Consider the following 72,089-nt stretch of genomic DNA (forward strand, 5'->3'; position numbering starts at 1 on the left):
AAGGCATCATTATTATTAAAGGAATTTTTAGAGATCTGGCATGGGGATGGAGACCAGAAGAATCTATTACAAGCAGTTTGCACAAGTTTTCCATTCCAATTAACAAACCAGTTAATTTTTGCCCAGATTGGCTCAGTTGCCACAGATATAGCATTTAGATTTAGAAAGAGAGAGAGAAATCAGATGTTTGTATTTTACAAAACTACAAGAACAGAATGACAAGCATAGCAATTTAATATGCCCTCCTATTTAGACTAGGAAATACACCCAGCAGAATAGAAAGATAAGTACAAAAATGAAATAGGACACGTGGGGTTTCTTCAGTCATAGCATGAAGTAATCGCCAGTGATGAAGTCATCACCAGTGATAAAGAATCACTGATGTTTAATGCCTAGATACTGAATACAAACTTTATCCTGAGCTACACCCTTGAAACTTTTCTTCTGTAAGCCTGCACCTGATGGCAGCCTGCATGTTATGGTTTAAAAGCCAAATACCAGAGATTTGCCTCCATCTACAACCAAGGCTTCTTTAATTGCACAGATACCAAGTGAGTCTTCCCAAGGCCTGAGAACAAAAATGGCAGCTGGTCAGGAAATACACTCTTTCACACTTAAACAAACAACACTACTTCTCCCCAGAAGAGAATAAAGTGAGGAAAAGCAATCAGAAAATTATCAAAAGGGAGACATACTACACTTTATATATTTTGAATAGCAATTTGGAGAGTACTTAAAATATTCTCATATTTTGAAAAAAGTTTGGGTAAACAACTGTCATGAAGAAAATATTTAAAACAGTCATACAGAGGAGAAAGAGAAATAATCCACTGAGGAACAGAAGAGGAAAGGACAATAGTCTTAAAAATAAAAAAAAAAATCCACTTCCAATACATATCAAGGAAAAGATGACTAGGGAAAACATTAATTTCAAAAGACTCCTCGCAGGGATCCAAGGATTCACAAAGATTCATCTTTCTACAGGAAGAAGATAAAAAAAAGCTGAGAAACTCAGGTATAGTAAACTGATAAATTAGAAAATTTATCTGTCTGGACTGAACAAAAAAAAAAAAGATGAAATAACAAGTGGAAACAAAGCACCAAACCACAGATATTTCTGACTATGTAAAGCCTGCAACATAACATTAATTTCTTTTCATGAAGTCCAGAACAATTCAGTAAGAATATGAAAGCTTTACCATAGAAACTGAGAGACATAGTAAAGTATAGCACAAATACAAACAGAATTTGATCTGGTCACATTGTCATGCTTTTTGTTCAGAAAAACCAGCATATTTTAACAGTTTTGGATACTTAAACACTTCTATTCCAGAGATCATAGTGTAGAGTAAGATGACACAAATGTTGGAGTGGACTAGGAGACAGAGTTAAGTGAACAGAGAACTCAGAGCTGACATAGGTGTGCCTGTGGGATTGGGTCTTTGTAACAAATGTTTTGTACAGGTGTGATCAGCAAAGAAAAGAGCAATTTGGGAAAATTTTTTAATGAGTCACATTAACATTTTCTTTAATGAAAAATAAAAGAATGTTCCCCTTCATGAACACCTTGCAAAATGACACCATGCTGCCAAGCTCTTCTTCCCCCTAGCACTAAGACTGATGAGACTTTCAGATGGAGGAAAAATATGAGCATAATGGACAAGCTGAAAGGTAATGGACAAGTTTTTCAAGGTAAGAGATATTTTGTGATGCTCTTTAACAGTATTCAGAACTTAGAGACTGAAAAACAAAATGGTTCCTAAAAGTTGCTGGAATTAACAGACAAATTTCCCACTGCTTCCTTGTGCACAGCATTCATGGTAAATAACCTCCCTTCCATGACACTACTAAGCAAGGTACTGCATACCAGGGTCCTATTTCTCACTCTTTGGACATTAAATTAAACAGCAAACAGACAACCAGTAGTCAAATGGACTATGCTGTGTTTCGAAAGCTTTTATGCTACCATCAGAAAAATCACATTTGAAGGAAGGCAGCAACAAAGGCACTCATAAAACTGTAAATATACAAGAAGAGCATGCTAAAAAAAGGATTTAAAGCCCCCAAATTAGTTATCCTAAGAAAAAGAGAAGTAGATAGATTTCCTTTGTGAGGCATTACAGTTTTCCTGTGACAGCCAGCATTCCTTTTTTTCCTTTCAGAAGCGCAAGAATGACACCATGAAAAGAACAGCAGTGGAATTTAAAACCAAAGAAAGAGAACATTGCTTCCAGCTATTCACACTCATAATCTGTGAAATTTATGGCCTGAGAAGACAGTATTAAAATTAGCCATCCCTTCTTTAAATTGAGCTCAAGGTTCCAGGACCCATGTAACAACTTTATGCTTTTTAATATCAAAATATAGGCAATTGAAAACCATAGATAAAGATGTGACAACAGCAAAAAGTTTTGAGATATTTTTCTTCCGTGAGTTGTAAGAATTACTTTTTAGCAAAACCAACACTAATCATGAGGCAAACATTTTTTCTTTTTCCTGGCAAACCTTCTCAAAATTTTTCTTTTTTACCATGGCCTCATATTCACATATTTTGTTGTTTACAAGAACAACAACCTCCCCATAATAATAATAATAATAATAATAATAATAATAATAATAATAATAATTACCCCAAACACAATAGAGATAAGACGTAAATGTATTAAATCAATGTGTGTCACAACCGAAATGTAAATGCTTCCACAACCTAGCAATGTCACAGCTGGAGAATGGAATGACCACTTTTACAGGATAGTGACCAACTGCATTTGCTAAATTAGCCAAGGCTGTTGAATCCAGATAGCTTTGAAATATGAAATTAATTCAGTCTCATGACAAAAAGATGAAGCAATCTATTAGCTCTACACAGCCTATTAGTGCTAAATTTTGATTGAATTTTCAGTAGCAATGGAAAAATTATAAGCAAAAGCCCATTGATATCACAGCTGTCAAATATAATTTCAGAAATCAGAAGTTTTTGTTTAGTTTCAAGCACTGCTTGTATATCCATAATGAGTATAAGTAGTACTTCTAAGGCCTTTTTTCTGAAATATGCAGTGGAAAAAGGGAAATATGCGGTCAGGCCAGTTTTAATGAGAAAAAGGTAATAATGAAACCATAGCTATACTCTCATCTTAGAAGGCAAGAGAGATTGCAGGCTCCCAGAGCATGGAAGAGAATAAAGTATAAGTAAAGAAACAACACAGAACGAAAAGGGGCAAACTGAAACTTCACTAACAGTTTTCAAGCAAGGAGTAAGATCAAAGATCCAGAAAAAGGTAACACTGTGACAAAATAAGAAGTCTGAGAGAAAAAACAGAGGCAGCTCCGTAAAACTGTATGTCATTCCATCCCAAGATGCCATGGAGTTCTACTCTTCCACATCTGACTGCAAGATGTTTGGCTGATAGACTCATGGAAGGAAAACATAAAATCTCCACCCAAAAGTGTTAGTCCCAGCTCATTACTGTATGTATTAATAACAGATAATGGTTGTATACTCCACGTGGTCTGTGTGTGATTCTGTCTTGGCACAACAGAAGATACCTTCACAGGAGTTATCCAAGGAGCTGAGTACTACAGCAAATGGAGCAGGAAGCTGTGATATTAATTAAGAAATGAAATCAGCTTATTCTCTTCAACAGCCTTGTTAGAAGTCGCTTTTGTATCCTACTCTTGACTTTAGGTGCTTTGTACAAACAGCACTATGACAGTGGTCCAAGCTTGTGAAAGGTGGTGTTGAGCCTTGTGCTAAGCTCACTTGCACACATTTAGCTAGTTGTTTTACTCCAACTAATACTTACACAACACAACTTGGTTTATTATTATCAAAATTCTGCTGAGCCTCCTCCTTATTACTTCTCCCCCCTAAAAAAAAGTTAGCTTGTTATTAGAAATGAAAATAATGATCACTGGGTAACAAAACTTAGTGAGTCATACAGTCCCTAGAATCAAGAATCCTCAACAGCTAAAAATTGCTAGTTTTCCTGGTCAAATATCGAATGAGAAAAAGCTGAAGGAGAAAAGCTAGCAATGATCAATCTTTAGACAACTTCTACAGGAATCTTCCCCATAAACATAGAATGGGAAATATCTTTTCACTTTTAAGGCCATGCAGTTAGCTTCTGTATTCAAAGTTGCATCTTCTAGGAATAAAAAAAGAAAGAGATACGTCAACATACATGGTGTGCAGAATACTATCTATTCACAAAGATGTCAGTGGTAGAGCAGTATTTTCTAAGTGACCTGTATCACTGACAGTGAAATTCAACTATAAATGAACTGAAAAACCACTGCAGATCTGCACACCTTCAAGGGAATAAAGCAGAAAACCCCAAAAGTTGCAAGCCCTAAGAATTCAAAGTGTGGGAGCAATTGTACCTTTCTCCCCTTCTGGTAAAACACCTGAAGAAAGATGGACATTTGCCTTCTATTCAGGGCTCACAGTCTAGGAAGACAGTCATAGTCTCCTCAAAGCCACTTCAGCCTTTGACTGACCTTCTTGAACCCATGACGGAACCCATGGAATATCCTTGGGAAGCCTTTCACTGCCATTCACATGTCTAAAAGTATTTGATAAAAGTTATAGTGTAGTTTGAAAACTCATCACAAGAAAGTTGTCCACTATTTTGTCTAACACTTTCTTTAATCTGAGTGTGATCAGATATTCTAATTTTTGGGTTTGGGAGTGTGGAGGATTATTTTCATTTTGGTCCAGAATGGGAGTAAAAGAGTTTCATTGTTTCCCTGTTTTCTAGACAGCCAATAAAACACTGCAACTGCTGTGGTTAAGTGCTGTCTCAAGCCAGTTTATTTTAGGTGTGCCAGAGAACAGGGGCAGTCCCATATAATTAGGCAAAGAAACTGAGAACTCTTCTTTGGAACAAACTTATTGGTTCTTCATGTCTGGTTGGTTAAAGAAAGACCTCAGGACTCCCACGTCTTCTGGTACCCTCTCTGTCACCAGCACACTGTTACCCTCTTAACTGTACCCCCCTGCAAGTCCTTTAATGGGAAGGCAGCACTAGAGTATTTTTTTTTTTTTCAAAAGACCAAGCCCAGCTGCCTTCCCAGACCATTAAGGAGCCCTTTCACTTTGCTGTTATATTCAAGCTTACCAATTCATAAGGTAAAAGTAGAAGAAAGGTTTCTAGTTTAAAAAGCTACAGCTGTTGCAATAGCACATCTCATTAAAACATACTTTATGTGATGAAATCCTGAAAAAATCTGAACCTGAAAAAATCTTACTAAACAAATTGCCTGGCTCCTGCTCATCAGGACCCTCTGCTAGGTCCTGTCTTGAGAGGATTCTGGTGAGCTGGAAAACATCACCTCATGAGAACTAAAAGAGATAAGCTTTACAGTTGGCTCTAAGTTTATCATCAAGTTTTTAACACTAAAATGTTAATTATGTCTAGCTCAGGTTAGTCCCACCTGCACAATGTTTCAAAGTGGATGGTGTCTTGCTATTTTCTCTCTAAATGTACAAGGATTACAGAATTATATCATTTGAGAAGATCAAGAACGATGAGTTGCTCTGATTGTAGTGCTCACTTCAGTGGGGTATTAACAGATGACAAAATTATCTATGGCAGGCCTAGCTTTTTATTATTTTTTGATAAGTACTTTATTAAGAAGTAAAGAAATAAAATGCCAAGACACACCTCTCAGTGAACATTTTAAGTTCTCAGAGAGTGCAGTAGTCAGACAACTTATAAACTCTGACTTGCTCTTTCCAACAACTGTTTTTCACAATTAAAAAAGCCCACCACACACCACCAGGAAAAAACTACAGAGGAAAATAACACACAACTAGTAAATTTTGATCCTCTTGTCTGACAAACTAGAAATCTGTAACAAGGTCAAATTATGGATACTTTTAACTTAATCTCCTTGAGTAGCTGCTTATCAAGAAAACAATAAAGGACAATACTTGAGAACAGTACTATTCAATTCTTCATAATTTTGGTTGCATTCACAGTTTAAGATAACAGATAACATCAAAAACTTGTATTTTTTTCCTTCATTCATGCAGCTTCCTACTTTATCAACCAATGGCTTTAATCTTTTATACATTTATTTTAACTCTACAGCAACATCAACAGTTGCCTCTTAATTTGGTAGATAAACCCTTTCCCAAGAAAGAATTTCACTTTTCACCATTGTTTATTAGAAGTCTGCTTCTTTCACAGACTGGCAGTGTTATCACTGATACAGTAATTACTAACAGATACCATCAGCCACTGAAACAGAAACATCCTGTTGTTTCAGTCCTTTCGCATGCATTTGGTTTTCATACAAAGAACTCAGGGTACCAAAATGAGAAATAATGAAAAAGTAGCAATTATTAAATAAATGGAGGTCTCTGCTTTTTCCTCTTAAAATAATAGATTATATATATTAATGAAGATCTTCATCCAATAATAAAGTCAAACCTATTATTACTGGTAGTAATCTCGCAAAGCTGTACTGAAGTGACACGTACAATCTTTGAATAATTTCAGGCTTTCATAAATATTGTTATCTTGTTAAAAAATAGTTTTTAAAAAATAATACAGCAGATTTGATCTTTGGCCTTTTATCTTCAGTGCTGCAACAGAAATGGTCTGCTTAAGTAACTAAGGAAAATGTAATGCTAGTCAACGTGAAACCCATGGACAAAGAGTTTCAAACAATGTTTTTAATTTTCCTTTCTCTCCTGTTTGTACAAACTCCACTTGTCTTTATTTTCTCTAATAGGGGAAGTTCTTGTCAAATTATTTTTACCTAGTTTCTTAATCCCGTGTAATGTAAACATCACAATTTTGATATTGATGTATCTCCAGTCTCTTCATGCAAAGAGTTGGTTGCATTGTTCTGCTGTTTTGGTGGGCCAAGTAGCAGCACAATTCTTAAGACGGTCATCACACTGATCTTTCAGGAAAACCCAGTGCTTTAATGTGAATGGAACAACTAAGCCAACCTCACATCAGCACTGTTTCTTATCCTTTTCTAAAGTGTATGAAAAGGGAGTCTTGTGAAGTTTAAGAAAGGCCCTGTTGTCAGCTTCACAGAGTCAAAACAGCTATTCAGCTACTTCTGTGTTTCCAAGTATCCGATTAGGGTATCTCCAGCTGTTTCCTGGTGTTCTCTGGCAATAGCCTTCATACCTTCATACACCCATGGCACTATCTTCCAACAAAGACTCCTACACTGACATCCTGCACATTGAGAAAAAAATTGCCGCTCATGAGAAATCTGCAGCTTTAGTCAGACCGCTAGCCAGTATCACCTGCCCATGCCACACTTTGTACTCCTTGCTTTGACAGCTTCCTAGGAAAACCTCTAACTGGCTCGCTAGACTTCTTTGCTGACCTCTATCTTACGAAATTTTTACCATACATTTTGTTCCATGTTGCAAAAAATGAGCAGCAACAAAGCAGAAGCATTATAGACCACTGAATTTCTTTATTTGCAAAGCTGAAGAACATTTCTATAGAACAGAATTGAGACCTGATTCAGCATCTTTCAGATAATTAATTTCACCTAAGAAATGCACATTCTCATCATTGTTCACTCTGTGGAAGAAAAAAAAAAATAAAATCAAACAACTTAATCTTTCCACTATGAAAAAATTAAAAGCTTTCAGAAATTAGGAAAACAGTAACATGAAGTGCATTGTGAAACACTCTTCTGGAGTAAAACAGAGAAATACATTGCAAATATGTTACTTCAATGAAAAAGAAAAGGACAATAGGACCAGAGAGATTTATTGCAGTCTGAATACTGAGTAGTATACATGACCCTAATAGGAGTTTTCTATTATCGATTTCTATCATTCAAGTGTTTCAAACTTTTTCACAATAGAATTTTCCAAGTTTTACAGTTGACATGACAAGTAGCTTTGCAGGTGTCAACGTAACACCTGGTATATTCTGAAACTTTTTTTTCTCCTTTAAATATATCTTTTTAAGGATGTGCTGCCTTCAGAAAAAGAGGAAAGCAGTGTTGCTTTCAGGCCCAGAGGAAGCAACTACCCTTGAGATACTCTTCAAATATAACTGGGGTCCTTAGAGTCCACAGGGATGCTCTTAGGGTAATGAGTTCTGCTGGGAAATACAGTCATTTTTAACGGCCCCAGAAATGCTTTGCAAGTTCCTGCTGGCTTTTATGCAGGCAGATTATATGTTTTTAATTTATAGTGGTTTTCCTGTGGTTCTTCAGCAGAGAACGCCCTTCCTCACCATCCAGCATCCATGCTTAAACTACTTCATTTCCAAATTGGTGTAATATTCATCACTATAGGACTACTGAATGGATGGCATGAGAAAATAAGTGATTGGAAAACAACCCATTCACCAATTTTTACTATTGTGGCTTATTCGAACTGCTTTGCATGTAAGAAAACATATGGTTTCACACAAGAAAACATAAAGCATTCCACATACCAAAGAATTTAGGATTAAAAGGAGAAAAAAGTTTTAGGATCAGCATCTATGCCTAAGGTTTCCAGTCACTGGCCCTTACATTTTAAGACTCCGATACTGCATGTACGCACCTCAAATGTTGGTGATTATCAGAATTTACAAGCTTTCACCTCTACTGTTTTCTCTGCAGGCATCTTGAATGTGATTGATTTAACTGTGCTGACCTCCCAGCTGTGACAACTGCAGGTCCCACTGTCACCTGCTAATAACAGTCATATATTTAGCTGCATCCCCTAACTGCCTACTGGTGGGAGATGTCTGATAAGTTATTTAGCCTGGATTTAGGCAAGACATGAGACATCAGAGATTTTGTGTCCTAATAACATTCCCTTAAGCCATCCACCTTCTCTGCCTTTTAAGTTGTTTACTAACCAAGATAAATGAGCTTGCCAAGACAGGACAATGACAATAGTTGGCAGATACATTGCTCACACAGCTGACCCTATTCAATTTTAAAACAAAATAAATCTATGCTGTTTTGTTTTATGTATGACTTATTAAATTACTGATATAGAACTTGTCTGCCCCAGATTGCAGGGCACCGCTAATGCACTCAGCTGCAGACACTACGTAGCCTTAAAAAAAGCCCAAACAAAAAAGGTTTACATTAAAATTACCATGAAAAAGAGATAGGTTCAGATGGAATGAGAGATGAGAGGAAAGATTAAAAAAAAAAAAAAAAAGGTTTGTCTAATTGTCTTCCGGGAACCCAGTATGCTATCAACTGCCACGATTTACAAAGCAGCTGATGACTGGGAAAGACAGCTACAACACATTAAAGCTATTCATTCAGAAGGTGGAGTCACAATGCTTCAGAAATTGCTGTATCCAAAGAGTTTTTGTCGAACCTCCACAACTAGATGCACTCAGAAACATCCTGTGGAAGCATTATAGGATTTGAAAAGGACTCCCAAAAGTTATTAGTTGGAGGCAAAATATTTTTCAGCCAGAACTAGTAATTTAGGAAATCACAGAGTCATATCATAGAAAGGCTTGGGTTGGAAGGGTCCTTAAAGATCACCTAGTTCCAAACCCCCTGTCACAGGGAGCGATGCCAACCACTAGATCAGGTTGCTCAGGGCCCCATTCACCTTGGTCTTGAATGTTTCCAGGGATGGGGCAACCTGTTCCAGTGTCTCACCACCCTCACAGTAAAGAGTTTCTTCCTAATCTCTAACCTAAATCTCTCAGTTTAAAACCACTCTCCTATCACTATCCACCATTAAAAAAGTTGCTCTCACTCTTTTTTATAAAAGCTTTTTAAGTGCTGCTCTAAGATCTTCCCTAGGGCCTTCTCTTTCCAGGTCGAACAACCCCAACTCTCTCAGCCTGTCTTCACAAAAGAGATGCTTCAGCCCTCTCATCATCTTCATGGCCGTCCTCTGGACTTGCTCCAACAGATCCATGTCTTTCCCATGCTGGAGACCCCAGAGCTGGATGCAGTGGGGTTGCAAAAGGGCAGAGTAGAGTGGCATAATACTCTCTCTTGACCTGCTGCCCACACTGCTTTTGATGCAGCCCAGGATTTGTTTGGCCTGCTGGGCTTTGAGTGCACATTGCCAGATTAGGTCCAGCTTTTCATCCATGAGAACCCCCAAATCCTCCTCTGCGGGGCTGCTCTCAAATGAGTTCATCTCCCAGTCTGTAATCACATCTGGGATTGTCCCGGTCCAGGTGCAGCAACGCACACTTGGACTTGTTGAACCTCATAAGGGTCTTGAGTTCTGTTTCCTGTTTCTTATGAAACATGCAATGCTCTGGTATTAGGGTTAACAAAAAAAGACCTTGCTAGTTTACATAAATATTATTATTCTAATCCAATTCATGGGAGGCTTATAAAAAATAATTATTATGAGCTCACGAAAGAACCCTAAAACCATCTAGTATTTCACTTCCAGGTGGGATGGACATTTGTTCCATCCCTGATCACCATAGACCTTGTGTCTTTCTTTACAGGAACACTAAATAGTAAAGGTCAGAATAGATGGAGTCAGCAAAGGTCTCTATGATTCAAAGATTTATGTGGGAAAAACTGGGCAAAATAACAAACTGAAAAGAAGCCTCGTCAGAAAACCCTCGAAAAATATCAGCATCCAGAGCACCCAAAGGCACAACACTGGGGCTTTGCTGAATTCTTCAGACATTTTTTTTCTACATTTCTAATAGAAACCATTGAATGCCATTATTCATTGCATTATAAGAGAATGTTCTCTAATAATGAGATTAGAGAGACAAAGAAATAAAACACCCATTTCTTAATCTGTCAAGTAATTACCACAAACTCCATTTTAGACCAGCTAAGAAACATGAGCCATCCCATTTGTGTGGCTGCAATAACTCAGTTTTTGCCTAACATCTTAACAGGAGAGAAAATGGCATCCAGGCAGAAAAATAATATGTGGAAAACAAAACATATTGCTTATAGTAATTATAAAAATTATGTTCTACATGTATTTGGCCAGGTCAGCAAGCAGCCAGTCTCAGTGAAAAGGAAGAATCCAACACCCTCTCTCCATATAAGCAAAAGGATATTTCATTCCTTAGTCTTCAGATATTTCTTTGATTGGTTGGTTGTTTTTTTTTCATAAAGTAAGCCCTAGCTATACACCAGACTCTGCTTCAGACTTCCCATACTCCCCAAATTTATTCCCTCTCCTGGGATTTTATTGTGTGCACAGACACCCTGATGCATGAAATCATCTCCATTGTTCTTCACATTCTGCTAGCAAGAATACAGGCCATTTATAAACAAATAGCATGTTGGATGGATAAAATGCAAATCACCATACTAGTCAGAAAAATACTTTAACATGGCCTGCAGTGCTAATCCTATCCAATCACTCCTCCCACCCCAATCTCTACCAGTTTCAGGGTAGCTTCTTAAAGCAGTGCTTGAATAACAAGGTATGTACAACACAATAACAGAATTTGGTGTTGGGCAAATCTGGATAGAGTCAGGGAAGTGCCAAGACACCCTGCAGTTTCTCCATTTCCTAATGACAAAAACATGAGTAATTCCCTTAATCCCAGTTTCTCCTCATCTGTTATTGCCCTGGCCTCACAAGTGCATTGCAAAAACTACGTAGAGAGGTCCCAGATGCTTGTGCTGACAGCAACTATAAAAGTCCAAGTACTCAGTTTTTACAGGACAAGAGGGGACAGTTGGACAACTTCAGACTGGAGGAAGACAATGAATTCTGCTGCATGAGTGACCTGAGAGTCAGTGCTTAAGCATAGGCTGGAGCTCTAAGCTAAAATCACAGTTTAAATCTGCATCGTGACCTCAATCACGAAGTCACACAAAACACAAAAGTCAAAAAGGTTCCTAACTTGTAAACAGAACCTAACTAAAATCACAGGAACAGGAGTTCCTGTGATCGGGATCAAGGATCAAGATAGAAAACATAATGGTAAGATGTTTTTTCCACTTGTAATGTTCAGATATATCCAGCAATAAATGATTTAGCTAAACCATTTTGTACCAGAGCACTTAAAACAGAAAAAAAAAAAATCAAAATTACAGACAATTTTTAAAGTGCAGTTGCATATTTTTAAGTGAAAAATAGAATGAATCACAGACTATCATTTTCTCACTTCTTATTTCCAATGTTTTAGATGATCACTAGTGAGAAGCCACTTCCCTTACATCCTTCCTGAGGTAACAGTTAACTCTAAGAGACATTGTAGTAAATCTAATTAAATACCAGTCCAAGATATATTCCCAGTGCATTGTCTTGTCTTGCAAGAGCCTTTTTTCTCTCTACATTTTCAGAATTAGAGGCTTTTTTTTTGGTTTTGGTTTTTCTGAAGTTTTTTTGATATTGTGACAAAAGACCCAGTCAAGCAGAAGATAAAATGTATAAAACCAGAGAAAAGTATGTAGAAAAGGAACACTTTTGATTCAGCTTTTAGTAGCTGTAGCATGTTGCATATTAACCCCAGACACCTCACTATTTCTCTAGAGCTCACTAGTCTATGTCCTAACAAATGAAATGCTTCCTGCTATAACACCTGATCACAAAAACCATTGTTATTTACAAATTGGGGCATAGACTCACGGGCAGATGTAGTATTTTATTATCATATTTGACTAAAGTTTCTTTACACATTCTCATTATTTCTGGGGTAAGACTGAGTTGTCCATCTCATCCGCCTATATCATGCCCAGTGAGAATCGGTAACATTACTTCAAACATTGCTGTCTTAGCAACAAAAAGGAATTAATTTTTGCTGTTTCATTTCAGTTTTTTTACAGAGGACAATCTGAGCACAAAAAAACCCTAGCATGCACCAGTCACTTGGGTACAGGAACCTGCCCTCAACTTACTTTGTATACCAGCAGACAAAGGGGTCAAGCGGGGTTTTAAAAGAACATATAAGGCAAACTTTAATGTGATGATACCAGTATTTCCCTCCTTGTGTTTATTGTTCTGTAAGTAGTACCATCCTCAGAAGCTTCTCTCCCTATAAAAAAGTAAAAATATTAAGATAGACATGGCAGCACAAACACACTAAATTATGAAGCTTTACTCCCTAAATGGTCCAACTGGCTTAGCAGGAACAGAAAATAATTGTGTGGAATACAGAGGAGACAGACAATGCCTGGAAAACCAGAAAGAGAAATCAAGCCTCCAGCTTGAACTGCTCGATAACAACTTTTTAATCAATAGCTTCTTTTTTGTGGCTAATGCAAAATTTAAATGAATTTCAGACAAAGCTAACTGGACTTTCTTAACTGGTATCAAAATTATGCTCTCTGGCTTCTGCATCCTTGTTTAAGGTGAGAGCTGTGTGGCTTTGTGGCAGTTTTATTGGGAATTTCAATGTTCTGGTTTTTTCCATGAATGCAAATGAGTACCCTTCCAAGACCCACTTATTACTTTATGATTTTAGATCATTCCCCCATAACTTATCCCCAAATCCTAAAGCAAGTAAACTTCACTCATGAAAGTTCTGTTGCCTTAAAGAAAGTGGCCATAAAAGTTACCCTGATGAGCTGAGTTGTGTGGAAAAATGCAATAGAAAAAAGATTGGCCTAAACTAAAAAGAAGTAATATAAAAGAAGAAAAAGGAAATAGTTTCTGCCACTGCCAAACTGCATATTATTTTTCTGAAAGGCACAGCCTAATAGAATAGCTTGCTTTATTTATAGAATACATTTGATACATTCATTTCTTACATATATCATACCATGGATGTTTTCTGCACTTTAAACAATTCAACATGCAGTAAGACTCTCTGAATTTGCCAGGTGTAGAACAAACAATATAAACAATACCTTGACGTATTATTTCCATTTATTCCCAAGACAGACCTTTAGTTCAAACACACTGTTTTAAACTTAAGTTAATTTTTAACTGAGTAGTGGAGATATGGTGGCCAGCACCCAAAATGAAGACTGACTGTCAAGACAGAGCCTAAGCAGTGACAGAGTTCTCTGTGTGGTTTCCATTTAGTCTGAAAATCTCTTCAGGTTGGAAATACAGCATTGGTAAAAGTCAGGGTCAGTGCTTAGAACAGAATCTCCCCATTCATCTCTGAAACTAAATTAAAAGAAACAGCTCGAGGTCAGTTTTTTACTTTTAAATAATATCCACTCCCATTCATCCTCTCACCTTTTCTCTCAACAGCAAATGCAAAAAATTAGCGTTTGAAAGATCTTGACATCCTATCTAGTGGGTAAGACAATTCATGATCTTACAACTCCTTTCCCTTCACTCTATTCTCTCTGAACAGGCCAATAGCTCTTGTCCAGGAAGACCATCCATTATCACGGTGACAGTTATTGATTTTAATTAAAGTAGTAGAAAGAAGCTGAAAATATTAAGCCCTATTCTTCCACGTTCTAGGAATCAAAATAAATGGTACTGAGAATTTACACTGACACAACCACATATTTATGCCTGTGTCCAAAGCTACAGCCAATTTGCACAAGATGCCAAGAGAGAACTCCAAGAGCTTTAATTAGTATAGAAAGCTGATTTGATGGTAGGTACAACATGTAATAGTCTTGGCACCAGCAACCCACAAGAGCAGTGAGTCCCTATTGCAGTGAAAGACTTGATGGGCAGCAGTAGTCACTTAATTTGTTTGTATAACCAAGCAAGCTAGTTTGCCCTTTAGTTTTTTCCCCCCTATTGCTTACTGCATGCATGCAAAGAAAGCGTTTGGGTTAACATCCAGCTACTCACAATTACAACTTGAAATGCCTGCCAACTGCATAAATCTCACTAGCCACAAAAAAGAAAAAGGCTTTTTCGTAGAACGAGAGATCAAGGCACGCAAACACACACACACAGAAAACAGGAGTGCAGTCTGCTAAGCAATGTATGCCTCCAAGCTGCATAAAAACACTTCAGTTACAGACTTCAGAGAAGTAAACTGGTTCAGAAAGGCTGTGCTTCATGTAAAATTGCAAAACATGCTTTTGTTGACCTTTTTTTTTCTGTCCCATCAGAAACAGCATCTTGTAATATAGCTTTGCTGCCCTGCAAGAACCGATGAAATGATGTTCACAAGGCACAGGGCACTACTTACCCTTGAGTAAGTGCCAGATACAAAGGACTGCTACTCTAATGATCAAGAAAAATCCATCCATCTCTCAAGCTCCACCTGATCAATGGGATAAAATTGGTTTACAATGTGATCCCACTACATTTTAGAGTAAGCTGACTGAAGGATAGACTTGTGCAGTCTACCTTCAGCCTTTTCCACTGCTATGTGGATGAACGAACAAAGTTTTCTGTGTATTCCATTTTCTCTGTGGAATCCCTGCAGAAAAATAGTTGTTTTCCCAATGATTGTCACGTGTAAGTACTTAGACATTAATCATCAATTTTACCTATCAGGCAATTTTTCCTACTTTCTCTCAAGCAACAAAAATATGATATGAAATCCATAACAGCCTTGTTCCATCTGTAAATCCATCTGCTTTTTTAGCATGTGCCCTTGAAGTACTGATGCATTTGGGGGAAAACAAGTTGCAAATAAACAAGTTTTATATACAGCATTTCAGTTGTGGAATGCAAAAATTCATCATGTCTTGCAACGTGAAACTGCACTGCATTCCTGTAACAGATATCTCTGGCTTGCAGGTTGTAGCACATTGTTGTCATTTGAATGTTTATTTCTTTCAATACCATTTGAACAGGTACCTCCTTTCAGTAAAAGAAAGATGTAATAAAGGAACTGCTTGGAAGCCTGAAATTTATTCATTTTTTTTTTTCCCCAAGGATCTGTGAATTTGGCCATTTTCTTGGTGTTCCTCCTCTGTTTGATTATCTGCCTGCATCTTATGGGCACAGAGATTTCACGGGACCTGATGTGACTGTGGGTCCCTTTGGAACAATATGCTGAGCGAGCTTCATTGTTCCTGCTGGCTGAGTGACAGGTATTGAGCACACGTATGTTTCTCTGATTCAGGGTCATAGAGGAGAACCAGCTACTTCTGATGCAGCTCTGGAGTCAAATAAAAGAAATTCCGTGCTACTCAGGAGCATCATCTGAACCAGCAACTCTTTTCCCCTGACAATAGAGCTAAGTAAGAGATTTACCACGTGCAACAATTTTCTGCCACCTAGAGAGAGACTTGACAGAAAAAATGGTGTAAAATTAAAAACTGCCACTTACTCAACTTGCACAGAAAAAAAATAAAAATTGTTTCCACTCATTTTGAGCTTTGACAAGGGAAACAGGATGCTAATGCTTCCAGCATGTGCTGTCTTGGGTAAACTACAGCATAAACATCCATCAATCCCGAAACCAATTACTGTTCTTCTGATGTCCATCACAACAGACACCATTTTCTCTGCATGAATATTCATTAATTGGACCACTACGCATTGCAGGTAAGTTCAAAGAAGCTTTCCTTATCATGAAATGCAGATTAAAACATACTACACCAAGAATACATTGTAATGTAATGTAACATAATGGTCGAATTTGGCCAATATATCTCAATTCACTCACAGCACTGTTGGAAATTCTCTAAACATGTCACTTCTTGGCTTGGACTTAGTTAATGACTGAAGTAGAACACACAAAGAATTTGGGGAAGGTATGCAAGCATTTACCCACCAAGAGATGTCCCATCAGGGAATGACCCTTAAATCACAGCATGAATTGTAGAAAAAGAATCTATTGGAAACCTCGTGCAGCTAAGAGATGAGCATACCAATAAGGGAAGAGAATGAGGAATGCTGATTTTCATGCTACTCTAGGGTGTAATGAAAAAAAATGAAAATCTTTCCTGAAGACATGAATCTTTCCAGGTTTTCAAGAGCTCCATGTCTCACTCTCGACTGACAGAATACAGTCACCTTGGGGTTATATTGAACAGAAGTAGTTATCGATTAGAAAAGTGTTTGCAGATTAGGAGCTTTGCAAAAGAGTTACTCAGCAATCTCTATTAATTGGATATGTTCAGCACTTGAAACTTAATTTCTATCTCCATTTAAGCGGGTCAATATTGTGGAAGCAGCTAGAAAACAGGTCTGGCACAATAAAACCGCGGTTCTATTCCTATTTGTGTGGATCAGTCTAGTCAAAAGCAGAATGTGTCTACCTTTATTTCAGGCTAAATAACCACTGGCCTCATGAAGAGGCTGTGATGGTTTCCATCTGGCACTGTACCAGGGATTCATGGATTGTACCAAGTTACAGAATCACAGCTTATCTCAGAAACTGGTGATTGCCTAGTCCAAATCCCTCCGCTCAAGCAGGTTGTACAGAATCATGCTCAGTTGAGTTTTGAATATCTCATAGGGTGGAGACTCCCCAGCCTCTCCAGGCAGCCTGTTAAAGTGTACCAAATGTAGCAAACTCTCCCTGCAGCAGCTGAGCCTTCTCTTCAAGGTTAAACAATCCCAGCTCTCTCAGCCTCCCCTTGTACGGCCATGTATACACTCCCTGAATCCTCTTTGTGATCTTTGCTCCATTATGTCCATGTCTCCTCTTGTACTGGAGAGGACAGATCCAGACACAGCGCTCTAGACATGGTCTCACCAGGAATGAGTAGAGTACTGAACTCCTGGCAATGTTCTTCCTAATACAGCTTTCTTTGCCCCAGGGGCTCATGCTCAATTTTTTAGGTCCAACAGGACCCCCAGTGCCTGTTCTGCAAAGCTGTTTCTCAGACAGTGAGCCCCTGGTCTGTACTAGCACAGGGAGTTATCCTTCACCAGGTGCAGGACCCTGCCTGTGTCTTTGTCGAACTTCATGAGATTCTTGTTGGCCTGTTTATCCAGCCTGTCAAGATGCCTTTGAAGGGCAACACAGACATCTGGTGTGCCAAACACTCCTCACAGCTTTACATTTTCTTCAAACTTGCTCAGAGCGCACTCTGCCCTGTTGTCCAGGTCAAGGATAACAGTATTGGCCCCAGCGCGGACCCTGGGGTATGCAACTGGTGACTGGCCTCCAGCTAGACTTCATGCCACTATCACAACCTTCTGAGGCCAGCAGGCCAGCTACTTTGCAGTCCATCTCCCTGTCCACTTGTCTAATGCATATTTCATTAGTTTGTCTACTCTTGGACACTTTTTGGGGCTCAGGAACTCCAGAAAAATCAGGTTCTGTTAAATTCTGTTTCTAGCAGTATCAAGCAACTAATCTTTACAGACTGTAACATGAAGACTTAGGCATTGGCTGTGCCAAAACAAGATGACTGGTCATAGTAATCTTGTCAATTTTGCTCCTCAGTTCTGTAGGAAGTGGCAAATCACACTGAATAGGGATCAAGAGTAATTTTGCAATTGAAGGAAACTCATTGTGTTTCTTCTCTCAAAGGCTAATATGCTAACGCGACTAAAGGAGAAATACTGAGCACATTTTCTGAAAAACAACATGACCTTTAACAGGAAATGAAAAAAGTCTCATTTTTCTTCTGCTATACAAAACAGAGAGCTCCTGCTAGAAGTTGCAGTGAATCTCAGCCTTAAGCTAACCTCTGGAGCCTTGCACATCTGTAGCTTAACTGAGAAGCAGATTAATTTAATTAAATAACTTTCAGTGTGTATGTTTTTGAAACACTAAATAGAAAGAGGTAAAATTTTACAGTACTAGCAAAGATGGGATGGAGACACTGAATCCAAACACGTTTAGTTTGAGTTTATCCATTTACTAATCTTCAAGGTTTGCCAAGTCATTTAATTTTTAGAAACACAGCACCTATGTAATGCTTAGAAACACCTGAATACCTCATGACAATTCTGATAAGACAAAGCAATCATAGGACTCCTGCACCTACTTAAGAGCAGGAATAACAGAATTCCCATAAGCAAAATATGTGGATACACGCTCCCAGAATCCAGGTCTTTCTGACCATTGGTCTTACAGAGGAAGAGGTATGTCTTCACATGTTTAAAAGCACCAACTACTCACATTTGCTGAGGCATACAGTTCTGCAGAAACATAGTAATGAGGCGCGTTCTTCTCTTGTTTTGTATAATTGCTGTAAATGTCAGTGCCTTGCTCATCCAAGTCCCATGCACAACTAAAGTAACCAGTAGAAAGTGTCAGTACCAACTGAAGACAGAGCTCTCCTAAAATTCGTTTATGATGGGTCCACGTGTCCCTTCTCTCCTTTGATGCATGTAACCATTTCATCCATACTCCCCATATACAGTGAGAAAGCCAAACTTTGTGAATGCATCTTCCCTATCTTCTAAAATTCTTTACTCTCTGAACAAAGAAAGTATTTTGCTATTTTTGCTGTGATAATGTGATGTGTGCTAATAACTTTCTGATAGGCTGTCATCAGTGTCTCAGCAATTGTTTTTTCATCATGGAGTTCTCTTTGAAGATTATTAGTCACTGTCAAGGGTGACCTGCTAGCTCTATTGTTAATGGTTAATAGATGATTTTTCTTTACCTAATTTATACCAAAAAATTAAACTCTAAAGGTTATGTTAGATGTTCCAAATCCTAAAGACCAAGTCTAAAAGTGCAGGTATTTAAAAAGGTGAGATGCATGAAGCAGCACAGCTATTCTTGGGCAAGCATTAATAATTAGATATTATTTTGGAGAAAGGGCAATGCTTCATCTGAAGATGAAGTATTATCTTCAATATCTCTTTGTGCAGTTGGTGGAACATGCCCACTGATTGTGCTTCTAATCTCAAAATAAGTTGGCAGGTTTGCCCTTTTCTAGCTGAAATATAGTCTCTTCTGGGAAACCTTTACCAACACATCCTGACAACTGTTATGTCCTATTAAAGATTGTTCACTGATATTTGTAGTATCTTAAATACACACCGCATTATTACAGGTGAATTCTACATTTGCTTAGAATAAAGATTATACTGAAAATAAAAGGCAAGCAGACATCCACAGGGCTGGCTTGTTTAGGAAGCAGACTCATTACTGTGCTAGACTATTGTTGTATACTATGGAGTTTCTTCAGGATCAGCAAAGTCAGCTGGGGATGAAAAACAGGCAGCTGTCAGACTCTGGGAGAAATGTGGTTATTTATGATCTCCTGCTCTCTAAGAACAAGAGAGTTCCACAGACATTTTTGATAGAAAAGGCAAAGAAACAGCATGACTGATCCCTACACCAGAGTGATATTTAAAATTATGTTCAAATATTATTTTGTCTTTTCCCCAGATAAAAGTAGGAAAGTCCTCTTCATTTGGCCAAAGGGTTTTTTTTGTTTTGGTCTGTATTTTTTTTATTTAAAAAACCCAGTTAAACAGTTGATCACATGAGAAAACAGAGGACTTCATTTCTTTCCTGAAGAAGGAAAATGCATGCTAGACTGATTTACTGGCTGGGAAAATTTACCTTGGCTTCAATTAAGTAATTTAAAAAGAAAAATCTGCTTGCTTGCAATAATGAAGAAACTATACCAGACACTAATGCACTCATTACATTATCCCTTTAGGGCTGGCAAAACAGTCTACACTCCATTTTTGTCAAAAATCTACCCTGGAACATCTGATGTCAAAACAATTTAGCTTTTATGTTTGTAACATTTTTAAGGTACCCATTTGTGTAAACACAAAAACAGTAGCAAACGACTGCAATGATTCATTTGAAAAAAAAAAAAAACAGGAAAGAAAAAAGAAGAAAAAAAAAGGAGAGAAAAAACCCCACAACAAAGCAGCAGCTTAAAATCCTTCTGACGACCAAAAGTTAGAGCTCAGTAAAATAATTCCATTACATGAATTGTTGCTGAGAGTGTTACAATATTGGTTAACAGACAATATACTGATAATATCCAACTGTCATAATTCAGAAAAAAAAAAATAAAGGCCAATTATAATACTACCCATTCTCCCTCCCAAAAAACATATCCCATTTTCTTATTCTTCTTTTAAACCTGTGCACAGGCACCAGAAATGTAATGAAATAATTTTTTTCCAAGGTATTAAAAAAATCCATAAAAACAACTCTGCTAACATCTGTCACGCATTCCTGGACTAAAAGGCAAGTGTCACTGGAAGGTAATTGTATATAAAGTGCTAGAGCATGTAATTATTGAATCCCTTTTATGTTAATAGCCCCATTTATTCAGTAAGGATGGTCAAAACGGTTTTCTCAAACATGTTTTGGCAAACCTCAATCTCAGTAGACATATTCTGAAGACAACGCACGCAAGGCAAGAAAGTTATTTGCCCTTGTATGCAAGTGCATACATGGATTTAGAAAGAGTCCCAACCTGTCTCTAGTCAGTCATATTCAGAATGCCTCGTCCTATTTATTTCTCACTGTGAGCCAGTGCATCCTGCTGGAGCACATATCCTGTGCTCCTGAACTCTCCAGTAGAAAAAAAATCTGTGTGCTCAGGAATTCGACAAGCAAAACAGAACATTGGGGCATTTTCAGCTTGTGATAATCTCAAAGCTAAGTAGTATGTACTCACCTGCAAAATATAAAATCCCTTTAGCCTACTTGCTCTGTGGGGAAAAAAAAATGACGCAATGAGTTTAGCTTGTTTGCTTGCCCATCACAAAAAAAGTATTTTCCAATATGAATTGCAAAAGACACAGCCTTTATTACTATTAATGATCCAGCCTCAGTCTGTGAAAATCAGCCCAAAGCTTTATTCCTAAGAATTTAGAATTAAGCACATTCATAGAGTATAGCCAGATTTTAAACAAGGATTAGAATTTGTGACCTTCAAGCATAAACTTACAATACTGACATTTGTAAATTAATATTTAAGATGAATTTAATGACATGGGGTTGAGTACATTTTTAACCTCATCTAAATTTTCTCTTTATATTTTGCAAGTCCTTTTTTAACTTTCTCATTTCTTTGTATGCCGCTTGCATACAAAATCTGTACATACTAAATGAACAATCACAGGCAGAAAAATAATCATGGATATATATTAATACAAGTGGTTTATCATCATGTGACACTTCAAGTTCATGTGTTTTACTGTGTGGGATCTGACTCTGTGTGTCCTGAGTATTCTCTCAACAACAGAGACATGTGAGAAGTCACTTGTATCCTGTTTCTGAGAATACAGTTTCACATCTAAAAACGTACTCTCTGAAACAAATTAAATTAGATACTGCCTACTTTATGAAGTGAATTGAACCAAACACACTAGTAGGACTATTTTAATAAATAAAAACAGCTTGGTTTTGAAGGGAAGGGATTTCTGACAAAATGGAGAAATCTTCAGCCTTTGGTCTTTCATTTTGTTTACTGGAGTGGTAAAAAGAAGGTGGGGAAGAAAGTATGAATCAACAGATAAATTCATGTTTGTTTTTCTTGCAAGAAATAAGTAAAATAAATTTCAGAACTTAAAACCTCACCAAACTTTCAAAAAGTCAATCTGCAATTATATGGATGTCAGAGAGCTGAAACAGATGAAAAGTTAACTACTGCTGCTTAAAGCCAAGAGCCATATGCATAGTCCACACTGAGCTTTAGTTCACAGAAGTAAGAAGAAACAGAAAGTGTTCCAGGACTGTAATTACAGAATAAAATGTAGGTGTTTATATTGTAAAATATGAGTCAGTCTACAATCCATTTAAAAAGTCTCACTTTTCAAAAAAGCATTTTGCAGTAACAATATGTACAAGGTGATTGAGGCAACGAGAGACAGGCCAACAGAGCTAGTATGACTATACATCTCTTAAAGCTTATAAATTGAGAAGATATTTTAAAGGGTTTTCTAGGCAGCTGGAATTCAGGAGTCTGGCTTTGACAGCATAACAGGGAAATGGAGAGAAAGAGAGAGTGTGTACAAGGCGGTGTGCAAGAGGGCATGATAAAGGGTGAGGGTGAATGAGGCAGCACGAAAGGGGGAGAACAAGAATGAAGAGTGAGCAAGAGCAAGTGAGAAAGAGCATGAGGGAGAGCAAGGGCGTGAATGAGTGCAGGGGAGTGATAGGAAGAGCAACAGTGAGGGCAAGTGAGAGCAAGAAAGCAAGCACATGAGAGAGAGCATGTAGGAGAAAGAGAGCTTGTCTAAAATGTTCAGTAATATCAGCTATTAATAACCAATGTAAGAAACTAACTTGTCTCCAGTGAACTGCATTTTGACCCACTTATTACAGAAGTCAAACATGAGCTAAAAGAGTCGGGCTAGGAACACTGAAGTTCAGCTACTAACACTGTGTTTAAAAGCAATATCAATTAGTTGGAGGAAAAAGCAATTAAAAAAAAAGAAAGATCAGCAGAACACAGGAGGGGCAACTGAAGTCTTATAATTGATAGAGTCTGTGGGTTTCTGTTGCTGGTGATTCACACTGGCACAGTTTGTATAATTTCTCTGCCTCCTTTGCAACCGCACAGTATGCAAGTGTGTTGATTAAATGACACCATGGACTTATATAGAGACTGTTGCCCTGAAGTGTTCCCACTGATCATCCATTTGAGGCCAAACTCACACTAGACTCCTTTATAGAGTAGGAATACGTAGAAGAGCTCTGGCCTACTAGCATAGATCAACTGATGCAAAAGGGTGCAGTCCCCTAGATTGTCTCACCCGGTTATGCCACAGCCTAAGGTGGAAATGGACCTCTGGGACAGCTTCTCAGAGCAAACAAATAGCTTGGATCATTATTTCCCTCACAGGAAGGAAGTCACTCATATTACATCCAAAATGAAAGAAAAATAGGGTGGGAAAGGAGTAAGAGTGGCTCTAGAAACACAGCTGGAAATTAGCTAGCTCCAGTTGCAAGAAGCAGTTTGGGTTTTGGTTTCACTACGGATGACTTTCTGTACCCTGTTGCATACTTTCCTATGACTTGCAGGTTTGCAAGTCTGATGCCTGTTGAGGCATATCTGTGACATGAAAGTACACCCTTCTACTGTCTGTCCAATATGATACCAGGAGTACCGTTACTCATTGCCAAAAGACTGGACTACTAAGAAGGTACATCTGCCATTTTGCATAAGGCAGGCTGAGTTCAGGTCATGCTGTCCTTGTATTTGAGTGGTCAGGTAGGAGAAAGATAGACTTCCTCGAGGATTCACTTTCCAGTTTCTCATTGAAGTGTACTACTGCATACCACCCCTTTGTTTTTAATTTTACTTTTAAATCATTTTAGTTTCCTGTCTAAAAGTAAGAACTGAAAACATAAGTAATTACTCATCCAAACCACTGTCTGAAGCTAACGTTTCCTCACTTGTAGTTATGTTGCATAGTATAACATTAAAAAAACAACCCACACAGAACTGAAGTCTGCTTACCAAACATCCTCCCAGCAGTCTGTTTCCCAAGCATCCTTCAGCCTTCTGGAAGCAGTAAACTGCTTCTGCTGAAGGCATGGAATAATCCTGAGAAAACTAAAAAAGACTTTTCATAGCTCTAGGATTAATGAGATAGGTAGCTTGTCACTAGTTGCTCATTATAAAGCAAGCTCAGAACAGTAATGGCTAAAAGTCATTAACTTCTGGCATTGGCTCAGTGACATATGGGAAGAACTGATGGCCTCAGCTCACTTCTTAGAGCATGTAACATTTCTCAGTTGTCAGTCCCAGCAGAAAGACCACAGTTTCAATGCAATCTGGAGAGCTGATTTCTACATCCCAGCTATCAGATCTCATGGAATTTGGAAACTAACGGAGCTAACTCAGAGATCTGTCTTCCCCGAGTAGCACACATCAGTTTCAAATTAGGTAATTTTGCATCTGCTGTGAATACTAACGTCAAGCCAAAGGGATTCTTAAAATAAAGCAACCCCCAAATCATTAAGCTTCTTTAACAGCCACAGGAACATATTCAAGCGTACTTACTGCTCAATCACACTCTTTATCTTAAATCATGTCCCTTTGGTTCTCTCCTATTTTGAAGAGCTGCATAAAACATCACAGCATTTTTTTAAATCATAAATGTACCTGTGAGCAAGCTGGGATTTACAGCACTTGGGATTTACCAAAAACTGCTAACACCAAACTGCCTTGAAGTACTTCTAAAAAAATAACCATGGAGGCAACTGAATAAGTTTATATTAAGATTTTTTTCTTTTCAGTCATCGGAATGTGCATTAAAATACACAGTATTTTGAACAGAAAACCTGTAGTTTGATCAGTGGCTTGACCCACCCAGTGGTGAAGTACAATTGCCCCTTCAGAGGGTGCAGTAATATTGTCAGACCTGTGGCAGCCCGTGAGTTGAAAGACGAAAAATATGGAGACACAGAGAGGAAAACCCACACTAGAAATGCCGACAAGCTTTCGAGCATGTAGGCTCTTATTCCAGTAAGCACTGAGAGAAGTAAAGTCTTGAGGATCTTCTTTGCAAAAGCCTCTACCATGTTTTACATTATTTAGGTTGTAGTGGTTGAATTCAGATGCAAATTACAAAGTAGTCCTTGTGCAATTCCCATTTACTCACAAAAAAACCCCTATATGTCATCTTTCTTTTCAGAACAGACAAATCAAAAGTTTCATGATGACATATTGTAGAAACTAGTCTGGCCACCAGCTTCAACCAGTTTTGCGCTATGTTTGACAGAACATTAAGTTATCCTGCCCTACCCTATACCCTGATGTTTATATGTCTGCATTTATCCCAAGTAGAAATAAAATCCAAACCCCTAAACCCAAACAACTTAACCCAGTCCCTTTGCTGAGTTAAGCCCCTGAAACTGTGCAGTTGCTTTTCCTCAACGTTTCTTCTCTAAATTGCTATGCCTCATTGAGAATCAAAACAGCCAGTGACTGAGAAATTGCCACAACATTTTGGTCATGCTGTTTCTCTTGAACTGAAGTCAAGATGCTTATGGACAAAAATAAATGCTTTCTTCTTTTTTTTTTTTAATTTTTTTTTTCTACGAAATACTTATTATGAAAAGCATGTTTCACTTCCATTACTGTTCCTTAACATCAAATCTTTTAACCACTGAGTAATTTGCTGCTGCCTACACCATGACAGCTAGCAAGCCTGACATGCACAGCTTTGTTTCTGTGTGGTTTAGTACATTACAATTGAAGATTCTCTACTCAGTCCAAGCAGTACAGTGTGAAATCAGGACAACTATTTTTCTATAAATTCAAGAACCCTTGTTGGCACTTTAGGACCATTTTATAGTTCAGGTATAAGAGAAGACGTTTAGACATAATGCATCTTTACCAACGAAATCATATGTTTCTATAATTTCATGTTATGAGAAAAGGTCAGCTGTATTTCATATAGAGTTAGGTGGAGATGCAAAAAAAACTAGAAGAAAAAATGGTGGACAAGTTTTAAGCCAAGGTCATAAAGCTGAAGCTTCTATTTCATTCTGTTAACTGTAATAAATACTGAGCAAAGCAAGACAGTGGATCCAGAATACCTAGAAAGGGCAAAGCAGAAGCTTAATGGCACACTGAAAACATGGGCTGCCAGAGAAGAGTCTGGGATATGATGAATGGACTCAAAAGACAAGAGCTGGATTTTCAAGAATAGAAGCAGACCTTGGTGCTGCCTCAGAGACTGGAAAGGGAAGAGCAATGCCACATTAAATTAGAAGATAATTGGAGAATCATGCTGATAACCATAAATATTTTGGTGATTTCATAGGACAGAAGGTCATAGAGATTCCACCCTAAGACCATGACATTAGATACAACTGTTCAGAAGCACAATTACAGAAATATAAATTAGTTGTTAAAAAAACAAAACAAAACTCACACCTAAAGCTGTTCTATAAAGTAACTGTTCTTAAAAGAGGCAAGCATAGCAGCTCACTTAAACCACAAAGTACTCATAAATGCCTCCCCTGTACAATGATGGGAATATAATTATACCCTTTGCTATGTTTTGTACAGAGTTTATTTGTCTTTTTAATTTATGACAAAGGTCTTCTCAGTTTCAGGTAAATTATAAGCCCTCAAAATAAAAATCTAAAACTGCCCTGTAACTGTAAGACCTCACTCAGGGGAGGGAAATGAGGAATATTTTATGACTCAAAAGATCATGCTTGATGCCTTGATAGACTTATGGGAAAGTATTTTTAAACATGGATTTCAGAAAACATTATCAAATTGCAAGAAGGTAATTCTTGAGGAAGGTTGTAATTTTGAAAGAGCTTTGAAATGTCAGTGTGTGTGTTGTGTGAACACGTATATAAATGTAAACATCCTGATGTTTCAGAGCAATTCGTCTCTATCCCTTCCCAAAAATGTCAAGAACTTTCACTGAGTTTTGAGATTCTCTGTCCAGCAGAGAAAGTCCAAAACAGCTGCAAGACCTGTTAGAATATCACACACCAGGACTCACACTGTCCCCATCGACTGCTGCAGCAGATAACTAAGTTAGGCAGAGGAGGGGCAGCTACATCTGAGGACACGAGAGTAATTTCTACACTGGCAAAATGCAACAAAACACAACTATTCTGACAAATTATTTGGAATTGTAGAATCACAATTGTTTCAGCAATTATATAATTTAATCTCACACAGTTCCAGCTGATGCTTTATTCTAACAGTTTTGAAGAGGGTTGCCAACAGTGATTGATACAAGATGCTGAAGTGTTCCAATTTTATGTGATTGTGATTTCTAATCAGAAATAAATAATCAGTTAAAACTGAGAACTACTTTGAAGTTACTAAAAACCTTAATAATAGCAGTAAGAGGTTTCTAAAAATTGCTGTCAAGAAAAATAAAAAAGGAAAAGAAATTTTTTATTTCCCACTAAATGCTTGATTTTGTTTACTCACAGCTTCAGCTTTGGTGTCCCTACGTTGTGTCTGCACCCATCAGATCTAGAACCTTGTTTTTAAATGACACCTGAGACCCCGATGCACTTAGCTGAGACTAAGTGCAAATATACTCAACACTTCCATTCATGACAAAAACCGGCAGTGAGTCACTGACAGTGCTCAAGTCAAAAGTCAGCTCAGGCAACAGTTGAAACCCCACGGGATTTCATAAAACCCAGCAGGATCCAGAGACCTCTGAATCACATTTACTGATCTAATATGAGGCCTGATTATATCACTGTCCTGTGCTTCACATTTATTGCTCCAAAAGATAGCAAAACTTACCTTTCTCCTCAATCTATTGCTGCATGAAAGTACTGTGTTTCCTTTAGAGTACAATGCCAAGAAACATTATAATAATATCTTTGGGGCATAAATCTCTGAAGGAGATTAAACAAAAGCCTGTAAGGGCAGCATGAAGTAGATTTTATTACATTTTTAGACAGAAATCAAGGAATTAGTGTTTAGACAGCAGACCTATTCTTTCCGGTTTAGCAAGAAGAACATCATTAGCTCATACTCTCAATTCTAAAATATCCTGTAGGCATTATACCTCTACAGCTGAACAATTATCAAAAGGGATTAATTTACCACCCAAAATGGTCTCATTTTCTCCTCATTGTTCAGAATGCTTCATAAAAAGGAAATATGAGTATTCTAGTCTTTAAAATTAGTAACTTACATTAAAATAATTTACATTTGGCTAGGATAAAAAAATCCTAGGGTAAAAAAAATTGTTCAAACTCCTTGTCAAAGCCTTCTTTTCTATAGTGAGTCTTTGAAAAATTAAACTGATTTTATTACACTATCTTTCTGCAGATGTTTATTTTTATCCATGAATCAGTGGGTTACAAGGCTTAATTGGGATCCCTCCATTAAAGCAAGTGGTAGCATTGATTTACAGGGTATTAAGGGACAACACCTTTCCCTCTCACCTGCCAGTGAAGTCCTGGTTATGACTATATAGGAGAATGTGATATGCAGCCAAATTATATTCCAGTCAATCCATATCTTATAAGCTTCCAATAAGCATCCCACATAGGATGGAGCAACGTTTGTTATTGAGTAGTTTAGATAAAACACATAGTTTTATTTTAGTCAGGCCACATGTAGTCACAAGACCAAGAAATATTTTTCATGCTATTGAAAAAAAGCTTAGGATTTATGTGAAATTCCCAAAACACGGACGGCATTTGCCATCATGTTCTCTGTAGTCCAGATTCAATTTCCAACAGAAAATCTGTCAGCCAAACATTTTCTTTTGCTCAAGTTACTGATAGTGAATTCAAAAGTCATACAACCAGTAAGAACTCTCATCCTGGCAGCAAACAGATACCTTTTCCTGCAATGTGCCATTCACTTCTCAACCAGTTAAGTTTCAAGATATATTCACCACCTGCATTTACAAAGGGAAGGAATATGAAAAAAAACAACAAAACAGCCAGCCTCTCTAGCTCTCCTCTTGGATCACTTTTTATATTAGACAATGACATCTACTTACTGACAGAACTAGAGCCCATACCCAAGCACCCTGGATTTTTTCCCATAGCTGCAGAGGGAAGTCCACAGCGGCAACTTCGTTTGGAAAAACCCGTCCTCTCCTCAACAAACCTGAGAATGTTTGCCAAACAGGTATGGGATGCTACTGATAAAACTTTGATGATCCTACAGAAACCTAAAAGGGTTGTGAGTGCCTTGATACCAGCTTTTCATATTTATGTTTAGAGAGTTTGTTCTATCATTAAAGAGGAGCACTCAGGAAATAACAGGAGTCAATCAAAGCCAGTATCATTTTATTTTACCCCTGACTTTAACTTGAAACCTTGGATAAAAATGTATTATAAAGATGAAACCTAAATCAGTGCTTCCTGTCAAAACCAGAAAAAAACATCTCAGTGGCAAGTATTTCCAGCTGTACTATAGTTTCACCAGAATTTATCCATCCTGAGAGCCTGCCACATCACAAACAGCTTTAGTTGGAGCACTCTATTCACAGAAAGTCTTTAAAAAAGTTGCTTCAATGTTTTTATGTTTCCTCTTTCCTTTCACCATTTGTCCCGTTCTTATCAAACCCCAGAGTCACCACTGCTTTGTGGTATGTCAGAGATTTGGTAGTGAGTTGCTCGTCAGAGTACTACATTGGTTTCCAGCCACAGTAAATATACAAGTGGCAGCAAATTAAATCTGAAAATTTATAGGTCTAAAAAATTCTAGTTTAAGTTGCTATTCATCCACATAATTGGATGTTAATAATAGGGTGCACAGTGCTGGCATTCATATCAGATACACATACTATATATTTATTAAGTATAATTCATTCCACTGAAGTTCTAATGAGGGCTGCTTAATTCTGGCTTTAATCAAATGTCAGGAGGCAGAAAGCCAAGCAAAGACTGTTTTTCAGAGGTGCAATTTTGTGAATGAGTCAGACAGAGCTTTTTTAATGTTAAGTGCGATTATATTTGGCTTTATCTCTGCCTACGTACATTCTCTTCCCTATTTGCATTATTTTTTTTGCAGCTCATAACTGAAAATGAATGGAACTGAATGTTATGTTCTGATTGTCTGCTTGTTCCAGTGATGGTTCTTCATTGTATGACTACCTTTAATGGATATATAATATATACGACAGGTGGGAAAGAAAGGTAATCAAGCATGTTTTTGAGTTATTTTTGAGGTAGATACTATGTGAGCTGTTTGGCTGCATATGAACAAGCTGATACACACTTTTGAGCCATTATGATAAATGCTACGATCATGTTAAGCACTCACTCCTTTGACAAAGCATTCTGCCATTGGCACAAGATTAAAAAAAGTAAGAGAAACTAATAACAGCTCATCATATTTCCTGATCTCTAACTGTCATCCACCATCACTGTCAGTCACAGTCTCAATGCAAACTGGTACACACACATGCTCTTAAAAAGGAAGTAAATTCACTGATCACAGAATTACTGCATCTTATACCCTGGAGAGGACTGTTCCAACCCTTTTCTCTGGCACAAGTTCTGAAGAAAATAGAACTGGATATGGTAAGACATAGCAATAAGAACCAAGAAAGACCCAAAATATAGCAACCTCTTCCTCCTGCTTTGAAGGACAAGTTTTGCATCTTTTTGTTAATAAAGCTAAGACACTCAGATGATATTCTGATTATCTTCACAAGAAGCCTAGCTTCTGACACTAATTTCTTCCACAAATTTGTAAACTCATCTTCTGAATGAACAAATTTAGAATACTCCCTTATCACCATCAATTTCTCATGTAGCATGATCAACCACCAAAATGGTTGCTTAGAAGCAGCTATATACACTGAAATAATAAAAAACCCCAAAGATAAGCATATCTATTCCTGTAAAAAACCAGTAACTATCTGAAACATCCCCGAAGAAAAGCTCTTTTATATAACTACACCCTCATTTTGTTCTGAGAAAAATATACCCCCTGTACAACCAAGAGAACAATTACATAGCAGGGTACCCATTTAAGGAATTAAGTCAGATTTTGAAAGAAGCACCAAAACACTGTGTGAGAATTTCAGTAAAAGCCTCTAGTCCCACCCTGAATTTTCTCAGTGTCATTTAGAGTTGGTGCCTATACAGAAAAATCAGCAACTAATAGCAATACATACTAACTCCTCCTAGAACAAATTATTTTAGTCTTCACATGCCTTCCTATCTCTACTACACAAGGAGTTGGAGTTTACTCTGACAGGAGAACTCCAAATACATTAAAAAAATTTAAAGCATGCCTGGGCAAGTGTAAAACTTGTAGGGGAGATTTACCTTGTCAGTAATGGAGATATGACAACAGAACTGTCAACATCTTACCTCTGCATTTTTGGGAACATAACACTTCATTCACAGCGCCCTTCCAATGTCTACACAGATTAATCTGAACAACCATTTCAAACCAGAATGAAGTCATACAGACAAAAATGTCTCTCTTGCCAGTGAAGGAACACAAAACAATCCCTCCATTTTCTGGTCTTTCACTCCTGAGTGATAAATCACAATTCTACTGGGTATTTAAGATCATAATTCTGTCCTTCCCATATAGGTAACCACTTTATCTCCTTTCCCAACAACTCGGTATTCTACAGGTGTAAGACACTACTCTCTTTCAATCAATCTCACTGCCTTCCTAGTGGAAGTTATATAGGTTGTTTCCAACATATATTTGGTTTCGAAGCTTGCTACTACGTTTTCTGTTTTGAAAAGTAGCTTGTGCACCTGAGAGCTTTTATGTTGTTTCCAAAATAACTTATGCTTGTCATATTTAAAAGTGATCATCTCTCTACCTTCATAGCTCACCTATATCATTGTCCTTAGATCATCATAGAATGAATTCTCTTACGTATTAGTTGCAGAAAATACTGGAATTTACTATCTTGATTTTTGAAGGATTTATCAATAACACGTTATGTTGGTATGCAAACACTACTCACATCAAGTATCCAGGATATTTTTTGGTTGGCTTTGCTCATTTGGTTTTAAAAATTAGATTTCTATCCTACTTTATTAAAATCCTACATTACATAAACATATACTGTTGCACAAATAATTTCTGCATGTTAAAATTTGTAAGTCATGTCATCGTGTTCACAGGGATACAAGATTACCAGGTCTGCATTTGAGCACATAACTTGTCTGAGGAGAACTGATACAAAAGCTGATGAAAAATTAATGCCCATTTTGCAATTGTAGTAGATGCAAATACACACTGTGCAACCATAGCGTGAGTTTAACAGAGGCAAGGAACAAGTATGAAAAATGGCATCTTGTTAACTCTATGTGACATCTTTATAATTAAATGCCACAGTTATTAGAAGTCTAAACCATCAACTAAAAACTAATGCACTTCCTGTAAAAAGAGCAAGAGGGAATCTGGTAATCTTGGAGAATGTGTGCTTTTTCATCAATATGCTTTTTGACTGCTGTTGTACAGTAGTTAACTATCACGATATTCAAGGAGCAAAGTGATTCTTCAAATGGCAGTGGAACAACTGATAGCAAGGTGGCATCAACCACCTGATGTATATCTTTCCTTGAAGAGTCTACCCACTTTATGTACTCCTGATTCCTTTAAAATAACTCTGAAAACTCTTTGTACAGCCTGCAACATCTCTGCAATCACTTTCACACAGACATTAGAATTTTTTTTGCCCCTTCTGGTAATCATATAGTTTGCAAATCTGGAAAATCCTGCTGACTCTTAGCATTCCTTGTTAGGTTTTAGATTTCATTCCAAAACAAATGCTTAAAGTTTTTCCAGCTATTTCTGTGTGTCAGAGTCTTGTCTTATGAGGCAGAGGAAAAAAAAATCAGAAAGTTTTTAAGGCTCTAATCAACACAGGGAGTTAGTTCCAGGACCTGAGACTGACACAGAAACAATCAGTGTAGCAGGTGCTAGAAAAACTTGTAGGGTTTAGGTTTGTTTGTTAGTTTGTTTTCTGTTAGTTTGCTTGTTTGTTTTGTTTTGATTTTTCTTTCTTTTAGTAATTAATTTGCTAAAAATGTCAAACAAACAAACAAAAATACACACAATGCATAAGAGATAAGAGTAGCAGTCAGAAACAAGTTGTATGACAGCCAATCATTTAGATGGCACGGTGGCACTTCATCTTAGGTAGAAGAGAATTTGGTGTTGAGAACGGACCAGGAATGCAGCCATATGCTGGTGGGAAAAGATACACTGGTGACTGCAGGCATGTTGGTCATCCCATGATTATTCTTCTCCCATGCAGGAGGCGAAAAACCCCAAACCAACTAACCGACTGCAGGCACATGTGATGAGTTGTGTCAGAGCCTCCTCTGTAAAAGGAGCACAGATAATGATATGTTGACACTCTTTGAGACCAAACCCCCGACTCAGTAGACCTGCAGGGTGCTGGGTGGAACACAGCCCTCCCAAAGAGGTCGGCTGGGCACGGCCACCTGCTGCAGAGGCTGGGGAGGGATGAGCAGCAGCAGAGCAGAGCAGCTGTAAAGCCGTAAAGGGAAGTCAAGTGAGTTGCCTGCCCATTTAAATCAAACGTACCTAACCAAATTCAGCCTCCTGGCTCTCAAGCAGTAATCTGCCTTTAAGCAGAAATCCCAAGGGCTGGACAATCAGCTATTAAAAGTGTCAAAGACAAGCTTGCTGTTAACCAAGGAGAGACACAGAACTAAATAAACCCATGATGACACCTCCAATTCCCTACGACCAGATGAAAAGAACATTTTAAGGACTACTAGCAGCATTTTGTCCCTGTTGTGCTTAGCAAAGCCACTGGTGAGTACTGCCACCTCTTTAATATTTTATTACCTGAACAGAATTGACTGCTTTAAGTTTTGATAAATGACTGATGAAAAGACAGAAAGAAATCCCTACTGCAGAAAAAAACTGGACCTCAATAAAACTACATTAAACTCAATAAACTTGTAAAGTTTCAAGCAGACCAGAGTTTAGCAGACCGGTGAGGAAAATAAATATGATTCCATTGCTGTGTTAGGTCAGTTTAGCAACAGTCACTTTATCAGCACCATTTTTGTGAAATAATCTTTTCATTCAGAACTGACTAATTCTGAATTTGGCTCACATGCTCCACAGAAGCCAATGAAATCTGGGAACTATTTTTAAGTTTAAGAGCTTTGTCACATGCCTGAATATTACCCACAGTCACATATGTAAGACTTCCATACGGCCAGTTTACAGTTTGAGTCCTTCTCTCTCAAATTTCCATTGTGTGCCAGCAAAAAGCTCAGGGAGATATATTCCCTGACAGAACTCATTTTCCCCAGTGTACATCAGACCTATCTAGCACAAAAAAAAAAGCACCTCTGCTCTCTGATCTGTGGGTCAGCTGAAATGGAAAGAGCTCTGGTAAACACAAACCTGGTGCACGTTTTAAACTCAGTGTTTTAGAGATGCACCTGTGACAGCTGTCACACCAATAATCCTACAAGAAGAGTTTTACATTCAGAACTGCTATGAAGAGGTAGCTTGAACTGTTACATACATAGAGTATGTTTTATTTGAAATTTCTGTGTTTCGTTGTTTTGGGAAACTTATAGCCCAGAGGGCCATTAGCTTCAGCCAAATACAAGTGTATTAGATGCTACTAAACATCCATTCCCTATAGCCTTAATTGCAAAATGCCATCAACATTCTTCTGTGGGAGTTCATCTTTATGGAGAAAATGGCATTTCTCTTTTGAATCCCTGTTCCACTTTAAAAATTGCCCCACTCCCTTTTTTTTCCCGTCTTCATCCTTAGTACTTGGTTTAAGACAAGATATGCAACTTTGCCAGCTCATAGCACTGTCTCTGCCACAGTTTCTTTCAAAAGCAGACTACTCTGGTGAACAAATAATCAAATTACTTCTTCATTTTATGTTACTCCCTTAACAGTTGTCTTCTCAGAAGTAGGATCTTTGAGTCACAGTATGCCACAAGCCCAGAAAACAATTAGGTGTTCTAAATTAATCAGAAGAGTGTTAATTTGATCAAACCAGTACTGCCTGAATCTCATAGCATCCAGGTTACTGAACAAGACCTTGGATACTATCCAAACATTCCTTTTAAAGAAAAAATTTACATCAGAAACAAAGCGGGTAAGTCTACTATCCTGTTATAATGATATTCCATATAGAACTGAAACATATAGTGTATTTTATTTTTTTAAGGAATTTATTGAAAAGAGAGATGAACAGTACACTAAAGGACTGTTTAACAACAGATATTTTCTACAAAAAAATAAATAGATCTCTGGTAAAAGCTTTAATTTCAATAGTCAGCAGACAAGTTAGCAAACTAGGACAAGGGAAGCAGATCATAGAATGGCTGGCTCACCTCCCCATCCCAGTGCTCAGCCCTGTCGTGGTTCTGGAAACATGGCAGCTGAGGTCACTCATATGACATTTTGGGTACCGTATTCTGTGGCTGGGAATCAGAGACAATATACACAACTACAAAATCATTTGGTTTTTAGATGACCCAAGTGTATCTATGGGTCAACATGGTTGATGCCCTTTGTTCTGCAGCAACCAAGAGTAATATATACAGGCAGACTGTCACACACATATGGCTTCAACTAAGTGAACAAAATATTGAGCTCAGTGTTAAAATAATCACAGTTCACAAGAGTCTCAGTTCAAACTGAATTACTTGGAATCTTCTCAATTTACCCCAGAATTATTCACATTTTAAGATTACATCACATCATTAAGATACTCATTCTCCCATCTAATACCTCAGTTTCTAACCCTGGAGATTGAGTCTGTCAATGCCCATGATAATTCACAATAAAAATACAGTGACATTTCAAAAATCTGAAAGCACTACTGCATGTAAACTATCTGATAAGCTGATAAAATAGACACTTTCATTCTGAAGTGCAGACATTTTGACATCTTTCAGCAGTGCTAAAGAGTGATGCTAACAAAAATTAATCTCCCTTATGATGTTGAAGGTAGGAATTTATCCTCCACTAAAAAATTCCCTGTCAAATTCTTAAGAGATCAGATGTTACTGTGGATAAAGGATCTGCAATGTGAAATAAAATCAGTAAAATAAACTAGGAATCTAAACTTCTAGGGTTTTTTAACCAAAACACAGCCTTACCAGCAAGTATAGAACTTATCCAGCTACAACACGTTTACATCAGATCAAACAAAAGTGTTATTAAGAGAAATCTCATTATTTAATCAAATCTAACTTCCAAATTGGAAGCCTGGAATGTGTTTAAGACCAATGCAAAAAAACTGTTTCCTACCTGTTTAAGTGGAATCTTTTTAATTCAGTATTTCAATTTCATTTTAGAACATGTCAATGGCCCATATGAAACATCTGAGAAAGTTTACTCATCCTCTGTGGAACAGGACACAGTCCATCAAAGATAGCATTGCTACACTTTGCAAGCCTTAGCAGAAAACAGAGACTGAAACAACACCCTTATTCTCAGAGGTAGTCTCTCCAGAATTAAAAATAATATGGAAGAAAGAAAAATGGTACAAATTTAGACTTACTGCATGCACAATAACCCTATCACACTGGAAAATACTGTGTGCTGTAGCAACTGGCCAGGGACACTTCACCATCCCTCTCCCAGAAACACAACACCACTGTGGAATAATTTGGAGAAGAAGCAAGCTGTGCAGCAGATTTATTTTCATCTGACCTTTATCAGACTTAAAGCATGGAAGTGTGCTCCAAAATACTGCAGCTACCTAGGATAAAGTGTCTGATTTAATGTCTAATAAACCTACATTAATGAAAACTCAGTGATTCAGAGCTCATAAGAATCAGTGCCCACCAAGTGCAGCAAACCCAGAAGTATGAGGGACCACAAGAGGCTCTCCCACAAAAGCTGAGAGAAGTGGTGGCACAGGTGCCTGGACTGGCCCAGTTTTAAGTGCCTGAGGTACTCAGAAGCAGATATTTCAGGTTTGTAATACAACTAAAAGAGACATTGCCAGGACATTGTTCAAAACTTCAGAGCTGTTGATTTACGCTCCAAAGATGCCTCTTTCTCTACATTACCAGAGGATAAAGACCAGGGACACTATGATCCTAAAATTTCTGCAGTAGGGAATAAGGCTAGCATGGTCAAGATTCAGCTCAGAACAGAGTATTTGTGTAGTTCAGATCTGTTAGAACTCATAAATTATAATTGCAGCCATTGAATTTATTAAAACTTGAATGATTCATGCAGTCATGTGAAGCAATTCAGGTTTATCACTGACCGTAGCATACAGCAATGAAGAACAATGAGCAATTATTTGTGACCAAAAGCAACAGCGACAGGTAAAAATAAGAGGGAAAATTAAAACATGCATTCTTTCTCCAACAAAAGAGAAGAAATATTTTCATGTTTTCTCAGTTCTCAAAGACCAATTAAATGCTTCATAGTGTATGAAAACAACTAGGGTATAAAGAAAATAAAAAAGGAAAACAGAAAGAATAGAATGGGCACTTTTAAGGAACATGCTTAAACTTGTTAATTTTTAATATTAAAAGGTGTTGATGATAGACCTTTTCCCATATTAATCTATGAATATGAGAAAACATGGAATCAAATACTTAAAGAAAAATAAAGAGAAGGTGTTAGGAGAAGACAAGTCTTGCATCTACTTTACTTTAATTCATTAAAATATTATCACAGGGGTAATACTGCAAAGTAGCATCTGGTTGATGTCATGTTTACGTGCTTTCCCAAACAAGGCACTTCAAACCCCACTCATAAAAATTAAAACTACAGTTTGAGTAAAATTATAAATTTTAGTCATCAATTGATACAACAGTAGTATATGATATTTGCATACCAATTTCAATATTTCAACTTTGAAAGGTCTGCACGAACGTCAATTGTATAGTTCATGTGTGAGAAAATGTATTACTCCAGCATAAAGGGGAAAAAAGACAAAACCAGATGAAAAAAACCCATAATGCAGTATTTCTCACTCTTGAGTTCTGTCCAGCCTAGAACCTCATGCTGCTTCATAAAAATTTGTGATGAGATGTACTAGAAACTGGACAATTTCTGTTCCAGTCAAAGGATTCACAGATCAGAAGCACAGTGTGGTAGCTCACGATTTTTGACAGCTTGTCAGTAGTGGTACCAGAAGTTGCTGTATCCAGCTGCTTACCCCATCCCCTCCCCGACACAGCACTACCAGATAATGCAGCAGTCCCTGCCGTGCATCCACTGTTTAGCCAACGTATCTCGCGGCTGGGAGCTGTTACCTTCCAACACCATCTATTTCAACCAGGATACGAACTCAGCAGCCGAGGGGACGCTAACAATCTGTTCTGCTACTAGGCAGTAAAACTCCACCCGTGATGGGCAGATGGCAGTCACAGAGCCTCATAACTTCTCCTTGGGACCACGTCACAGATCAGATACATTTTATACCACAGTGAAATCTTGCGAACTGGGAACAGGAATGCCTTGACATTAGGCACCTGGGTTGCAGGAGGAGGAGAAATTTTAAAAAGGCAAAAATATTGCTGTATCTGTGGTCTAATTTTCACTTATCTTTGGAACCTTAAAATATTGAGTGGTATGACGAAGGAGGAACAAAAATGAAGGTGTTTAGATTCTATAGATTCCTGGAAATAGCCAGTCTTTGATAACATCCAGCCTCTAAAATACCAGTGAAATAAGTATTTCTTCAGAAATTCCAAGCATATTGGCAGCTTCAAGTAATTCCTCTAATTTCTGCAGCTCACTGTACAAAAGACATTTCTGAAGGAAACCTTCAAATAATCATGGAAAAGCATAGACATTTTGCAGTATGATCTGACACATTAGCTTTTCCTGAAAATGATGGCTGGATTCAATGACAGAAGATGCATTTTCTCCCTACTTAGTCCAACTTGGGTTTAGCTGGAGGTTCACAGGACTCAGGCAACGTGGTATGGGGAAAAAGGTCAAGGCAAGTACGGCTTTCAGTGCTCCTGTATGACAGGGTTACTTAGCTGTTATTGATGAAGGATACCTAGTGGTCTACCAGGATCACTGTAGGTTTTATTCAATGAGTTATATGCTTGTGGTAAACAAGAAAGTTGATTTTGAGGGGCAAGTCTGTGGTTGCAAATCCTTTTCCTACACAAAACCAAGATGATTTAATTGAACTTTGCCTGCTGCTTCACTGTTTCCAGACATATTGAACAGCAGTCTGGGTTTTCCAGACAATTATTTGCCCTTTGTTCCATTATGTACATCTCTCTGCATTTCCTTGCAGCCATATGGGCTGATGTAAAAATACCAAAGTCACCAACAACAGCTTTAGTTATAAATAGTCCTAGGAGAAAGTAATCTAAGTTTCAGTATGAGCAGGTGTTAAAATTACATGCATCTGGGAAAAATCAGCATTCTGTAACACCCTCTGATAAGGCTGGCATGCATATTAGCAAGCACTCACCACAGCTCCTCTGGCACATTTAATTTAATTTAGCATTAGCAGAACTATGGAAGCTGAAGAAAAGGACAAAACCCTCCATAAACCTATGAACAGCTTCCCCTTGCCTCTTGAGATGCAAATACTACCATTTTCCCCTAAAACGGTGATCTTTGATAAAGCTATCCTTTTATGCTAATATAAAAAGTTATTAGTATTCAGCAGTGGAGGCTCTGGAGAGCTATTTCTAACAGTTTAAAAATAGAATTTAAAAATGTTCCTTTAAACATCACCAAGGGAAATTGCACAGTCAGGAGAGAAATTGCTTACAGTTATACACAAACCCATGGTACTTAGAGGAAATAAAGGTCTTCAGTCACAGAGCATCCATTTGTGTCCTTGGGAACACAGGAAAAGGGGAAAGAGAACTTGAAGCTAAGCAAATGCAATGTTTTTTTGAGACTGGGCTGAAGGACTTTGTGCAAAACAACTGTTCAGATACAGTGAAAAGAGTACAGAACTGTGGGCAAGGAATGAACACTCAACTGACAGTCAAAGGCCATGTTTTTTGGATGCACAGGTAGGTCAGGAAACTCATCAGTTGTAGTCATTCAAAGAAGAACATTATTTCCTAAAAGCATCTTTATCTTCTAGACCATAAGAAGCTTTCAGGTAACTGGGGTGACCATAGACCTCTCCTGAGTGTCTTTCTCTTTTCTCAACGCTCATCATTGATCAACAGACAGTGTAGCCTAAAGGTACAGAGACTCAAAATTCGTATCCAGTGATGAACACTATCTGATACACCACTTTTCTACCCTCCTCAAAAGTTTTAAAAGCCTCCTTAGGATCCTGTGAAGGTGAGAAGCAGAGCATATAGTCAAATCATGATGTGGTGGGTATGGATATCTAGGGGAGCCCTGCTCCTAACTCCCCATTCACAAAATCATGAGTACTTATAGACTAGAATGAACTATGGATAGTAGCATTTTAAGGAAGAGGAGGATACTTCTCTATAGAAATACAGTTCACTAAATAACATTTTGCCTGTATTTGCTAAGGGTGCAGGACAACTGACACTATGTCCAAAGTCAAGAGAGACAAAAAATGCTGCTTACACTCCAAAAAGAGGGCTCGATGGAAGCAAACACCGAATCTGGATAATCTGGGATTTCTTTCCTCCCCAGCCCCCTCTTTCTATCCCCTAAGGCCATAGATCACTCTTTAATGGCATATTACAATAATAAAATCTTTTCACAAAGCCACTTAAAGGAATTTATTGTAGTTCCACACAATACCACATGTTTATTTCTCTTCTGAAATCATGTTTTCTCTCTGCTAAGCTAAGAGTAATAGCTGCTGAATACTGATTAGGGTTTTCCTTATTTGATTACTGTTAATTAGAGTCAAGCATGTAGTGCATCAGACAGGAGGACTGCAGATCATCGTGACACTTCAAACAGCCTGTTTAACTTCAGCAGAGCCTATTCAAAGTTTGAGGTCAGAATAAATCTTCACAGAGTTGTTTATGCATAGTTGTGTAACATTACGCAGCATGAGGTACTGGACTGTTGGGTTAATTAGTCTAAGAGCCTGTCAGGAGCAGCTCACCTCCAGGTTTACCACTGGAAATTGCAATTAGCATGAAACAGTTTTCTTTTTTGGTCCAATTTCTCCCACACAAATCATTCTCACAGATGTCTTGCCCAAGTAACCAAGGACTGTACCCAGTCAGCATTCACTCACCCTCCTCAACTGGTGTCTCCATGGGACGTCTGAAGTAACATCAAAGGGTTAGGCTAATCCCAGTTGATCTTGGAAAAAGTCCAGGGGCTTTTGAGGCTTTAAGGTTGTGATTAAAGAATACACCTGTCTGCCCCAGTAATGAGGTCAAACTATCTTTGCCAACAACAGGCTGCTTTTCATCCTGGAGGAACTGTCAGAAAAAGGTGCAAGTATGAAGCAGTCAAACAGCCTTTCAGCATCAAGTAACAATCTCTACAAAGCCACAACTGTAACAGAAATTCCCCCCCCCCCAAAACCTTAGTCAAATTCCTATTCTTAATATTCTTAGTATGATTTGCATAAACTGCAAATGACATATGGTGCCGAATTACTTTACACACAATGCTGGAATTTATTGATATTGTCTAGGTTATCTGAAGGTAATGCAATCTACACAGAAGCTATTTTTGAAACAGGGACAACTTAAAATTTACTTAAACTCCAAAACTAAAAGTAAATACTATCTTCTCCCTCAAATTCTCAGGGATATAGACGTTTAACAGTTAATCCACAACTATTCAGAAAATCAATAATGAAGTTCCCACTTCAGTTTGCAATTAAGCAACATCTTTTTCTCAGTATTGTTCTCAATACTAGATAGCAATTTACCTTGCAGCTGAGCTTACCAAGTTACAGGTGTGAAACAACTAACCTGCTATCCCTCACATCAGCCAACCACAAGATATTAAAGGAGACTGAAATTGGCTGGAAAGAGAAATAAATTATTTTACCTCATGTCAGACTCACTATCTGTTCAGGCCCATCTGCTTGTGCTAATTTCAGGGTCAAGCAATTAAGATATGAGAGTTTTCCCCATATATGGGTCACAGTTATTCAGGAGAAGGACTTGTGCTCATTAGTCACATATAAAATTAACTGCATTATATGCCAGAGAGAGACCATCAGGCCCGTCAGGTGGCATTGAAGATAAAACTTTTTTTCTGCAAGGTATTCAGAATTTATTATAAAAATATACTTAATAAGGGATGGAATTAAAAGTAAAGACATACTCTTTGGAGAAAACAATCTCAATTCTTTAAGGAGGTATGTCTTTTGTAAATATTTAAAACAGTTTCAGCCATCAGGAACTGCAGGAAATTCTCTTTTCTGCTAATTTTTTTAACCCCACAACTCAACAGGGTTATGTTGGTGGTGCAGATTTACCTGGCACCACTGTCTCCAGCTCCTTCTCAATGCTCTCACATTAATAATATTCCCAGTGCTCTGGCAAAGCTTGTCAATGTCCCTGACTCCCTCTCTCGGAGGGGAGCCAAAGGACCTGTGCTGAACATCAACACAGGAGGTTGAATTCCTTAAAACATTCAGGAAGCTGCCAATGCCTACCTGGCAGCATGTTCATAACAGGTCTTCACCTACCCCTGTCCAGAAAAGTTCATGGCATGCTGATTATCCACAGAGCCAACAGGAAGAGATAGGAGACTTTAAGTGGCGAAAAATGCTCTATTTTCCTGTAGTATTTGCAGTTTGTTAGCTATTGCTAACAGTGTGCTGTCGGTCACAGTGTGCTGTTCTGAAACCTATGCCTGCAGCGTATTAGAAAGTGAGGCAATTACTTGTACTTTTTAAAAAGGGTTTCATGTTTTGATAGGCCTTAATACGGTATATTAAACAGCTTTTACTACTGTTCAAAATAATTGTGGATCTTGATCAATTAATATACTTAACTGTCATGATAAATAAATACATCCATGAAGCTTCTCAAAGTCAGCTTTCTTCGCTCTTTTCTTGAGACTCTTATGTCAGAACTCCCTCAAGAGTTTACAAAAAAATTCTTTTATTTCTATCTTAAATTAGTACAGTAATCCTAAAATCCTAATCTACCCATTGCCAAACCAAAAGAAAAAAATCATGTTGCCATTCTTCTCTCCTTTTCCATAACTATTAAAACACTCAACTAGGAGACTAAAGATACTCTACTCGTTACTCTCACCTTTAGGGAACATCATATGAAGCTGCTATACTACATCTTCATCTTGTCAAGTGCATTGCTTGATTTCCTTTCTTCTCTTTTTAGTTATCAGTTCATTAAAACACCCTTGATTCTGCCATTCCTGAAGTTATCGAGACTTATTTTTAACCCAGCCCAGACACCAACTCAAGGGTGAACACAGCCAAACCAATGCGGTAATTTGCTCTTAAGACTATGAAACATTCTGTACTTGAGAAAGAAGGGATGTTTCTTTTTTCTTATCATTTGCAGTAAAGTGATGGTGGGGTATAGTGTCTCCCACCATCACCAGAACACTAGCATATGTGGCTCTACAACCAAAGGCAACTTCAAAGCCAATAGTTGAAATCAGAAAACATAAACTTAATTTTACGTGTGTTTTGTTAGGTTTTTTTTTCCTAAGGCTAATTAAAATGACATTTTTATGGAAAATACATGTGGTTTGCTTTGTTCTAATAACGCAATTAAAAGTTACTGTAAAATAGAGTGGACTTTCAATAAGCAAACACAAATGGTAATATAGTGGCCTTTCATATTGTTTAAAGATATTAGATGTTCCCGTAATATTAATGTTTAATTTATAATTAAGGAGATAAAATCCCTATTTCATCAGATACCTACTTAACTACAAAACTGGTACCTAATTTGCTATGAATTCAACTTTTTAATGCTTGAATCTCCAGTTATGTTTTCACTGCGTTAACAACAAGCCTTTGAAACGTTACCAGATTCATTCTAGGGAATTTGTTCAGTCACTTTTTGTGACTGTCCTACAGTTACCATGAAATGTATGAACTGTCTCCATATGGTATTTCCTACACAGCTTTAGATGATCTTTTTTACTCCAGCCTTGGGAAGCACCATGACCAGCAGGCGGAGGTAGAACATATATTTGGGGCAATTGTGGCATAAGTTTCTTCTAGCTTATGATTAATGGACAGCGTGATGAGCCTTGTCCTGATCCAGCTAATTGATTTTTCTGGGCTTTCCTTGGAGACACAAGAAATGTGAAGGAGTTCAGGACAGAAAACAGCTAATATACAAGTCACTTCTCACATTAATCCACATTAACTCCATCCTCCAACCCTGTTGGCAGCTCTACCAACACTCCTGCCCCTTCTGCTTCCTACTTATCAAATCTCTTACTGGCTGCCACAACTCGTGCAGGAAATCTATTTTAGTGTGCAACATCTACATGGCAAAAGTGTTTTTCCTGCTGTCAAACTGAAATCTTGCTACACTTCAGGATCCTACTAGTGCTGAACAGAGAACATGCAACTCTCAGTAAACACCACCAGGGATGTTTGCCTGCCCTACATCAACATAACTCTTAATTACCTCTCAGCTTGTGAATCTCCACAAGATCATGCTGTGCAGTTGATCATTCCTTTTTCTACAAAGAGATTCCTCCCTCTTGGAAGGTATCTTATTTGTTATAGCCAGTTTCCCCATTTTGTAGAGATCATTTCAATTTTAACCTTGTCTTCTGTCATTCTTGCAGTCTATCCTAGGTTCAAATCTAATAACACAATGCTATTCCACCAACCAGGTCATTAATAAATATGTTGAGCTGTATTAGAGCCTAGGCAGGTCCTTGCAGAATCCCAGTCAGTTCTTTCTTTCATTCTGACAGTTGATCACTGACAGTGCTCTAAATACAATTTTCAAAACAGCCTTGTACCCTCCTTATTAATTTCTTCCACATTATGTTTCCTAAGTCTGCTTATGAGACTGTAACATAGGACAGTGAACAAAGCCTTAACAAAGTCAGGGTACATGACATCTACCATCTCTTTTCTAACCACAAGACCGATTACCCTGGGAGGATTTGAGAAGGAAATTAAATTGGTTTGACATAATTTGTTTTCGACAGCTCCATGATAACTCTTAGTCATCCCCTGTGTTCTTTTCAGGTTTGTTGACTTTGATGCTCTTGGCAAAAGTAACATAATACTGATATTAATAGCAGGATCCATCTCACACTTAATAACAAACTTCATCCTAAATTCCTTTATTAAAATTTTACAGAATGTGAGAACTGACATCACGCAGCTATTAGAGACCATAAACACAGAAGTACTCAGTTATCTGTAACTTTTAAATTAGACAAGTGTGAGGGCATACAAATAATAAATTTCCAGTGTCTTAAAAGAGATCAAATTAAATTGGATTAATAATTTCGGTTGTCATAATTACAAATTTGGAGTATTAAGAAAAAAACTTGCCAGAAAGACATGGTATTGCAGCATATTGCCAGTAGTGCTGAGCCTCTCACTGAAATGCTATTGAGAAAGGCACATTCTAAGTGGAATAAAAACAGTTGTGTCCTAACTATGTCTATTAAGGGCTCAGTATTTAATTTTTATTTACTGCAGTTTGAACCCAGGTTTCAGATTACCAGCAATCTGAAAGTGTCACTATCTGTGTTGCTTTATCAGCAGCACTCCACAGAATGTAGCCCACGGATCACAGATGGAGGCCCAGCAGGCCACTACAATATCCTACACAGCTCAGAAAAAAATTTCCCATTTGTTCTACAAAATGCATGCTCATGGGTCATGTCCTGGATGCAGCCTGCAAAGAAGCTGTCTCAGGTCACAGCTCTCTTCTGCAGTCCTTCAGATGTGAACAGTAATAAGGCTGTGGCTGCAAGAACAATTATGGCAAATTGCTTCCTGATGACCTGTTTCTTAAGAACCCTTGTTGTCAGACCAAGACACAGGCATATCATATGTATCACAAAGGCACATCAAATCATAACAGGAGACTGTATAAGGCAAATGAAGATATAGGGTGGCATGAACACTCCCAGTTCATGACTCTACTCTTCACGTTCCTCACATTCATTTCAGTCATGGAAAAAATGCCACTTCAATAAAATGAAGACATTAGCATCAAAGTGCTTCCAAAATATTCTACTGCATTTCTATGACGAAAAGCTGAGTAACTGAGTGACAACTGCATGTGTCAGTGACAACCAAGGATAAAACTTCAATGGAACCATCATGCTACCAAGACAACCTGAACCATGCAACGAAAGATTGAATTTTAAACCAGCATCCAGGTCAATTTGAGGTCCTTTACAGCTGAAGTTCTATCCACTGATAATTTTACTGATAATTTTACACTTTCTCATCTAGGAAGACGTTGGAACTGTTCCTGTGAATACTAAAACCAATGAAGTCCTAAAATAAAAACACTGCTATGTAGAGAGGTAAGCTCCACACTTGACAAGAACAGTTTTGATTGATTTGTATATAAATAGAGAGACTGAGAATAGTTGAAAGATGCAATCTCAGAAAGACTTGATGTAGACATTGTAAAAGAAGGCTGCAGGGCTTTGTTTGCATTACATTCATAGGCACTCTCACCCTACTTTTAAGTATGTTATGAGAACAATTTGTTCCTTTACCTCTGCAGCTTCTATTGTTTCCTCCAGCTGCTATTCTAAAAAAATCTCATGTTTGAAATCTAATCAAGACTGAAAATATCCAGCTCACAGCTTTTGCTTTTATTACTAGTTAGTCTAAGAAATCAAAGAAAAATGACTACAGTTTTCCCTTAAGACACTTCTGATCTTGGAGAGTAATAAAAGGTGTTGTAGGAAGAAAGTGAGACATCACACATGGAGACAATTATGAGGAAGGAAGATGATGCTAAGGATTAAGCTGAAGTTAAGGACTGAGCTTTGAATTGTTCTCACTGTGGAAGATATGATACTCAATAAGACTTTGTCTTAGAGACATGAAACTGAACCTGAAAATAGGCTCTCAAGTCTTTCAAAAGGAATGTTGCAATCAATGATTGGCAGTTTGGTTCAACTGCAAGGCCAGAAATACAACAGAATCCACTCAAGATGCAGGGAAAGAAGACAATGGTACTCTTGGAAGATGTAGTGTTGAAAAGAGTACTTCTGTGCTAACTGAGCTAACTGAGACTGAAGTTTTGGGAAGTGCAGAGCTCTTTACGATGATGATCCCCCCTTTCCCAATGTGTTTGATTGTCCTGAGTCATCAAACAGATATTGAATGACTTCATCGTCTATTGTTGCTGACCTGCAAGTTTGTATGCCCAGCTGGGCTTGATAGTGAATGTTTGTGAATGTGATGTCTACTAAAATTAGTTCAGAAATTATGAGTGGAGAGTAGTCTCACAGTAACAAATGGGGGTAACTTGTTTATGAAACAAATAGAACATGGACGTCCTTGACATATAATTTAAAAATTCATTAAAAATCTCTTAGATCGTGGCTTCATCCCCACACAAAAGAGATGCCAGTATTTATCTGTCATATTTATCTATAATTTTCAGGGCTACACCCTTGAAAGATAAACCCAGTCACTCTTACCAATGCTCAACAATTCTGGAGATTAATACCTCATAGGGATGGAGTACCTCTCCTATGACAAAAGGCTGAGAAAGTTGGGGTTGTTAAGCCTGGAAAAGAGAAGGCTCCAAGGAGACATTATCGTGGGTTTCCACTTCTTGCAGGGGTCCTATAAGAAAGATGGGGGCAAACTTTTTAGCAGGGTCTGTTGTGATAGAACAAGAGGTAGTAGGTTTAAAACTGAAGGAAGATCGATTTAGTTCAGTTATAAGGAAGTGATTTTTCACAATGAGAGTGGTAAAACACTGGAACAGGTTGTCCAGAGAATTTGTGGATGTCCCATCCCAGGTAACATTCAAGGTTAGGTTGGAGAGGACTCTGAGCAACCTGGTCTAGTGGAAAGCGTCCCTGCTCATTGCAGGGAGCTTGGACTAGATGGCCTTTAAAAGTCCCTTTCAACTCAAACCATTATATGATTTTATGATTTAGTAGCTGATTTGATGTTATGATTTTAGTAGCTGATTTTCACCTACATATACAGTACCCAAATGCTGCTGTATTTATTCCCAAGGTTTGCACTAATCTGTGAGAACTGCACAGATGAGACAAGTGTAGTGGTAAGCATCAATTTCCAATGATCAAAATTGTTTTGTTAAACAACTTCATCATGGAAATTGATAGAATCTCACCCAGAGACAAGATGAAAGTAGAGCTGGAGAGGCAATATTCTCAGTCTGTGACAGGAGAGACCTTTGGCTGTATCTTATTTATCTTATTAAGCTTCCCAGAAAACAGACTAAATCACAGCATAGCTTTTAAGCTTTTTAATTTATTTTTTTTTTCTTTTTAAGGTCAAAGATTACTGAGCAGCTGAGGGCACAGGGTAAACTTTTGTTCCAAAACAATGCAACCCCTTTTAGCAGAGGTTCTCTCCAAGTTTGGTCAGCAGTGGACTCCCCCCTTCTCCCCTCTGGCTCCATCATGCTCTGTCTAAGATATAAGCAGGCAAATGTATTCAATACATGCTTTGAAACCCCTGCTGCAAGGCTGCAGAGCAGGAGGAGCAGGGCTGCCATGGGGGTTCAGCCAGACACTGCCCTTGAAGATCCCAAGATGGTGCCCAGAGAGTCTAGCCAAGGCTGGAACATTTGGAAGCAGCTTAAAACTAAACAAGAACTACATTAAAACAAAATTAAAGCTTTTTCTCCTTTAAACCTAAGTGAAATTTGTTTTGAAAAGTGAAACCTAAGTGGCCTGTGATTAATTCTGCCTTTATTAGAGCAAGAACAGGATCTTTGGGCTTGATGCCTCAAGTGATCCCAGCAGATGATCCAGCAGCATCTCCTACAATTTAGGAAACTTGTCCCTGATCAACATATGAAGCTAAAGGCAAAGGTCTGAGGGAAAAACAAGTCCTATCTCCTTATTTTGCATATTCCTTTTGGTGTGTCCTTTCCAGCAATGTTTATATTGAACCTCTACATTTTTGCGTATACCTGGCATAAAGAAAACATTTTATTAACAAACTTTACACTCAAAAGACTTGATGTGTATAAGTCAATTACCAAGGGCAAAAAGTGACCTCAAGTCATCAGAGGTCTGTCTTCACTGACTGCCTCCTCAAGGTTTCAGAGTTGGTTCTTTAGCCAAAACTTTAAAGTGCAAAGTAGCTTTTCAAGAGACAAATAAATAGAATTCACCTGTAATATTACATAGCTAAATTTATTTATCCTATTTTACAAAACAAGTAACCAGATTAATCTGGAAGGATGATATATCAAATGTAGTTCTCAGTAAATGATCATAAGTTAAAGAAATTTCTTTTCCTGGTAGACAATAAAAAAACCAAATCAAAACATGCACTTTTATCTTAAGTGCACTTACGAACATGACTATTTTTACCATATTATAACAGGTCAGATACAAGTTTGTTTCTAAATTGATACCTCCACACAAACATAAGCAATTAAGATGTCATTATTCTACTAGACCTTAATTAGCAGCTCACATTAGAAATATCCTGAGATTTCTCTCAGTATAAGGGTCTGTAATTAGTGTAATTAAGATAATATTTTGATTACATGGCTTCAATCTTTTAGGCCACATAATGGGAAACTGAGCACATATTAAAGTGACTGTCCTTTAGAAAAAACAAACCCAACAGTCTGATGAACTCATTTGTTCTGCATCATCACACTGGCCTCTCACTCACACCATGTCACCAGTGCCTGGCAGGTTGCATCCAGCTGCTAAAGGACAAATTTGGGCCTTGCAGAAATACCACCTTCTGTATGGAACATCTGGCTTAGAGCCAAAGCCTATTAGATCAGAAACATGAGGGTTTAGCTGACTTACAGCCCTATCCTGATAGTAAAAAGCATTTTCATCATTAACTTGCTGAAGGTACTACACAGCGAGTGAAATGAGCTCCAGCTCCTCACACTTTTATTCTCAGCTATGTTCTCCCTCCAAAGTTTGGTCCTTAACATAAAACAGTCACCATCTCTCTTCCACTTTTATTTTTATCCTCAGTTTTACTAAAATGCAGGTCACTTACAGAAACCAGAGCAACCTCAGAGCAAAAGGGAGAGAGAAATGGCATCCTGCATTTGAATCAATGTTCTTTGCCCTGACCCATAGCTTGAACAATCCTTGGTGGAGTCATCAAGATAATTTTTTTTATTCCTTGTGTTTTTGTGGTTTAGACTCCTGCCCATGTTTACAAGGCTGCTTCAGAAGTTTGAAGCCTGAATTGGGGGTGGCACATACCTCTTTTTCCCCCTTAATCTGAGAGATGTTTTTCTCTTTTCCTTAGCTTCTTGTTTTAAGAATGATACATCAGTCTATTATATAAAATACAGAGCTTGGCTAAAACACAAAGGCAAGTGGTAGGTAATCCTCAATATTCAAAAATTGATAAGCAATATGCATATGTAATTCAGCTGAGGTCTTTCTTACCCTGAGTGATAATTCAGCACTGCATCTGTAGACACAGGTCTTTAAATGTTTACTTGCAGGCTCAACAGTAACAATTAAAAAAAAAAAAATAAATATCCTTAAATCCCTCTACCTTTTAAAACTCATAAACTAAGAAACACCAAAGAAGAAATTAAGAGGCTCTAATTCCAGTTCTTGGAGTTTTGAACTTTGGAGAATTCAAATTCAGACTTAACTCTGTAGAAAAGCAGACAACAGTCCTTGATATCTTACCTAGTTCAAACCTTAAGGTTACAAAAACACTTGTGATGCAGGTTTTAGCAATCCAGAACATCAACAGTTCCCTCAATGTCCTTCCATAGAGTGGACTGCTTTGCTGAGTTAATATCTTATCTTCAGTTTTAAAAAGTCACCATTAAAACCAGAACAGCCAAAAAATTAATTGCCATTGCAAAGTCTAAGATGCTCTCTAAAATGTCTGTAATCATGCTTCCTTCTCTAGTCTATCAAGCTGGAGAGGTGCAGACCAGAGTGGCTCTGGTTGGAAGAAAATTTTTTCTCTTCCTCCCATATTAAGTTCTAGATTAAAAAGCATTTCCAGGCCCGAAACCTGCCAATGGAGTTTTACATTCAGATCCTATTTGCTTAATTTTCTCTAACCTGACTCTCAGCACAGCTCTCCCAGCTCTCACTTCCAGCTTCACAAATCTACAGCTGCAAAATATCATTACGAGAAAATCAGCACAGAACTGTCAAACACTCTTAAAGTTAAGGATATATTAAGCTAATTCATCAGCAGAATTTATTTCTTTTAATACAGGAGAATTTGAAAGAGTTTTTATAACTAGAGTGCATGCATGGCGAGGCTTCGCGAACGAAGATTTGGGAAGGCTCTATCCACATTTGCTGCAGGCGCGCTGGTGGCTTATGAGGCCAATACGTGACAGACAAATCCGATTGCAAAAGGCGCAGCAGAAAGACTCCTTAGATGGTGTATTCTGCAATTTACGGTTCTTTCTGCGCTGCCTTTTTTCTTATAACTAGAGTATGGCAGCAAAAAATGCCTTTCTCAAACTTCTATGCTCTAAATCCCTTGCAAAAGCAGTTATTCACATCAGCCACTCCTCTACTTGCTGGTTATCTCACAATTCTTATTATAGTATCTTGTCAAATGAGTAAACCTCACACAATTTTATGCTCCTGGGTGAGGTGATTAATAAAATGGCATCACCATATGCACCAAACCCCCCTAAAATCTGAATTATAGTCCTGGATATCGCAAACTGGGAAAGGGTAGGCAGGGGAAGGCTAGTCTGGTCCTTTTCAGGCACAAAGGTGAGCTTAGTACTACGCTTACAACTCATCTACCCTTCTATAAAAGGGGTGATTTATATTCTGTTGCATCTACACACAGTTAGTACCTCCCAAAAGATTGTCTCTAAGATCATGTTAATAAGCTTAATAGGACATGGTAAGAGAATTCCTGAAGGGAGAGCCAATTTCTTCCACAGCTTCTTTAATGAAAGGCAGGTTACCTGTAGGCAACTGAGTCTGCTTTTCCCACATTTTTCTCAGCCAGGGGTAACATGTTCACAGTATCACTGAACAGAAAGAATGGCCATTGTAAGTACCTGCCTTGAGTAATTTAGCAGTGGCAGTCTGTCAGATACCTCTGACATATCACAGACAAGTATTTAGTCCAGTTGTCTGGAAACTGGTGTAGCAACACTAAAAGATGTCGTATGCTCGTAGCAGATTCCAAGGCCTAAGCAAATCCTTCAAAGTGGATGCCAGCTAGTATCCCAAATCTCCTGTGTACTCATACCTGAATCAACCTGTTTCCCCTGAAAAGCCTTTAGAAGAGACATATCTAACAGAGAAAACTCCTTCCTCGTGAAGGAATAATACGCACCTTACTCTGCCATCAGTTTCCCTCAAATCTCTGAAAGCTCAAAAGGTGAGCACAAAGGTTACAAAAGCAAAAACACCCAGCCAACAATGTCAGGGCAAAGAGGTGCAATTGCAAAGCAAACATAGGAAACATGCAACATCCCTGGATTTGCTGCTCTGATTATTTGTCCTTGTGCTCTTTGGGCTCAGCTCTCAGATCCCGGAACAAACGCAGTTCTTTGTACATTTGAGGTGAACCGAAGCTGTCTAGGGTACAGCACAGCACCCTGCCTGGTAAGGTCTGACTGTGTGGCTTTTCCAACCAGCAAGGCTTGCCTTTCCTACAAATAAAATGCACCACATGCCTTTTTCTTATGCATCTGACACTCATCTTTCCAAGCCTGCCTGACACATTGGCTGCAGTTCATTGATCTTTTCCAGACTGTGCAGGATTGTCCACTCCCTGACAATCTGCAAAACATTTGACAACATGAGCAACTCATACATACAACATTAAGCAGGATTCTCATTTATCCATCAAATATCCATATGCAAACATTCTTAAGTATCTATACAGGGAGCTGCTATATTCAACACACTTGTTTGCTTTCATCCTATCTTGTTATTAGAATTTCTCTCCGGTACTGTAATGATGGACACTAAGAGTCAACACTTAATGCCCACTCTGAATACAAAAACATTTCATTACTGCTTCTCTTAGAGTTCTAGTTCATATCATACCTAGCCGGATGCTGAAGCATTCCTAAATGTCTGATAAACAGTTGAATATTTTCCAGATGCATGAGAAGACCATTAGGAGAGAATTTGAGCTTGCAGGAACTGTTGTGCCTAAATGTGCCTTTGATCAAATAACACTATTTTAAGTAGTGCTTAGATACAAATATTATGCACCAGCAACATTACTGCTCTTCTTTTATTGTCGTCACTGTGACAGTAAAGAGGCAGAGAGTAGTACAAGTGCCATCTCCCCTACATATCTTACTTCGAACAGCTTCTCTATTTTGTTCTAAGTCAAAGGTAAGAACTCCAAGATAGTTGTTTGCTGTTATTTTACTAACAGCACGTGCTAGATGCATCTACTCTTGTAAGGGTGCAGGTGTGCTGAGGTACTGCAAAGTGTGTGATGCATTTGCCCAGTAAAACTAAACCCCTCAAAAAATAGGGCAACAAAAGAAAGGTGAAATTGTCTTCCTTATATAAGTGACTTATTGTATACACATATATAGCATATTTTTACTAAGCAGAGATCAAAAATGCCTAAATTTTTTCAGTTATGAATAGTGTAGACACTGGACTCTGATTTATTAGCAAGATAGTTCATGTGAGGGTAATTTTCTTTTTAAGATCTCTCTCGAAGCCCAGTACTTCAGACAAAGCAGTAACATTTTCTTATATCTAATCAGAAGTAGAGAAACAGTGCTTTCTCTTCTTTTACATCCCTTAAAATGGGAAGGATGATTTAAAACATATGAAGGTTTAAAATCAAATGACACAATTATATTGCTCTCTGTGTTATGACCTATGCAGTCTATATCCTAGAAGACTTAATTCTTTGGGGTTAATGACACTTTAGAGAGCCGATTAAAATCAAATTAGGTTTTTTTTTCATTAAAGAAATCAAGTTGACAAAGCATTACCTTCTCATACTGGAACCAAAATAGCCAAGTCACATTTTTTTCCTTCTCTAAAGGGTTTTAAAATATACAGGATGCACATTTGTTTCTGATCCATCCCTGCCCTAACACTCCTGGCAGAAATAAAAAGGAAGGAAGCTGTCAGGGTTAGTCTATTGACCCAAATATCTACATGAATTGAGATGTACACCAGATGATTCCTATCCTGCCACCTTCCTTTGGTGAAACAGAGCTAAGAGAAATAATGCCACCACCCAACTCAGGCATTACAAATACACTGAGGTTGCATGGACATGGAGTCTTTCATTCCTGAATTAAAGTATGGGCTGACTAAATTGATATAAAATTACTGACTTTCTGTTCTACTTTCAAAAGCATTTGAAAACTGAAATGAATCCTTTCCCAGTGAGCATTTATCATCCTATTATATTCACCCTGGGGGATGTTAATGATTTTGGACTACTGCCTCCAGCCCTTACCTCACCTCCAAGTGGGTATTATGTGATGGCAGTGCACATTTCATCAAGATGTATTGCTGATTATATTTCCATTAAAGAATATAGCCAAGTCTGACTTCCAATTTTCCCAGACTAATCCACCACTGAGAGCTTTCGTGAACTGATGAGTTCATTGCAGAGAAAGGATTCCTTTCTCCTCTTCTTGCAATTTGCATAAATACATGTCCAGAGTTTGAGAGTAAGTTAATTAGGTTTGTCTACAATAATTAAAATACTGACCCAACCTCTTCAGTTTAGCAAACTGCTCTTCATTCAATTACTCTTTTTGCTTCATAGTAGCTGAATCCCCCTTTTAGCAAAACATCTCAACAGGAATAAAATTTTAGACCAGGGGCTTTTATCTCCCAAAAGGCACCTAAATATGTGTTTGAAAGTACTGCATAGATACTGCTGAAAAATTATAAGCTTACACCTAGTCAAAATAACAATTCTGAACTGTGTGCAGATCCTTTTCCTTTATGCTAGTACCAAGTTAACATGTAGAAAATACACCAGGGAATGATAAGGCTTTGAAAGCATCACTCTTGTCAATCAGGTATTAAATTCAAGCATGCAGGTATTAGCATTTGCACAAGGAGCAAATTTCCTTATCCAAAATAATGATCTTGAAAGAGAGAAAGTCAGCTGCCTTTCAGTTCTGCTTCTCAAATGTTCTAGTACAAAATAACAGCCTGTTGAGCATCTTACTGCCTGCAGTTTGGCTGTAAAGATAAGCTTGCTTGCTCTGGACTCTATTCATTCTCTTCCCAGATCTGTATTTATATTATTTGATTATTGACTTTTATGAAGGGAAATTCATACTTGTGCTGTTTTTATTACAAGAAATGAGGAGTATTTCTTACTGCTGGGCTTAAATAGAAGTGGCTAGGGCATACTGAGATATACAAGAGTGAGGGTATGCTCAAAACAGCAGACAATTCCGAACTAGAACTCAGAGCAAGATAAATAAGGAGTGCTTATTGCATGAGTCACACCAGCTGCATATGGTGACACCTCCTGAGTTATGTTCTAGTATTTGTTTTTAATTATTAATGTGTTTTGCTCTGTTGAGATTTATTTATTTATTTTCACAGATCCATAAAGCTCATCTCACATTAGCAACACAGATTTCTTGTCAAGACTGTTCTGCATTCCCTACTGTTTGGAACATTAACAATCAGGTGAAATATTTGTGTTTGACCCACTTTTATAGTTCCCTAAAATGTAAATATGTTCCTGTATTTGCCTTCACCAAATATCATTAAGTTGGGTCTGGGAAAAAACAACATTTCTGTATCATGAAATACAAAGCCAATGAGTATATTGTGCAGCAGCAGGGAATATGCTAATTTCCACATAGAAAGACACATTAAACATCACTTTGCCTTTTTTTTTCTTAATATGCTTTCTCTATAGATATTTGCATGAATTCATGTTTGTCCAAAACTGGCAGAACACACCATATAAAGTCCTAAGGTTCATCTTCCTTTAAGCAAAGGTGCTATGCAAAATCCACAAGTAAATAATACTTAAAGCTGAATCTAATGCAAACGTAGGAATAAATTAGGTAACCTGGAGTGGTCTTCCTAAGAAGAATTCCCAGACTGGTTCACTACTGAGATCACTTCTACGGGACTCTGGAAACTTTTGTCTCCTTGTAGCTGTGTACATACCCTGTTAAAGGTTGCTGGTCTCTACTGTGCTCTCTGTCTCGGTTTCCTCATTTGTAAGAGGCTGGTACTGCTCCCCTCCTTATAGGGCTTTGAGTATATAAAAAAAGAGGGATCTGTATGAGGGACATGTATGAATTTGAGAAACAGCAGTACATCTTTTCTATAAAGCTCAGAAAAGCAGAGCAGTACACTTGCAAATTAGGGTCAACACTTTGGATGTAATTGTGTATTCGTCTGAAGCCAAAGCAAAATGTACAACAGATGTGCTCTTCGATTTTCAAGTTATACACAATTACTAGATGATTAAGTATGATTTTACTTTTCAACCCTGTTAGCATTGCTGTGCCATGTGAAAGAATCACAGATCTCCAACTGGTCAACAAAACTGTCCATCAAAAAAAAAAGAGGAAATTAAAAGGTGTAAAGTCTAAATATCCATCATATCTTCCTATAAGTATAATCAGGGCTTAAGAGCTGGAAGAAGGAGTATTAGTGCTGAACAATGCTATAGCCCCATTATTTGTGGATTTTGAAGGGAAGAGATGGGAGAATTATCCGGATCAGAGGTACATAAGTCCCATTAAAAAACACTCAGCATTATAAATAATTAAACACTATTACATTAGAGACCTGTCTTGCACTTCATTCTTCCTGGAATCATAGCATATGTGATGAAGTCTGCGGTCACACAAAGTCAAAGTTCTCTATATAGGCTTAGCCTTTAAAAACTTCCTTTTCTAAGGAAAAATACCACATACTGTACTGCTGAATTTAGTCTCAAGAAGGGGATTCCTCGAACTTTAGAGACCGAAAAGCAACTCAGTTACAGGAAAGGCAACACAGAGCAGCAAACCAGAAAACAACATGTGCTTGCAAAGCTTCCAGTATAAGGGAAACAAGTTAAAAAATGATCTTTCAATAATTAATTTTTTATCTTCCTCATCAGGAGAGGAACATCACATAACTGAAAACCAAAAGAACCCAGCCTTCTTTTATTCTGATACTATGCAGTGATTGTAATCCAAATAAAAAATAAAGAGAGGACCACGAGATAGACTTTCTATGGACTGGATAATAAATTATGAGGTTTGAGAACTGATTCAACTTTTGACAAAAAGGTAAATGATGATAATAAAGGAATAATAATTTAAGGGAATTTTTCAAGGTTTTGGTAGTGTTGCAAACCATGCAATGGGATTTATCCACACTTTTTAAAAGATCACACTGTAACACTCCACCATCACGATCTTCTATTGACTTCTCAATTTTTTCTAGGGTTCTCAAGTACGTAATGCTTTTTTATTAAAGTCTGGATTTGGGAAAGCACTAACAACATGCTTAACTGCATATGATCTAGATTTGCCCACATAATGCAAACACTAGGCTGATAAAAAGGCAACTCATCTTTTTCACTGTTTAGACTGCAAAGTTGAAAACAGTTTGCTCTAAGAACAGAAGAGCATCTAGCATAATTAGGTCACTCTCTGCATAGGCATCTGCTTAACTTTAATGTTCGTGTTTCACTCATCCATCTAAATCTTGGGAGTCGATTTAACTTCAGCAGGTTAGTAGTATGGCATAATCACAGCATTTTCCTAGGACTGGAATTCAAATAAAATATGACTTGGTTAGCTATACAGTGCATTAAAAGGATGAATAAATTTTTATAATTTTCATGGACTGGAATATACAGTAGATGTCAGATGGATTTTCGATGTGTATCATAATGTATTTAAACTGATTCCTTACGATATGCTCATCCACCAGTACAGAGATGACACTTGAAAAGTGTTGTTCATTTACAGTTTACAGATCCTTAAATAAGTTTGATCCCATTTAAAAGAATCTTTGACTTAAAGAGAAAATGAAAACCTAGAAACCTATTTCAGAGTTTTTTCTGTAACAGCTTAATGAAGAATCAATCAATAAATGAGGAATTGTAAGCATTTCATTCTTGAGGGAGAGAAGAAATGAGAAAGAAAACACTCTACTGACAATTCACAGGGACACCCTCTCTCAGCTAGGAGAAAACTGGCCAGGGGAATTTTCCTGGAATTCTAAAAGAAATAACCAGTAGTTCAGATAGGCAGCTCTTTAAAATTATTGTCTAACTTCAACAGCTAATGAATTATAACTCAGAAGCTAGCAAAGGAGACCTATTGGCCAGCCTTTACTTTTCCTACATCTCTGAACTTAAAGAGTTTGAGAGCTAACACAAGGTCATACCACAAGCACGGAAATCATGTCTAACTCTGCATCTTTTTGGCTGTCCAAAAGACAACACCAATGAAACCGAGCTGTTGTAAATTGTTCTTTGTCCAAAAAAAGCTAATACAATTCCTGTTCTGCATCTCGGGAAGAATGTGCTATTCTTAATCAATAACACCCTACTACTGTCTATTAACAAGATGGGCACCGTGTACTGGGAAAAAACCAGTCAGGAGCTTGATGCCTATTTTCCAGTCCTTTTCAATCCCAGTCAGCTCTGTGAGTTTTTAGGACACGGACAAGAAGGTCACTAGACTGAGACCACCAGACCGTATGACCAACATGGGGAACACATTCCCACCTCATGCACCCTAGACAGCAATGTAACAGTCACAGAATGTTTTTCACAGGGAACTTATGACAGGGATACAACCAATATCTATAGAAAAGAGCTACACCGTGAGGCTCTGCATCACATCTTCAGCAACCTGTTGATGCCAGCAGTATTTTTTTTTCACACCTTCTCTACAGACTGCAACCTCTACTCTATCTCCCCGGGAATCAGCACCAGCACCAAGCAGCCTGTCCCTGAGGCTGTCCAGGTACACTCTCTCAACACAGACAACTTCTGGAGGCTGACAGCTCCTTGTCAGCCAAAAGCAGAGGCTGGCTTTTATTTGTGTGTTGTAACTTCAGTAGCAGTTAATTGGGGTGAAAATATTACTGACACTAATTGTCTGGTGGGCAACAGGACTTTTCAGAGTCTTCAGAAAAATCAACAAAACTGGGAGCATACACAAGCTTTCCAGCTCATGGTTTTGATTCTTAAGCAGGTATAACACCGTTATTTCCCAGCTCAGGGGAATGATCCATTTGGCTAGCTGAAAACTGTGTTAAAACATTCTAGTACCCTGGGAAACAAGAAAACTTGCTCTGATCTACAGGAACATTGCTTCCAAAAGGACCTAGTGTCTGACAATTTGAATACCTTCATTAATTTACAGAGAAACATAGAAGCTAACTTTTTTTCTGTGGCTAGACTAGGAAACTCAATATGTATTGCAGCTTGCTTTCTGTAGGCAAGTAAAATGATACAGATCTAGACTGTTAGAAACCTTTGGTGTTTCATAGCCATATGGTCAATTAACATAGAGCTCTCTGGATTTTCTGATGACTAGACTTTTAAATCTCTGAATGAGGTCTCTTCTATCACAGACGTTTATTTCTAACCACTTCTATTTGCTTCCACTGTAGACATAATAGGTAACATAGACATAGAGGTTTTTTTTTCTTCCAGTGGGCTGTTCACCATATGAACACCTACCATCTTTTAGTCTGTATTTCTTAAAATATTTAGAGAAAAATTTGTTCCAACAAAGAAAATTTAATCCAGAAAGCAGTGTGCTGACTTAGAGCTTTACTAACTTAATGAGATTAATGTGGTTTTGATCACAAAACATGCTGTGATGTTGTTTTGAAATAAGTTTTCAAATCTTTCTTAGAAACTGCTTGTTTTCCTCAGGCAAGAGCTCTGATAGGTCTTGAACCGTCCAAAGACAATGTGAATGTCCTAGTGTATTAATGCAGCACATCTTTCCAACCAAACAGTAAAAGCCACACACTTTCCATAGCTGCTAATAAAAGTAAAGTCCAAGAAGGTGAATTGCTTAAGTATCACAATATAAAATACAACTGGTTTATTAATTTTTAAAAAGTGGTTTTGACTAATGCTTTACACCAATCAAATGCTCAACAGCAGATTTTGGGAATAATTATTAAGCACTAATGGCAGTAACTTTGGTGCTGCTACAGAACCATTAAGGTTAAGATGACCACTGCATTGATTCAGGCTGAGAAATGTGAAAAACAATTGTGAATGGCTGGAGGAACCAAAAAGGTTATATTGCAGTATCTAAACACTGGACTGAAATATCAACTAAGCTATTAGCAAATGTTAATGTATTAATTGTTCATGGCAAAGGGCACTGGGTTTAGAAAAGTACACTTTTCTTCAAAAGCATGTATACGTGGCCAGACTACCAACTGCTTCAAAAGAAGGTTTTGCTGTGACCATAAACACCACACATTTCAAGACTAAGACTTATATTTAGTCAAACTGAATAAAAAGTAAATAATAAGTAAACAAAAGACAACTAAGAAACATTCATTCCTTTTCCTTGGTTAGTGCATTTGGCAAGTGTCCTCACTATACTAAGATTAGTCTTCACTGGCATAAGGCAGAATGTAATGAACTTTTAAAATATGATCTTTTACCATTCATGCAAAGTACAATCCAGATTATTATGCAAATGTGTATTTGCTTAGGATCAGCTTTTTATGGACAGAATAGCTATCATTGCAAAACTTATGTCAATACAAAAAAAGTGAGATTTTATAGGTTTCTTTGGGCATATGGATCAGGTTAATCTTGATGCTATTTACATAACAACATGCTACTTCCTCCTAAGGTAAGCTTAGATTTAGAACTTGATCTTTAATTTAAAATTTGCCCATGACTTTTCGTTCTACAACAATGCCTCAGCCACCAGGTTTAGGGAGTATCTCACAAATAAGTCAGTTTTAAATCAGAGTTTCTACTACAACTAATAAAGAAACTGGAAACCTTACATCTTGAGCATGCTGTGAGAAGGTTCCATGGTTCTGAGGAGCAACTTGATTGACTTAAAGTGAGCCCAGGCAGTCTCTGTTCCTGTATATGTAACCAAAGATGACAAAAAGACAAAGTACATTTCCAAACTGAAAATCCAAGGGAAGTTACAAGTTCTGCTTCCTTTGTCTGTGTTCTGCCCTCTTTCCAAAGCAGTTTGATTAGGTGACAGCAGAGGTGATATGATCTGTTTACTATTATCCTCAAACACAGTGGGAACCAAAAGGAAGTTTTCCCTTCATTCCTGCAACGAGTATTTGCTCTGATAATTGTGTGCCTTTTTCTCAAAAGCTGGGCAGAGATTTTCTGAAGGGCAGTTACTGCATAAGACAGACCACAAAATAATCACACAGAACCAAACCAATGTTTCTACCTTTTGCATGACAGCAAGAAGAGCTATTTCAGTGCTGTCTTCAGCTGCTGAGTACCACGCCTGTGGTACCTTCAACACAGTAACTGGCAGGGACCATAGCAGTAAACAAACAAACAAAATAAATTCAATTTCAAAAAAAGACTGTAAATGCTCATTTCAACTCTTAATAGGTGGACAAGGCTAATTTTTAATCTATGTCTCTTATTAATGTATAAATTTCTTGTCTTCTCTTGACTACAAAAGTCCACTTGTCTCCTGGACTACAAAAGTAGAGCAAACATACAAGCTAGTTATTTTATGCAAGTTCCATAGAAATGTCAAAATAAATAAAAGAAAAAAAGAGAAATAGGCCATTAGAATATGATCTCAGTCATATGATGATTGTTAATATGGAACAAGAAAGTTGATTATATATGAAATCAAGGTCCAAATTCCAGCTTAGCAAAGTAATGATGTTGACAAGATTAACAAGGTGTGTTACACTTACAGGTTAAAAAAGTGTGCAAATAACAGAATCTCTAACTACATATGCTCTGCTGCCAAACCGAATGTTTACTGCAAGGAATTCATTTGATATGTGTTCACAATCACGGCTGAAATGCGAAAGACCTAAGCTCCCTTCAAACAAAACTGTAATTCCTAACTGCGAGAAACCCTGCTTGTGTGTCACAGTGTGTTAGTCTTGTCAACAAAAAGCAAGCTCAATTGGATGATATTTTTCAAGTCAGACAGAAGAGGTTCACAGAAATAACAGAAGGGAGAAAAACCAACTCGATCAAAACAGAGTCTGTATCACACCCCTTTGAGAGGGTTCCTTGCCACTTGTGTTTGGTTTCCTTAGCACCTTTTTCCTCTTACTGGATTTTCCGTGTTAATGACTGAATCAATGAAGTGATGTTTACCTATGACAGATAACATTAAACTAAACACCCAGTCACTTGTCATTTTGATCACTGAAAAATAAGAAAAAAAACAAAGGGGCAACTAGACAGAATCACCTCACACCATCAGGAAAGGGATCTCAAGTGTGACTGGCATTTGTACAGCAAGCAATAAAGTGAACGGGACTTTATAACATCAGTGACAGACATTAAAGTTCAGAATCAGAACTTTTTACAGGTGCTACACATTGTTGTCTCTTTTATATGATAGCAGATCTGCAGTGCAGACTGCTTTCCTGAGGCATCTCTCTTTTTTGCTTCTATGTATAACGAGTCACATGAAATCAGCCATTTTGTTTCAAGTTATGGTCCTGAGCAATGTCTTTTGTCTGTGGAGTCTAATGAAAGGCAATTAATCCCTGGCAACATAACCCTTTAATCATATGAAAAATGTCTAATCACTGTGTTTATAATCTCTTGGAGCAGAATCTAACGCAGAAACTCAGCACTCAAGTCCTAACTTTCCTCTTTAATGAATGTCAGATCCTGATTTTCCTTTAAAATCCTGTGTTAATTTTAACACACATGCTTCTGTGAAGTGCCTAGTTCTGACTTTCATTGAGACAAACACTGTAAAGTGAATGGGATTATTGTTTTGAGTACAGCTTGTTGACTAGGTCAGCGAACTGCCATGCTGGGAGTCTTGCAAGAATTTGTGTGTTGTCCCTAATGAGACATCCAGCATTATGAGTTCAGGGAAAGGCTCAGGATTTTTCTCCCCATTCTGATTTATCAGATTTTTGACATAGTAGCAAGATTTTTAACAACAATAATGTTCTAAAACACACTAGAGTTACATACACACAAGAGAATTTGAACAGTACTTACAGTTTGAAAGTTTGCTTCTGAGTTTAACCACAAAACTCTAAGAACTTCAAATAAGATTTTCAGTCCCATGCTCACCAGCTGAAGTTTCTGAAGTGACAAAACAAGCTTCCCTGGTACCAAGTCAGCCAGTCCTATATTTTCTAATTAGCAATTACATCATGCACAGGAGAATGTACAGCTTCGTGTACATCTTTTAAGTTTACATACAAAGACCTCTGAACATCAGTGATTTTTGTACCACGTGGACAACTGTTCATCAGCAACTGGACTGAAATAACCAGTCTTGGTGCCATGTGCTACACATTACAAAACTGAATAGACAATGCCTGAACAGTTTTCAGCTCTTATTGGGGTAATCTATTTGAAACATGGTTCATAAAATAACTATTTTCTCATCTATGCTTTTTTAGTTTTCTGTCACAAAGGTATCACTTTCAGCACGTGCTTGGCAATTGCAGCTGTTGATCATCATAGAATCATAGAATGTTAAGTGGTTGGAATGGACCTTAAAGATCATCTAGTCCCAAGCCCCTCTGCCATGGGCAGGGACACCTCTCACTCGACTAGGTTGCTCAAAGCCTTATCCAACCTAGCTTTGAACACTGCCAGAGTTGGGGCATCCACAGCCTCCCTGGGCAAGCTGTTCCAGTGCCTCACCACCCTCACAGTAAAAATTTTCTTCATAATATCTAATCTAAATTTCCCCTCTTTCAATTTATACCCATTATTCCTTGTCCTATAGCTACAGTTCCTGAGGAAGAGTCCCTCTCCATCTTCCCTGTAGGTCCCCTTCAGATTGGGGAGGTGTCCACGCAACCTTCTCTTCTCCAGGCTAAACAGTCCCAACTTTCTCAGCCTGTCTTTGTAGGGATGATGCTCCAGTCCTCTTATCAACTTTGCGTCCTTCCTCTGGGACTTGCTCCAACAGTTTCGTGTTGTTCTTATGTTGGAGGCACCAGAACTGGATGCAGCACTCCAGGTGGGGCTTCACAAGAGCAGAGTAGGGGGGGAGAATCACCTCCTTGTACCTGCTCCAGTTCTGTGCAGTCACACTGTGGAAGGTAGAGTTCATTTGGATGACTGCATTCACTTTCACCAATTGTATTGCATTTGTGTGGCAAGGTTTTGGAGCGGGGAAGGCTACAGGGGTGGCTTTTGTGAAAGATGATGGAAGTTTCCCCCATGTCTGATAGAGCCAATGCCAGCTGGCTCCAAGACAGACCCACTGCTGGCCAAGGCCGAGCCCTCAGGGGCAGTGGTAGCGCCCCAAGGATAACGTAGTTAAAAAGGGGAAAATAATCCCTGTGTAAAAGCAGCCACGGAGAGGAGTCAGCATATCTGAGAGGAACAGCTCTGCAAACACCAAGATCAGTGAAGAAGGAGGGGCAGGAGGTGCTCCAGGTGCTGGAGTTGAGATTCCCCTGCAGCCCATGGTGAAGACCATGGTGGCCCCGGCAGCTCATGGAGGACTACAGGGATGCAGAAATCCACCTGAAGCCCATGGATGACCCCACACCAGAGCAAGTAGATTCCCAAAGGAATCTATGACCGCGCGGAAGCCCACAGTAGAGCAGGCTTCGGGCAGGACTTGTGACCCTGTGGGAGACCCAGGCTGGAGCAGCCTGTTCCTGAAGGACTGCACCCTGTGGAAATGTATCCACATGGGAGAAGTTCATGAAGAACTACAACCTGTGAGAAGGACCACTGTTGGAGAAGTTTGTGGAGGACTGGTTCCCATGGAAGAGACCACGCACTGGAGCAGGAGAAGAGCGTGAGGAGGAAGCAGAAACAGAGGCAACTTGTGATGAACTGACCACATCCTGTATTCCCATTCTCCCTGTGCCACTTAGAAGGAGGAGGTAGAGAAAAATTGGGAGTGAAGTTGACCCCAAGAAGAAGGGAGGAGGGGGTGGAAGGTGTTTTAAGATTTGTGTTTATCTCTCCTTATCATACTCTTATTTGATTGAAAATAAATAAGCTGAGTCTGTTTTACCTGTGATGGTACTCGGTGAGTGACTTCCTTGTTCTTATCTCAACCATGAGCCTTACGTTGTACTTTGTCTCCCTGGTCCAGCTGAGGAGGGGAGTCATAGAGTGGCTTTGGAAGGTACTTGCCATCCAGCCAGAGTCAACCCACCACACCAATGCATTCTATTCCCTAACAGCCACTACCTTTTTTTATATTCACTACCCTTTTTTATACAAGTCTTAAACATCTCTGGACTCAGTGAAAAAAATGAGGTAAGATGAATTGGAAAAAACACATTCTCTTAACATGTATGTTCTTCTATCAAGAATAACTAAATTGTGCAACTGAGATCTCACTAGAAAAAGGTCTTCAAAATGGTCAGCAATGCAGACTGGAAGGAATGATTCTGTACTAGTCAGGAATTTTAACGTGTCAGCTGCAAACAGCCCAATCTCAGATATCAACTCTAGATGTTATATACAACAAAACTTCACCAGCATTTTCACAAACTATGGGTCATATTTAGTCTGTTGGCTCTTAAGCAGCAATAGCTGAAAAGGAAGGCAATAGCCAATTTTGTTCCTCCTACAGCTGACAGTTTTATGTGCTCTCCAGTTTCTGACGAACAGCAGAATTTCCTTTTTTCCTCCTTTCATCTCTATTCATATGTCAACTTTTTGATCTCAATGCTGAAAAATGTCACTTGTCATACAGACTTGAGTAATACTTCCATATTGACTTTCAGGCAGTTACAGCAATGCCGTTTAAATATATATTGACTACCTGTAACAAAGACACAGCTTTCAGTTTCTTCAGAATTTTGCACCCTGTGATGATGCTACCCACTGCTTACAGTCCTAAGTCATCACTCAAGGGCTACATTACACATATATGGCAGAGTTGAAGATGGATGTTTACTGCAAAATCTCTCTGTCTGAATAATGTTTTTCATCTTAAAATCTCAAGCTGCTGTACCATATATTAGATGGATTAGGCAATATGAAAAAATATTTCTCTGTGTCTTCTTTTATTATTTTGTAAATTTTCAACACATATTCTGATACTGAAAATAGCTACCTTGTTCTCTCAGGGTAAGTACTTATCATACCCCTCATCATACAGTCATGGCCTGTTTTGTGATTGACAGTAGGATACACGTAGGGCTGACACCCCATTGAACTACCATTGGTCCCAAGGTACTGAGATTCCTGGAGGAAGTCCCCTGTCTCACTGAAATACCTGGGTTAGCTTCCTTCCAGCTGCATTCATACACAAACATGAAAGTTTTGGTTGTTTTGTTTTTCTTTTTTTCCTTCCAACAAGTAGGTTGCTTTGGGAAAGTTGCTTTTGACACCATCATTCAGGTTTTCTATTCTCTTTTAACAAAAGCAGAGCATGCCTTTTCGTTTTCATTGCTTTGGTACAAAGCACTCAGCTAGTGAAGTTCACAGTTGAGTGGAAACTATATTATTATTCTTCCTCACCACACCATCTTGTCCTAACAGTGGCATCCAAAAGGTAAGATTGTATTCTTAAGTTGCCAGTTATGCCTCCAACATAAACTTCATCTTTGGATGCAAGAAAATTCAGGGCCAATAGCAAAGACAACTGTCATAGATAAGTTTGTAGAGTAAACACACAGTGTGCCTTTGTACATGCATGTCAGGAGGGACTATATTGCTCCCCACTTTTTCCTTCTGCTCCACCCATCCGCACCATTTCAAATCATCATGTAATCTACAGCACTACAGAAGCTTTCTAATTAATATTCCTGAAAAACTTAGCAACAGCAGTCTGTAAAAAGTCATTTGAGCCATATTTTTTTGTTCACAACTATATCCATAAAGCTCCACTCTTTAGGTATCTGATAAACACCAGTGTGCAAAATAAAAAAATATTAAATATTCCTGCATTGCAATTTCACCAATTCTACCAGGCTTCAATCAGTAATAATGATATTTCTTTAATTAGTCTAGTAGTCTCAAATAGTTAGTCTTTTCATAACTCAGACTGTCACTAAATGTCATTTCAAGATCATAGGTGATTCTCTTTTATGTGCAGAGCGTTTATACTGTCTGAAAGTAATAAATATTACCACCCACATTCAGAAATTACCTTGAAAACCAGAATAGCATCTGCACCAAAGTTTCACTATATCACATTTCATAAGTAAAATTTAGTGTTCAACTATATTCTCACATCACCGTGTGAACATGAACTTCAAAAGTATCATGTAGATTACTTACTTTTAATTAAAGCTGAAAAAAGTATAGTTAGCAAAAATGCCTCTTACTTGACTGAGAATTAAATTTGCTGTCCTCAGAACATGGCTCTTTACCCTAGGTCACTATGACTACCTAAAGACAAATTGGTTTTGGATATATATTAAATCTCTTCCCTGATTAGTCTTCAATTGTATAATTAAACAAACATAATGTTTCATACAAATTTGTTTCCAAGATAACCTTCTCAAAAAGTTATTTCTGCATTTTTAAAATGCAGCAGCCAGTTTTGATTATAAAGATGACCTTTACAAAACTACAAGGTCATCTTGTGTAGTCAGATTCCAATGTAAATTGCTCCCAAGTCAAATCCTCCAGGTCTTACTGTTGTAAGATCCTTTGATTAACTTCAATGGCAATTTTTCACAGTTTGAGATTTTGTTACAACAATTGCTTATGCTAAAAAAAAAGAGTCCATGTGCCTTTTGAGCTAATTCAGCAGTGTTCCTGGAACAAGAAAAATATGCTAGAAGGGCTGCCTGTGCTGCCATTGCATCTTTGAATGCTCCTGAGCTTTTCAGGCAGTAACAGTTCCCATACCAACAATTATTAATAACATCTTGAAGAATTCTACAACTATTCCATTAGGGAAAATCGAGTATCATCAAAGGATTGCCAATTATTCCTCTGTATTATACAAAGATGCCTGTCGGTGGGTGCCAAGGGGCATACATTTAGGTCTTTTACAGTCAGATGACAGGAGTTAATACAGGGACATCTTTATCATGAGGGGAGAAAGGGAATCAGAAAGAGGTTGGGCAGATTTTTTGTTTTATCCTGTGTTAACCGCTACCAAAAGAACATCTTTTTTCTTTTTACTAAAGGAGAGAAAAAACCATAAACCCCTTAAATCCCATAAAGGAGGTCATATTCTCCTCAGTCAGTTCTAGAACATACCTTTGTCAGCCTGAGGATTATCTTTTTCTAAAATTTCCTCATGAATTGCTGAAGGTATGAAGTGGGGGGAAAAAAGAGCAAATAGAATATCAGGACAAGATGATTATAGCGAGGGAAGACGTCAGAAGTTCTCTTATCTTCCTTTTCCCATTATTTACCTACTCATACTACAATAACCATTTCCCTACTGATTAGCTTGTCACCTTCATATCCAAGGTAAAACACTGTGCAGAATATTGTAGCCCCCAGAATACAAGTGCTGCAAAGCTGGCTTTGATATAAAAGAAACCCAGACTGACATTGCATAACTTAAGGCATTATTTTGTTAAATATAAGCAGCCAAATTTTGAGGACAGGTGTGCAGTGTTTTTGAACATAAATATAAAATTCATACACAGTATTACTATTTAAAATAAAGTTTCCTGGCTAAAGTTACTGAAAAATATGAGAGTAATAATACAATTTACTAAAAAATTTCCTCTGAGGGATTTTTATTAAAAGTATTTACTCTTCACAAGACTGTTTTTGAAACTGCTCATTCTATTCTTTTATAGTTACCACTTGTTTCTAAAAGGAAGCAAAATACATTTTTCCTCATCCTTAGCAATACAAAATGTAAATTATTGCTTTGTTCCTTAAACCCAGTCTATCAAAACCACTATGCAAACAAAGGACATTATCTGGTTTTCTCCATAAGTAGAGTTCATTTTTTGCATCCCTGCATATTTTTGTCTATCCTCTAACTCAGCTGAATTTTTTTGCAGGAGTGGAGAAGAACAAAATTGGTCTAGCTACAAGAAAGGGGAAGTAAAAATGTGCAAATTTTTCATCTTTTTATTTAAGAAAACAAGGTGGAAAAATCTGGACTCTTACACAGCCTGGCTTTTTCCATGGAACTTTTAGGCACAGGGCAAATAATCAGGTTGCAGAGCAAAGAGTTCTGCCCAGAAACTCCAGTGCATCAGCAGTCTCCCAATTGTAGGCATACCAGAAGGAGTCAAGATTAGATCTTCTGAGATGATTTTCAAGATCATCGATTTTGTCCAGGAGCGAATGGTTTTTTCTGTTACTGTCAGCACTGTCTGCTGAAAAACAGTTTAGATCGTCCTTGGCTTTATTAATTCTTTCCTCTCTTGCAGTTATTCTTGCCACTATATCAGCCAAGGTCATGTAACTGTTTATACATCTGCTTTAATTGAAGGCTAAAGACACATTAAATGGGAGACACTACTTGCTTTCCTTACAGCTAAGATCATGGGAGGGGCCATGTTTTTGACGTAGTCTTTTCTTAGATTCATTTCTAAGCTGCTGAGTCTATTAAGATTACTACTGATGCAGACACCCTGCACCTCAAAGAAAATACCCAAATAGCAACATCTGCAGCCTGCAACGGATTCTCAGGATGAAAACCTCAGTGCTGAGTATTCATCAAATGGTTGACTACTAGACCCCTGTAGAAAAAGTACATGCAGCTCTTTATTCCCCATTTACACGACCTAATAGTACCTAAGAGCACTTTGATGCAAGATACATGGACATAGTGTGATAAACACCCACTGCACCAAGAATTTTGACAGCCATGGACATGCAATGGCAGCATGCAGTACTACTATCTTCTGGCATAGAACGCTCCAGTTTTTCCATCGTTATCCCGTGTGTAGAATACCCTGTTAGTAATGAGCTTGAGAAAGAAACTGCACATACTTCTATTTTGCTGTTTCAACAAAAGGTTCAATAGGTTTAATTAACTAAAGCATTTAAAATAATTCAGAACTAAAGACAAAGTTAGAGGTCTTTGGTTTTCTAAATAAATTTTTCTTCCTCCCTCCTCAAAGCTAATATTATTTTCTAAAAAACAGAAAAATTTTGTGTGAAGAAATATTCATGACTTTTCCTGGAAAGCTCTTCTATTCAAGAATCTCTTTCTACTTTGTTAAATTAAAAGCAAAGTATTTCATGTACATAACATTTTGGTGTAATTAAACATAAGAAATTGCAGAAAGAATTCTTTCCAGTTCCTTTCTACAGCTGGCTTCTCTGCCCAGGCTCCAGTGAAAGGACAGTGTAGTCAGTCCTGGGAGTCAGATACATAGATTTGCCATGCAATTTCTGTGTTCATAAAGGAACTACCACCAAATGATAGAAGTTTCCTTTTAGTGAAAAAATATATAAAAATCCAATGACATCTTCAAAGAAATTAATGAGACTTAAAACAGAGGACACATTTACTGGCAGACTGATGGAAACTTAAAAAGAAGGCAGTGTCGTGTTATTAGTTTTCCCATTTTAATGTATATTCTGGGTTGCCTTGTTGCACCAAAAATCTTAGTATTTAAACTGAAGAGGCACCTAACTAGGGAATATTTGAGGCTTCAAGAAGACTATTAAAAATTTATTCTTCTGAGAAAACAGTCTCTGAGATAAACAAAGATGTGAAATCTGGTTGAAATATCTTGTTGCCCTGTCTCCTGGGACACACTCTTTGTCTCTCCTTCTATTTATTCTTAGAGACTCTTTCACCACAGGAAGGCGGCACACTTAAGAGCTCCTCTAGTGGAAAGCTTGGAGCTGTTCTCTGTGTTAAGAAAGGGACTCAACTGCCTGCATTCTGGTTACAGAGAGACCAAAATATATAGGTTTGATTTCCATGGCAGTTTCAACTTGAACAATGCGTGGCAAAGTCCTTGCCCTTCCTGTACAGCACTGGAGGTCCTAATGGTGACATCTGCATGGACATTAGTGATGCAGATAGAAGCAGAGCTATCTTCCATTGCCAACCCAACAGGAGCTGCTGCATGGTCCATTCATTTCATTAGCTTGAAGTTTCAGGTTGGACACCTTAAAAATCAATTAGCTTACTGTTAACTGTCTAAGATAACAGCTTGAAGAACTATTCCATTGAAAGGTTCTGGGACTAAATATCTTTAATTCATGACCACCTATCAGTCAAATTTAAACTTTATTTTTACTATTATTATTTTTTATGTACAAATGCAGAAAGAATTAAAAAAAAAGACAAAGCTGAATAATGCACTTCAGATAATTGAATAAAATTAAATTGAAAACAGTGTCAAGACTTGTATTATCTGATCGTGATGAATCTTTGAATAAAAAACAGCCCAGCTACAAAGAAGCCATATTCACTGTTCTCCTTACATGTGTACCTAGGAACAGAAATGAAAGTCTGAAAAAAGGAAAACACCAAGAAAAAAATGTCTTGTCAGTGAGAACAAAAAGCAATCTATTTCCACAAAAACAATTTTGCCCTTGCCACCGTGCATTAACAAAATAGGAATACATAAGTAGAAATATTAATTTCAGCTTCAGTATACGTGATGTGCAGAACCATAAAGCAATGCTGCATTCTACAGATTTACTGGTGCAGCTTTAATCCACCCTACCTCTCAGAAAAAATCACCAGTTCCTGGACATTGAAGTCCTTAAGTAAAGTGAAAGTTGCCTAAAATTTCGCACTGCTCTTTGCCACAGACTTAGTCTCTGGAATTGAAAAATGGTGGTAAGAAACCTTTCAGCAGAAAGGACAAGTTTCAAAAATGTGATACATTCCTCTCATAAACAGACTGTGAATACAAACACCCCCCATCCTACTCTAGCTTTGACATTATAATAGCACAGTGTACCACTTGTTGATATTCTCCCAGCTGCCACCAACTTGAATGTGTAATATGCAAGCCGT

At 37.9% G+C, this 72,089-nt stretch overlaps 1 long non-coding RNA gene across 2 annotated transcripts; it reads right to left on the reverse strand.

Moving 5' to 3' along the window:
• Positions 1-12,817: 12,817 nt before the first annotated feature.
• Positions 12,818-38,432, reverse strand: LOC108493935. Of its 2 annotated transcripts, none has more exons than XR_001873660.1 (5): positions 38,337-38,432; positions 21,328-21,361; positions 18,846-18,957; positions 15,003-15,077; positions 12,818-12,929 (listed from the first exon to the last, which is right to left on the reverse strand). It is a non-coding gene; the product is annotated as an uncharacterized LOC108493935 (long non-coding RNA). The 2 variants fall into 2 exon arrangements; XR_001873659.1 differs by lacking the exon at positions 12,818-12,929 and adding an exon at positions 13,822-14,008.
• Between the last annotated feature and the right edge of the window lie 33,657 nt (positions 38,433-72,089).

This window comes from Lepidothrix coronata, unplaced genomic scaffold (genome assembly GCF_001604755.1).
Source record: "Lepidothrix coronata isolate B3197 unplaced genomic scaffold, Lepidothrix_coronata-1.0 Scaffold21, whole genome shotgun sequence".
Taxonomy (NCBI): Eukaryota; Metazoa; Chordata; class Aves; order Passeriformes; family Pipridae; genus Lepidothrix; species Lepidothrix coronata.